Here is a 52,646-nt window from a genome sequence, read left to right as displayed (position 1 = left end):
AGCATGCCCAAATCGGATCAGAAAGGTCAATTTGGTCCCAAATGAAGCGAAGCTGATCATAGTAGTCATTGATGGATTGCCCTGGTTCTTGTCGAAGTTGATGCAATTCAACTACCAACTGATATTTCATGGATCCGTGAGTAGTGGAGTACCTTTTGGCCAACATATCCCATGCTGATTTTGCATCATCAAAGCTGCCCAACAGATTAGAGATGGAGGGAATGGAAGTGTTTCGAATCCATGTGAGGATCATGTGGTTGTGACTATCCCATTCAATCATGCGACCAAGGAAGGCAGCATCTTCTTCACTTGCTCCCTTGACAGGAATGGTAATTGCACCAGTACAGTAATGCCAGAGCATGCGACCCTTAAGAAAACTGCGCATAGCTTGAGACCAAGATAAGTAATTCTTGTTCCCCTCCAATACAGTATTGATGGGGCGAGGAAGAAAAACATCTTTTTTATCCATTTAGAAACACAATATGCAAAAACAGACTGCAAAAATGAAATCTACGCGAAAAACTGGGTAAGGAGAACCTGGACTGAAAAAGTCAACCCCTGAAAAGTCAACGGTCAACGGCTAGGTCAAAGTCAACGGTCAGGTCAAAGTCAACGGTCAACGGTCAGCGTAGATGACGTTAGCAGGATGACGTGGCGATGACGTCAGCAGGTGACTGTATGCTGACGTAAGCTAGGGCTGACGTGCCACTGATGACGTCACGGGTGACGTCAGCCTTACCTGAGGACGGCGCGTGTGGCGCGTGTGGCATAGTCGCAGAATCTTCAAGCGGCGTGTGACGGTGCGTGGGCACTCCGATGGCTGCGAGGCTTTCACCAACAGGTAGATCGTTCCAAGACGATCTCAGTGATACCTTCAGAAATATGATCGGAGCAGTATTCGAGGCGGGATGACACGTGCAGTGATATTGTGCGGTGTCGGACTCCTCAACGAGAACGACTGTAGGTCCGGAACCCAAGTCAACATTTGGAAGACGTCGGGGGTTCAACGGCGAGAGGCTGCAGCGACTGTTTTGATAGCGGAAGCGATGTTGAGAGTGGAGTAACACCAATAAAGATAAGATTGCTAAGAGAAGGTCAGAGCAGTGGCTCTGATACCATGTTAAAAATACTGAATCGTAGTATTGTATTTCATGATTAAGAAATATACATGTGATGCCTTTATATAGGAGGCATATGTGTGCGGTACAAGTAAGTATATGTGTGCAGTACAAGTAAAATGTAGTACAAGTACAAGTGCTATACAAGTAAACCATCTGGGCCTAAAGCCCATAACCTAAAATACATTAACACTCTCATTATAAATATTCCTATAGTCAAAAAAATCCTCTAGATCAAGTAACCAATCAAGAAAATATTCTTTATAAAAATAACCATTAAAACTTGCATTTATAAGGCCTGTATGAAACTTGCTTACCAATAGGTTAATTGTGAGTTACGTCTCTGCGTTAGTTATCCCTATTATCTCCATGCTTGTACGATGTTATCCTAGCAAAGATATTTGTGAGTTCTTGCTGTACGTCATGTAATACTTGCTAAGTTTTCCATCACCAAGAAATGCTACGTCTCATACGTTAGCCACCAGACTAGAATAAGTCAAGGTTTTGATACCAACTGATGTAGGTTGCGAAAACAACAAGAAGTAGAACGCATCTACTTCTAGGAAATAAGAGACAAAACAAATTTAAAAAAAAAAAAAAGCCTTGAATCCACAGGGAGAAAGAGTCTAGAATCCACCAAAAAATAGATAGAAAAAAGTCTGAATTTTATTAATATTATTGAATAATTATTAAAAAGGTTTACAGACTTAGAGGCCTATTTGAAAGCTTTTTAAAACTTGACAGAAAAAAAAAATCTAAAAAAAATCTTAATTAATACCTAACCATAATAAAAACCAATTTTTACTTAAAAAGTATTAAAAGTACTTAAAAACAATGAAATAAATACCTTAAACCTAAAATGACAAAAATTACATAAAATACCAAAATTAATGAATTACAAAAATTAAGTTGTAAATTCTGTCATACATCAAAAATCCACCAGGTGGAACTAGCCCATTGGATAATGCCAAAATCTCAATGTCCCAAACTTTTAATATTGGGTCCCAAATAAGCAAATAACCAAAGTGTAGTACCAATATTTTCTTAAGGGATTTTTTTTTTTAATTATTTTTTTTCTTTTTTGAAAGGGATCACCAACCACAAATATTGGGTTGATGACCATTTTAATTAATTTTGAATTTTTTATAGGTTAGATGAATTTTAATTTTTTTAGTTTCAATTTGGGGGTGGGGGGATATGAAATTTTTAAGCAAAAATGTCAACAATATTTATAAATATCATATATTTAATAAAAAATTTCAAAAACTCAAGGAAGCTATGGCCTCTCTAGTCAAAGGGTACTTTTATCCCTAGTTTAGATGAATTTTCTTTAATTCACTACATAGCAATTTATAAGACTATGTGTATTATTTAAGCAAGTCGCATGGTCCGTTAAAAATATTATGTAGATGGTCATTCTAACCACCACATAATTAGTTAAGTTTCATCGATCCAAATCAGTGCATGGTCCGTTAAAAATATTATGTAGATGGTCATTCTAACCACCACATAATTAGTTAAGTTTCATCGATCCAAATCAGTTAATTATGAGGAAAACTTTTTCCTTAAAAAAAAACACATGGACTGGGCTTCAAGTACAATGTGTTTCTTCTCTTCCTTAACTTACAAGACTAAGGGTCCGTTTGGAATCTACTTATTTTGCTAAAACTGAAAACTTTTTGCTGAAAGTATTATAAATAAAAGTAAAAGTTAGTTGAAATAGTATAGTAGGACTCATAAATAATACCAAAAAGTGCAGTGGGATCTATAAATAGTAGTAAAAATAAGTTCAATAATAAAATAAGTTGGCAAAAATAATCTTTACCAAACGGACACTAAGGTACCGTTTGGATAGCGTCTCTCACGCCCACGTTTTGCGTTTTTTTTTATTATTTTTTAAATTTTTTTTTAAAACCAGCCATGAATAGTTGAAATAGGTAAATGAACAATAACCCATAAACAGTAACCCATGAACAGTGTAAATAGGTAAGTGAATAGTAACCCTCACATAAATAGTAACTTTTTTATTATTTTTTTTATTGTTTTCAGTTTTTAACAAAATAAGCGGTATCTAAACGCACCCAAACTGTTTACATCTGATACATACCTACTAATTGTGTTATAAGCAAGTTTTTGATTTATTTATTTTTTCATGTGTCTACATATTTGTAACCGTTAAATTAATAGGGTACCCGATCTTAGGCTACTTAATTATTTAGCGGTAGTTGCTCATATAAGACAGAAAATAACACATAAGATGATTATGACACTTGAAAGGACAATTAACCCGCCTATATTATATAAGACAAACTAAACTAGTTTTTAACTTCAACTTGTGGGAAACATGTATCCAAAGTCGTCAAAGCCAGCAGGAAAAAAGGAGGTTGCAGTCTTAAAACAATGACCAATAAATAAATAAATCAAACACCCATGAAGTTGGAAAGATACAAAGAATTAGAAAATAGAGACAACAAATGTAGCTGGAAAGAAGACATCTAAAGTTAGAAAATTTAATAACATGTAGACCACGCGTGCGTTCTTACTCTCTCTCTTTTTTATTTTTATAAATTTTTTATTCTTCATATTTTCTGGTAGGTTCTTCCAATACTTTTTTATAAGGAATTTCCTCTTGTTTTAACTAGCTGCTAACTCGTGTTTAGGGGCGTCAAATGAGTGGATTTGGGGTGGGCATAATTGGGTTTGGTATATAAAACCCATTTAGAACTTCAATAGTAGTGGAGCAAAACATATAGCTATTTGTATTTGGCACTTACAAAAGTCATTTTATATATTTTACCTTTTCACACCCAATATCAATAGGGCTATATTTTTAGTTATTTGATTAAAATAATACAAATAACTCATTGAAATAATAATAAAAACATCTATAGCAAAAAAAAAAAAAAAACCACCAGCCCAAATCCTTAATCTTTTTCCCCAACCAAGACCAAATAAAATCACTGAATCACAAATAAAATAAAAAATCACAAATCACAAACAAAATCAAAAATCACCAACACAGTACAAAAATGGTGTGGGTTGGCGAGCTGGGTCAGCAGAGGGGGTGGATCAGCAGAAACCCAGCACAAACACAAACACAAACACAGACCCAGTGCAAACCAGAGACAAACCCAGAAATCAAGCTCCAACAGAACATATGAAGATAAAGATCCAACAGAACCAATCGGCGATGGGGCTTTAAGAGATGGGTCTCGACGAGATGGGTTTGGGGAGATGGGTCTCGACGAGATGGGTTTGAGGAGATGGGTCTCGACGGTAGGTGAGTTGGCCAACGAGCTGAGGGAGATGAGGGAGGCCCTAGATGGCTAGAGAGAGAAAAAAAATCAAGGAGGAAGAAAAAAGAGAAGTCGAAGAGAGAGAGAGAGAGAGAGAGAGAGAGAGAGAAGAGAAAATGTTTGTTTAATCAGAGAAGAGAGAGAAGTGTAATAAAAAAAAGCTTTTTTTTATTTTTTATTTTTTATTTTTTTGTTTCAAGCTACAGTACGCATGTACTGTAGCTTTGAAGCTAAAATTTTTAGCTTTGCCTCCACTATTGTAGAGCAATTTTTTTATTTTAGTGAAACTAAAATAGCAATATACCTATTTAACTTCACTATTGCTAGTGCTCTTACCCATTAAAACCTATTTAACTAATTGCTTCTAACCTAAACCCAACCTAACTCAATTATTATGGGTAAACCCCAAATTATCAAAATTACCAAAATGCCCATAAAGTGAAAATGACCAAAGTACTCTAAAATCTTAAAAAATGACCAAAATACCTCAAAACCTAAAAATTACCAAAATACCTCCAAGACCTAAAAAATGACCAAAATACCCCTGAAACCTAAAAATGACTAGAATACCCCTAAAACCCAAAAAATGACCAAAATATCCCCTGAAACCCAAAATTGATCAAAATACCCCTGAAACTTAAAAATTACCAAAATACCCCTCGAAACCCAAAAAATATCCAAAATACTCCTCAAATCTTAAAATGACCAAAATACCCCCAAAACCCAAAAAATGACCAAAAGAACCCAAAAACCTAAAAAATGGCCAAAATACCCCCCGAAACCTTAAAACTACCAAAATACCCCCAAAACCCAAAAAATTATCAAAATACTCCCGAAATCCAAAAATGACCAACATACCCACCGAAACCTTAAAATGAACAAAATTCCCAAAACCTGAAAATTACCAAAATACCAAAATACCTAAAAAATGACCAAAATATTCCCGATATTCAACAATGACTGAACCAGTTATAAATTTATAATGGAAGATTCACATTTCTCTTATTTTATTTATTTTGTTATATTTTTAGTTGTTTAGGTAGATGGAGTAGGCATTTGGAAACTGAAAAAAGTAACTAGTCAACTTTAGTAAATTGAATGGTTGACAAGTGGCAATTAGTAGTGCAATGGTGGCAGACAATACGAACCTCTAGTATCCAATTGCAAGGCTCTGAGTAAGGACCACCATGGCCTTCAGGAAAAAAATGGAACGTAATGCTTTAAATTTTGGACTAGAAGCTTAAAATATTTAATAGGTTTGTATAGTTTAGTAACATATATTGTAGAATTATTAACTTTAATACAAACATAGCGGTCATCCATAAATTATTGATTATGTTATACCCCCAAAAGCAAGTACAAACTAAAATATTGGCTTCACCTTGTCTAAATTATTCTGAGAGAATTCTATGCAAAATTCAAACTGCCAACAAGGTCAGCACTAATCAATTATCCATAATTATGTACAGCCAACACCAACATATTTAAATTATTGGATAAATCCAATAACTAACAACCTTACATGCAAATTGCAAATAGATATTGAAATGCTGCCGATGATAATTGTATTAGAATATATTCTTCGACATAAATAAATCAGAATTCTATTTAATGAGCCCAAGAATTACATCTAATATTCTAGTACATATATTTTTCTCTATTTCTTTTTTTTTTTTTTTTTTTTTTTTTGAAAAAACAAAATGTAATGAGATAAAAAATGAGCCTGCACAAGAACAAGCAGATAATAGGCCAATCACACTGCGATAAGCAATAGAAACATTTTAGCATTTACTATCCTTTTCAATAAAGCTAATAGATAGTCTTTTATGACTAATAATCAATTATATCCAGTCATCAGGGCCATCGTCACTTGCATAAGACTTCACAGGACTACGAAGTATGAACTTCTACAAAATCTGCTTCCTGGTCTTTAATAACTGTCCTCATCCTCCTCAGGTTTGGCTGCCTCCTGCAGACACATCAAAGGATATCATTATTGTACATAAGGGTGCCGAGTAGAATCAGGAGTTGCGAGCATGGCATAACCAAAGAACGATGACACTTAGCTATAAAAGCATTAACCATAACCAGAACTAGCAAATAAGCATGATCATTTCATATTTAAACTTCAGATATCTAAACAGTGCACTAGCACTAGGTCTGTCACAAAGAGCATTTGTATCTTAGCAGAAGATAGAAGAAAAGATTACCAAAATGCTTACATTAGTTTCTAACAAATAGAAAGTAGAATGTTGTATAAGAGACAGTACAATAAGCCAAGTGATATAAATATAGATTCAAAGACATTACTCAGTATGTAATAAAATTACATACTGAGTATGTAATACAATTACTTCAGTACTCAAAGACAACAAGCTCAAATTTCCACAACAAAAGCCAAGTTAAACTCCAAAATTTCATCAGCAACCCAACAGTAAACAACTACACATTCCACAACCCATTAGCCACCAAACAGCACACAACCAAATGAGCAAATAAGCAAACTTATCCCAAATTTTCAAAGCAACCAAACAGTTAACAAAAAACCCCAAGTCAAATGAGTGGATTTGGGGTGGGCATAATTGGGTTTGGTATATAAAACCCATTTAGAACATCAATAGTAGTGGAGCAAAACATATAGCTATTTGTATTTGGCACTTACAAAAGTCATTTTATATATTTTACCTTTTCACACCCAATATCAATAGGGCTATATTTTTAGTTATTTGATTAAAATAATACAAATAACTCATTGAAATAATAATAAAAACATCTATAGCAAAAAAAAAAAAAAAAACCACCAGCCCAAATCCTTAATCTTTTTCCCCAACCAAGACCAAATAAAATCACCAAATCACAAATAAAATAAAAAATCACAAATCACAAACAAAAACAAAAATCACCAACACAGTACAAAAATGGTGTGGGTTGGCGAGCTGGGTCAGCAGAAGGGGTGGATCGGCAGAAACCCAGCACAAACACAAACACAAACACAGACCCAGTGCAAACCATAGACAAACCCAGAAATCAAGCTCCAACAGAACATATGAAGATGAAGATCCAACAGAACCAATCGGCGATGGGGCTTTAAGAGATGGGTCTCGACAAGATGGGTTTGGGGAGATGGGTCTCGAGAGATAGGAGACCAAGAGAAAATCGAATGGAGGCTGAGAAAATGAAGGAAACTGCGAAATCTGAATCAGCACGAACAAGATTAGTAATCAATTCGAAGAACCATAGCAAACTTACTGATTAAAACACGATTGGAGGCTAAGAAAATGAAGAAAAATTTGAAAACCCTAGTCTGAGGATTGAGGGGAGAGAGAGAGAGAGAGAGTAAGAGTCGAGAGGAGGCTGGTTTTTTTTTTTTTTTTGATGTTAAGGGCTGGGTTGAATTTGAGTTTATTGTTTTTGGTTAAATGGGCGTCAATGAGTTTTTAGTTAAAACCCAATAATTACTTAGTCTAATTGGGTTGATGTCTATTTAACCCAAATAAGAACTGGGTGGGTTTGGCCATGCTATATACGAGAACTTACCTATTTGTGAAATAGACTACAATAATTTCATAAAATTTTTAAGAAACTATACTATGACATGATTTGCTCTTGTATGACTTCAATTTGTGTTACAATTTGATGAAGAAGCCATTGATTGGACATGCAATGGCTTACAAAAAAATTGTCAGACAGTTTCAGATATTGCAAAAAAAAAAAAAAAAATCAGATATTAAAACTTTTGAAAGACCAAAAAATATTGTAGAATCAGATGATTCACTACTTAGAAATTATTGAAACAAAACAAAATATATATGACTAAACAAAAGAGAAATATAAGAGAAAGATGAATTACATTCGAAAAAAATAATGTCAATAATTGCAAGCCTTTTTATCTTGTAAAAATACATGAAAAGCCATAATATATATATATATATATATATATTTTAACAAAGTAGAGGAAAAGAAAATAACATAAAAAGAGCTCATACCACTACTCGGCAAATGTAGAGATAAATTATCAATGTTTGAGTTTGAGTTTAAGTTGGACTTGTTAGAGACATAGAGTTTCACTCCTTGTTAAGTTTGAATTAAACAAAAATAATTTTGTTTAAAAAAATGATAATGATGAGTTTGAGTTTAAGTTGGACTTGTTAAAGAGATAGAGTTTTCACTCCTTATTAAGTTTAGACTAAAAAAAAAATTATTTAAATAAAATGATAATTTTATTTAAATATTATGCTGGCGTGGAAAATTGTGAGAGCTTCAGAGATTTTAGTTATATATATATATATATATATATGATAGACTGTCATATCATCCACTAACTAAATAAAAGGTGAGGAGTAAAACTCACTACCACTTGTTATTGTATATTTAAAATAAAAGGACATGTCCAGTTAAAAAAGTACTGGAAGTAAGCTAAACCATTTCTAATAAATTTTTTCATTCTCGTATAACCAAGTACAACTGTTGTATTGATAGTCGTTGCAGTTGTCGCTTGTTTCTGCTGTTGTTATTGTTTTTTTCTTTTGCTACTATGATAGTTGATGCGGCACAGAATCAGTAGGCTGAATGTTCTGCTTTGATGGACCAACAGTTGTTGTGAAGGACTGCTAAGATGAACACACTATCAAAAGGGGATCGGAGTGGACTGGCCAAACACCCTCCGATGGCTAAGTTAGTTTCTTGCTAGAAAAGAGTTTCAACTTTTCAGAAGTAAAATCTCATATTGCACTTTCTTCGATTTGATTCAAACCGGACCATATATAGTGAACCTTGGAGCAGTTATTAGCTTAGTAACTTCCTCAAGATTTGTGGAAATCAGTGAATCTAAACATAACTTCCTCAACGGTTATAGGAGTTACAACCGCTAGTGGAAGTTAAGTACTTATGAAGAATCTGTGGCAATAAATATGGGTTAGGTAACCGCTCCAAGGTTTTGTAGCTCGAATCCTCTCCACATGAGTGAGTCTATTCTTGAGAGTTTTCCCAAGTGTTGTGTGGTTGTCCATGTGCTTTGCCTATGGACGACTCTTTTGTTCATAGATGGAGTGTTATATGATCGTCCATGTGTTTTGCCCATGGACAACTCTTTTGCTTAGAGGATCTGTTTGAACATTTGGCTCAAAGCTCATGGACGATACCTATGGACGAACCATAGATGGTAATTTTTTGTTATCCTATCAATTGCCCCCTTGTCTAGGGGTCATCCAAGGATATTATGGGGATTTAATTCACGCCTTTATGGTTCTGACCTAACTCTTTTTCCTTTCTTTTTTTTTTTTTTTAATAAGGCCACGTGTCACAATTTTCTTGGTTGACCTATAGCGTCAATTGCATTTTTCAAAGGGACTGCCACATGTCGTCTTCTTAATGGCTGGTGTTGCTTTGCTGACTCTACTTCTGGGCTCTATAAATAGGCACATTCTCATTCTTGCCCTTCACCTTTCTCATAATCTCCCCTCTGCCATCTTGTCTAAGAGCCTCGTCTAGCCCTCCGTCCTAGTTTTGTCAGGTATTTCCTCTTCCTTTTTAGGTTTTCATCTTAATCTTTATTTTAGTCATGTCTTCATCTAATAGTAGTATAGAGAAAGAGATAGACGAGTACCAAGACGTTTCTTCTAGGAGTTATGAGAGTGGTGAGGGTAGCACGAGCTACAATAGTAGTTCCTCGGACGAGCATTACTTGTCTGGGGTCCCTAGTATTCCCTTTGAGGAATTCTAGGAGACGCAACGTAGGATGACATCTGGAGCTGGGACTAGCTCGTCTAGAGAGCCACCTAGCGTTCTCAAGACGAGGACGAGGAAGAGGAGAATGTGATATACAGCTATGCCCCTGAAGTAGCGTCCACCTTAGACACCCCTAAATTGAAAACCCTTGTAGATAAATACCAGATCCCTATTGAGTTCAAACCTCGTCTACCCAAGGAAGGAGAATGGTGTTGTTCTCCTTCTTCAGGTTTAGGATTATATACATCTTACCTTTTTGCTAGCCTTAGGTTTCCTCTAAATTCTTTTTATAGAGGTCTTCTCTATAGATTGGGTATTTGACCTAACCAGCTCAACCCTAATGGATGGAGGACCGTAATTTCCATGCAAGTGCTATGGCGTGAGGCATTGGAAAGGGACTATCCTATCACAGTGGACGAGTTCCTCTACTATTGGGCTGGGGACCTAGTTAATGTGAGTAATGCCTCGTTCCCACCTTTTACCGGCCCTCTAAGTCGTCTTCGTCCTGAGGGTATGTCTCATTTCCATTTTATTTTATTTCTCTTTACATTTTTTCTAACTTTTAGTCGTCTAACCCCCCCCCCTTTTGTTTTATTGACGCAGTTGTTATTCGTCCACGCTTGGAAAAATTTTACTTGGATCGAATTGACCAAGTATGTGCCTTCCCTGGGAAAACCTTTCATGATCTAGTGACTCTTAGTCGTCTAGCTACGTTGGGGCTTGGCCCAGTACCTACCGCTGAGAATCTTGGTCACGAGGAAATAACTTGTCGAAGTAAGTATCGTCCATTCTTCTCTCTCTTTTTTATTTTTTATTTTTTTTTAAACTTGATTTTCCTTGTCGCAGGAATGACTACAATAAGGGAGAACAAGGAGAAAACCATAACTAGTGGGGACGAGGATGTCATTGCACCACCAGTCATCCAGAAAACTTCTGTCTAGACAGGGAAGAGAAAATCTAAGTCTATATCTAGTGTTGTGGATCTGGACGACCTTCCAAGTTGTTAAGGTCCTAAGAAGCAAAAACCTGGCAAGGCTTCTCTTCCCAAGGTTCCTAAGTTTACACCCCCGACGGTAGACCTGGATGACCCTCTAGTCAACGTGGAGTCTGTCCAAACAGTTCATCCTGTCCAAACTGATCCTACTCCCCCTCTAGCCAAGACTCCTCGCAAGCCTTATCCGTCAGAGCCATCTGAGCGTCCTTCTAACCTGGTGCTGGACGAGAGCTATGCATGGAGGACATTCAAAGGAATAATCATTGATAATGAAGTCAATGAATGCTACAATATGTCAGTGAAGGAGTTTGAATGCTCTGGTATCCATGACCTCTTTAAGGTATGAGTTTCATTCGTCCTCGTGTGTTTTTAGTAAGCCATTCAAAATAAAATATCTAACTTTCCTTCGTTCATACATAGGCTATGTCAAAGTTTCACACAATGGCATGCTAGGCCAGGGAACTCTATGAGGATGCCAAGATGGCTAAGGAGAAGGCTAAGGAGCTGATCAATGAAATTTTATTAAAAAAGGGAGAGGTGATTAGGTTGACTAATGATTTCAATCGTCTGCAAGGAAGTGAGACAAAGCTAAAGAACGAGGTGGAGGAGCTCAAAGCAGATGCCATCGAGAAAGATACTTACATCGCTCATCTAGAGTTACAAGTCTCAGGGTTTTCTTCGTCCTTAGAGAAAGCACATGAGGAAGCCATATCAGCCTTTAAGAAGTTTGACGAGTACAAGAATCGTCTAGACAGTCACTATGCTGCTGGTTATGAGGACTTCTATACTGATGCTAAGGAAGCATTTCCTAACTTGAACTTTGATAAATTTAATATTCCCCTCGCCACAGAGAGTTCCTTGCTTGCGACGAGTTCTGAGGACGTCAATGTAGTGGACGATGCTAATAACGAGGTGACCCAAGACAATCCAAAGACTGGCAATGCTCCTAGCGGTCTATCCAAGTGATTTTATCTTTCCTTTAGAAAATTTATTATTTAATTTTGTTGAAGATGCCCAATGTTTTGGGCTTTGTTTATTTTTTTTAGAATTTATTCAAGTACAATTATCTCGTCTAAGTTTATGGAAGATCTTTATATACAATCAGTTATATTGTCTTTACATAACTTAAAAAGGATTTTTCGAAGTTAGTCGTCCACCCTTCTTTGAATTCTTTGAATGAATGAATGAATGAATGTTTTCCATTTTCTCATTTCATTATGTTTGAACACGTTTAAGAATTTATGGATACTTTATTAATATCGTCCATGCCATTTCTATGGCTGCGTGGTTCGTCCATTTAGGAAAACATTTTATCTCATCTTGAGCATATGGACGAACTTCTTCTTTCATTGCCAAAATAGAGTAAAATGAATCATTCATGTTCGCCATTCAAGTACAGCTTGTTTATGAATGACATTTCTTTTCGCCAGCTTTATACGTTATTCAAACTTGGGACGATTATTTACTCGTCCTTAGCGAAATTGTTCCCAGCGAATGCTCGTCCATGTGCTGGATTGTTAGGCTGGTTAGATTCGTCTATGGGCTTGCGGTGTTTACACGCGCATTATTCGTCCATGATTTAGTTGATCATACCATAGGTTTTATCTCGTCTTAAGCTTGGACGGATATACCTTAGGTTTATTTTTCTTGCTTTATCCTTATTTGGAGGAAAGCTTATAGACGATACATCCTTGCATCCAAGGATTTTATTTGTCTTTGGCTTTTTGCCTTCTGTGGATTATTTTGAATGAAATCACAAAAATGGAGGATTTTCATACAATCATACATATACTTGGAAATACATCACATATATATATATATATATATTTGGAAATCCACACTATGTAAACATTCGTTCATAGTTATGGCACATGCTTAAGAGCCAGTGCCTTTAGAGAATTAAAAATACTTAATACAACATAACTTCGTCCATGAGTAGCACACAATAATTATACATCTAAAACACAGTAGTAATAAGAAAATATGAGAAAATAATACTGTAATCAACACATTACTTCGAACGTCCAAAGATTTCGTCTGTGGCAATGTTCGTCCATAGTCACCCTTTATTGATAGTATCTTCTTAGGTGTTCAACATTCCAAGGGTGTTCTAGCTTCCGTCCATCAAGGGCTTCCAAGTAATAGGATCTTTGCCTTTTGCAGTTGATAACCCTGTAAGGTCCTTCCCAATTTGGTCTCAGCTACCCGTGGGCCAGGTTTTTGGTGGCAAAAGAAACCCTTTTTAGGACGAGATCCCCAATGTTGAAGTGCCTGGGTTTTACCATGGCATCATGTTGCTTTGCCATGAGATTTTTGTACCCTACTGTTTTCTGCTCCGCATCCATCCTTACCTCGTCTATAAGACCGAGGTTAAGACAAAGCTATTCCTTGTTTTCTTCATCTTGATATTTCATCACCCTATGGCTGGCCATGTGCACTTCTGCACGTATGACCACTTCGCTCCCATAAGTTAGTTTGAAAGGAGCTTCCCTTGTGGGGATCCTCACTGTTGTTCTGTAAGCCCACAAAACACCTGGTAATTCATCCGGCCATACTCCCTTTGCTCCTTTCAAGTTGGGTCTTGATGATTTTCAATAAAGATCGGTTTATCACTTCTGTTTGCCCATTGGCCTATGGGTGGGAAGGTGAGGAGTAATGGTTATTGATTCCAAGTTATTCACAAAATTTCCTGAAAGGTGTGCTGTTGAACTGTCGTCCATTTTCAGACACTATAACTCTAGGTACTCCAAATCTGCATATAATGCTTTTCCAAACAAATTTTTTGACATTCTATTGTGTAATCTTTGCTAAGGGTTCAGCTTCTACCCATTTAGTGAAATAATCTATTCATACTACCAAAAACTTCATTTGTCTAGTTCTAGTTGGGAAGGGGCTTAAAATATCTAAACCCCATTTTGCAAAAGGTTAGGGGGTCATCATTGGAGTAAGATACTCTGATGGTTGTCTAGGAATATTACTAAAATGTTGACATTAATCACATACCTTAACATATGCCTTAGCATCAGTTTGGATGGTTGGCCAATAGTATCCTGTTCGGATGACCTTGTGGACGAGTGATCTGGCTCCTGAGTGGTTACCACATGCTCCTTCATGAACTTCCCTCAACACATAATTCGCCTCGTCTGAAGCTAAACACCTAGGTAAGGCTAGGAAAAACCTCCTTTGTATAACACTTCATCCTTCCCCTCTGGAAGCCTTCTGTTCTTCAGGTATGATACTATTAGGGTCATCCAATTTGTAATATTTTTGGGAGGTCTATGCTTGGCATGTATTGTATTTCATCAAACTCGCCCCTTGCTTCAGTCGCGAAGGCTTCCTTTGCCAGAGTATCTGCTTCTATGTTCTCTTCCCTTGGGATTTGAACGAAATCAGCTTCTTTGAATTTCTTCACAAGGCATACCACCTTCTTTAAATATCTCTTCATTCTATCTTCCTTGGCTTCACATGTCCCATTTATTTGGCCTATGACCAACTGAAAGTCTCCTAAGACGAGTATTGAGTCTGCTTCTACAGCTTTAGCCAACTTCAACCCTTTAAGAAGGGATTCATACTCCACTTCATTGTTAGTTGTTTGGTATTGCAAGTAAACCTTGCGCTTCAATTTATCTCCCTTTGGTGATTGCAAAACAACTTCTATACCTCCTACATGTAGCGTAAATGATCCATCTACATGGACGACCCATTTTTTATTGTTTTCTCTTTCACCAAAGTCCTTATAACTTAGAGTGAACTCTGCAATGAAATCAGCCAGGACTTGAGTCTTTATTGCATTTCTTGGTTAGTACCGAATGTCAAATTCACTAACCTCGACTGCCCATTGAATTAGTCGTTCTGCAGCTTCTAGCTTGTTCATTGCCTTCTTAAGCGGATGATTCGTCATAACATTGATGACATGAACTTGGAAGTAATGTCTTAACTTCCTAGAAGCTATTATTAGTGTAAAAGCTAACTTCTTTATTAGTGGGTACCTTCCTTCTGCTTCTCTCAGTGCTCGGCTAGTGTAATACACAGGTTTTTGCACCTTCTCTTCTTCCCTGACCAACGCTGAACTCACGGCATGTGGAGACACTACTAAGTACAGATATAGTTCCTCTCTTAGCACGGACAGACTTAACAATGAAGTCGTGGTAAGATAGTCTTTTAGATCTTGGAAGGCCTTTTGACACTTGTCCGTCCATTCGAATGCCTTCCTGAGAACTTTGAAGAAGGGTAAACACTTATTTGAGCTTTTGAAACAAACTTGTTCAAAGCTGCAACTCGTCCAGTTAGGGATTGGACTTCCTTAATGTTCTTCGGTGGTTCCATGTTCAATATGGCTTGGATCTTGTCTGGATTTGCTTCAATTCCTCTATGTGAAACCATGAATCCTAGAAAATTTCCTAATGATACTCCGAATGCACATTTACTTGGGTTCAATTTCATCTTATATCGCCTAAGTGTTTCAAAGGTTTCCTGAAGATCATCCAAATGGCTTCCCTTGTCTAAGCTCTTCACAAGCATGTCGTCAACATACACCTCCACATTCCATCCTATTTATGGACGAAACATGTGATTTACCAACCTTTGATAAGTTGCTTTTGCATTCTTTAGACCAAAGGACATCACCTTATAATAAAACAAACCTTAACTGATAATAAAGGAGGTATTTTCTTGGTTAGCCTCATCCATCTTTATCTAATTATATCTTGAGAAGGTGTCTATGAAGCTCAACAACTGATGGCCAGCTGTAGAATCCACCAATTGGTTAATGCGTGGCAAAGGATAACTATCCTTAGTGCAAGCCTTGTTCAAGTCAGTAAAGTCTACATACATCCTTCACTTGCCGTTTGCCTTCTTTGCCATCACCACATTGGCTAACCAATTTGGGTAATAAACTTCCCAGATAAACTGTGTTGTGATCAGTTTCTAAACCTCTTCCATGATAGCCTTATCTCGTTCAGGAGTAGACACCCTCTTCTTTTGACGAACAAGCTTAGAAGAGGGGTACACATTCAATCGATGAGTAATTACACTTAGATCGATACCTGGCATGTCTTCATAACTCCACGCAAAAACATCGATACTCTTCTTCAGAAACTGGACGAGATCTTTTTTTGCCTTCTCCTTCATACTTATTCCAATTTTGATGAACTTTTCAAGATCACTTTCTTGTAATAAGATGTCCTCCAATACTCTAGTAGGTTCCGTGATAACTTTTCTCTCCTCTATACTCATTGTCTGCACCTGCTCGTCCAAAGCCAACATGGCTAAATAACATTCTTTGGTTGCCAACTGATCTTCTTGTGCTTGTCCTATCCCATACTCCATAGGGAATTTGATTGACAGATGGTAGGTAGAGGTTACTGCCTTCCAACTGTTTAAGGTTGGCCCTCCAATGATGGCATTGTATGAGGATGAACAATTCACCACAAGGAAATTCACTTCCTTAGTTAACTGTTATGGGTATGACCCCACCACTGCAGGCAATGTAATGGTGCCCATGAGTTGCACTTTCATTCCTCCAAATCCTATCAGTGGTGAACATACTAGACGAAATTGATCTCATCCAAGCCTCATTTGCTGGAAGGTGGGGTAATACAATATATCTGCTGAGCTTCCATTATCCACCAACACCTTCCTAGTTGTGTAATCTGCGATGAGTAGGGTAATGACAATTGTATCGTCATGTGGATGATGGATTCTTTCAGCTTCCTCATCCGTGAAAGAAATGGTTGGCTCATCTATCCCCCTCGTCCTTGGGGATCGTCCAGAGAGTTGAACGTTTTGCACCACTTTGAGATACGTCTTCCTTGATTTGAAAGACTGTCCTACTGAAGTCCCTCCCATAATAACCCTTATTTCTCCAAGTGGGGGCCGTGATGATTCTTCCTTCTTTCCCTTCAACTTCTTATCTTTATGATCACTTCCAATGAAGTGCCTCAATTTTCCTTGTCTAATGAGATTCTCAATCTGTTGCTTCAAGTCATAACACTCATCCATGTCATGCTCATGATCTCTATGAAAGCAGCAATATTTATTCTTATTGCGCTTGTTTTGATCTTCTTTCATCTTCTCTAGCCACTTCAAGGAAAGATCATCCTTGATTTGCAAGAGCACCTGATCGAGTGGGGCATTTAAGGATGCATAATTCTGATTCCTTGCTGAAGGGTTTGCCTTCTTGTTATCTCGGTCCTTCTTATCTTTCGTTTGTCCCTTCTTTGGACGAGGCCCTTGTTTAGAGTGATGCGTGGGGTTTACTTCCATTCTCTCAGTTCTCTTCCTCTTCTTAGCTATGATTATGTCTTCTGCATTCATAAAGTTTTGGGATAAATGGACGAGTTTAGCCATGGACTGAGGCTCTTTCTCATAAAGCTTGTGAATGAATAAGTCCGAGTTAACCCCATTATGGAAGGCTGCCAATAATAGCTTGTCATCCACCTCGTCTACTATCAAGGCTTCCCTGTTGAAACAAGTGATGAAAGACTGTAGACTTTCATTCTCTCCTTGTTCTATAGTTAACAGGCTAGACGAGGAGCGCTTGTGTCTTTGCTCTCCGTTGAAGTTATTGACAAATAACTTACTCAACTCTTCAAAAGAACTGACTATGCTTAGAGGTATCTTGCTAAACCACACTCGTGTTGGTCCTTTAAAGGCGGTAGGGAAGGCTCTGCACATAATCTCGTCTAGAACCCCTTGGAGATGCATTGTAGACTTGAAATTGTAAGATGATCGAAAGGATCACGCGTTCCATCATATGAATCCAATGAAGGCATTTTGAACTTTGGGGGCAAGGGATGGCCAATTATGGAAGCTATGAAAAGGGAATCTGTTCAATGAACCAAATCTTCTATGGGATTTTCCCTTCTCATGATTCATCTCCTTCTCCAAGTGTGGCACCCATTGCGAAGTGGTGTCCCTTGATTGAGTTTCGGGCTCAGCATTTCCCCCTTTATCTTTTTGACTCTAGGCTTGTCCTTCAATATATCCTTCACGATGCTGTCTCAGATTAATCTCCCTAGTCAATTCTTGGTTCTGGCAAGTTAACTCCGCCATGGCGGCTACCATAGACTATATGTGTTGGATGGAAGGCGGCTATGTGACAGCCGCTGATTGGTGATCTCGATTGGGATTACTAGAAGCATCCCTACTCTCTTAGTGGCCTGGGCTAGTGGCCATTGATCTTGTCCAAACCATACAGCTTTTTGTCAGAGAAAGATAAACTGTAAAACTCGAAGTTTCTCCTTCCCATAGACAGCACCAACTGATGCTGCATAGAATTAGTAGGCTGAATGTTCCGGCTTCGATGGACCAACGGTTATTATGAAAGACTGCTAAGATGAACACACTATCAAAAGGGGACCAGAGTGGACCAGCTAAACACCCTCTAATGGCTAAGTTAGTTTCTTGCAAAAAAAAAGAGTTTCAACTTTTCAGAAGTAAAATCTCAGATTGCACTTTCTTCGATTTGATTCAGACCGGTCCTTATATAGAGAAACTTAGAGCAGTTATTGGCTTAGTAACTTCCCAAGATTTGTGGAAATCAGTGAGTCCGGACATAACTTCCTCAATTGTTATAGGAGTTACAATCGCTGGTGGAAGTTAAGTACTTATGAAGAATTTGTGGCGATAAATATGGGTTGGGTAACTGCTCCAAGGTTTTGTGGCTCGAATCCTTCACACACAATTGAATCTATTCTTAAGAGTTTTCCCAAGTGTTGTGTGGTCGTCCATGTGCTTTGTCCATAGATGACTCTTACATTATATATCTTCCCTCCAGACCAAATAGTCACACATAAGGAGGAAGGGGAGGTTGTCATTCCTATGATTGCTTTCATAGAAGGAGGAATGACATTCCCCATAGGTAGGGTGACTCGAGACTATCTGATCAACCATCAGTTGACTCCTCATCAGTGCGCCCCTAACCTATTTAGGGTCTTGGGTAGTATAGACGCTCTTAATGAGTATATTGGCCTGACACTCACATGCCACGATGTCGTCCATATGTATGAGTGCCACAAGCTCAAAGGCGCGGGATATTACCTCAAGTCTCGGTCTAACATTGTTAGACTGATATTGTGTCTTCTCAAGTCTAACAAAGGCATGAAGGATGACTACCTAATCGCCTCTGGGGATTGGCATAACAGTCTTCACTGCCTAACTTGGGAGGGAGATCTAGGTGGGGTACCCTAGGTTTAGGTCCCCTGGCATGGGGTTTAGCCCCTATAGCTTCATTTCCTTTCAATTTCAACACTTCGCCTTCCTTTGATGATAATTTTTATTAATCTAACCATAATTTCCTTCTTGGACGTTGCCTTAAGATTTAGTCTGGTCAATGTTCTAGCTCTCAATAAGTTGCTGAGGTCTGAGATTTTTGTGAGTACAAACGGGCAACTGCGAGTCATCCACCTAGTATTGGACTTCAAGCTCCTATCAACTGCGTACCAAGACGTGGGCCAAGCCATAAGGGCAAGTAATCCTAGAATCCACCGGATCAACATTTCGCGACCTGGTTTCTTAGCTCGAGAAGATCTTCCATCGATCATATTGCTACTTCAATAGGTTCTACCTTAAGAAACAACACCACCAAGGGAGGAGATTGCCTCTTCACGCTCATCACTCGCGGAGGAGATAGATAAATTTCACTTCGAGGAAGAGGAGAACCTAGGGGCTCAACTAATTCACATATCAAACGCCGAGGACGAGCCTGATAGGCAATTAGGTGTTCACGCCCCTACTTTGGTGATTGCCCATCCGGACAACACCTCCGAAGAAGAGGAAGACGGGATAGCACTAAACCTGGGGAACAAAGGCCTAAGAGACCTTATGGCCATAAGGAACAAGGTATCAACTTTGAAAGAAGCCCCCGAGACCCAAGTTCCTACCCCTCTTCCCCCTCCTCTTCCTCTACCTCCTACTGACCTTGGACTGCACGCCATTCAAAATCTAAAGAAGAAAATGCCAATCCAAGAGCTTGGAGAAGGGGAGATGGGCCCTCAAAAGGGGACTAAACAGCAGAAAGTGGCCAAAGACCCTCGGGACAAGAGGTCCACTTTTGTGGACAGTCGAGAGGAGCAAACTAGGGCTGAGGTGTGCCTTCAGCAACGCACTTGGTCTTTTTTACTTGAAATGGATGGGGCTGCCATCCTTTGGAACGCCTCTGTCAGGGAGTTCCAAAGAGGTCACGCTCCATACATAGCTGAGGCCTTGGAGCAGCCATTTCTCTTACTGAAGGATATGGACGTTGTAAGGAAGTGGAAGCAGCAAGACCTCTTCATGTCCCTAAAAAGGGACCTTGCCATGGTAAGTTTATAGTTACACATCTTTTATTTATTTTAGTACTAATGAGTTTTTTCTCTCTCTTTCGTTCTCATGGGGTTGCTATATTGTTTTTGCGCAAATCAATCAGGAGGTCTTTATGGTCGAGGAATGGGTCAATGAGGCTTGAAACAATGTTAGGAACAAGGTCCACCTCCGCCTCGAGACTGAAAAGGCCTTGGGGGTTGCGAAAGAGGAAAATGCAAAGCTGCTCTCCAAGTTGACTACCAAGGAGAGGGAAAGAAAGAGTGCTCAGGCAGGATTAAAGACTGCCGAGACTTAAGCTGAAGACCAAAGCAAGTTGCTGTATCAGACTAAGTTGTAGTTAGCTACTTCAAGGTAACTTGTGCTGAATCTGAAGGCAGAGCTGCAGAAGGCTAACGAGGCAACTCAGTTAGCCAAGGAGGTAGCAGAGGATGAAAAGCAAGCATCCTACACCCTCGGCGTGGAGGAGATGCAAGCCTAGCTCACTGAGGAGCTAGCCGAGGTATGGAAGGATTACTGCGAAGCTACATGGACAGAAGCCCTCAATGTTGCAGGAGTCCCTGTAGATTCAGAGTGGAGGTAATCGGGGAAAGTATACTACCGCCCTGAGATCCGTGAAATCCCGATTGGCCTCCCATCCCCCTCTGCCATTGCTTCTGAGTCTTCAGAGCAGCCTCTAACTGCACAGGCTGCTCTCCCCCTCCTTGAGGCTTCAAAAGGACCCAGCCAAGCTGATGATCAAGGCCAAGGGGCTGAGGGGGCCAAAGACAAAGGTAAGGGCAAGGGGACTAAGCCCCCCTAGAGTCCAAGGATGCTGTTAAGGCCAAAGCGAAGAAGACGAAGGCCAAGACCAAATAAAGTGATCCTTAGGTCAAGGATGTCCCTGCCTCCTAGCCAGGCCAAAAAGAAGACCCCCCTAAGGCCAAGAAGTAGCACTTAGGATTTAAACTGTAGTTTCTTTTCTTCTTCTTCTTCTTCTTCTTTTTTTTTTTTTTTTTTTTTTGTAGTGACATTCTGTCACTGTATATAATGTACTTCCTCTGTTTAATGGAAATTCTTTTCTTTTTATCTCTCGCACCTTTACTTTATATGCTTTGAAGCTCATTTCTATTGCAAATAGCATTGAACCGTTGCTGTTCTGTCTTTAATAAAAACTAACAATAATACACTACTAATAATCTAAGTAATTTGATGAAAAAGTACCAGCAATAAAGAGACCTATCACATATTTGTATTGAAAAATGAACTTTCTACCACGAAGACTGAACCTAATGAAGACAAATATATACTTTATAAAAATAAAAGGGTAGACAAACCTCGTCCTATTCATCACTTAGATAAATAAATGAGGACTTCAACTTACTCAAAGCCATCAATCCAAGGAGTTGGTATAACCTTGGATCTATTTTGGTACTTAGTAAAAGACCAATAGATATCATAGTGTTAATTTTCCCCTAGTATGTGATCCAAGGGATCAGTCATGACTAGGGTTTTGTTTAATACTTAGAAGAATATTGTAGAGTGTTAATTTTCTCAAAGTATGTGGTCAGAGAAGCTAGGCATGTCTAAGGTTCAATTTAACACTTAGGAAAATGTCGTAGAGTGTTAATTTCCCCTAAGCATGTGGTTTAAGGAACCAGACATGTCTAAGGTTCTGTTTAACACTTAGGAAAATATCATTTAAGTATTAATTTAGCCGAAGCATGTGGTCTGGGGAGCCAGGCATGACTAAGGTTCTGTTTAATACTTAGAAAAATGTCATAGAGTGTTAATTTCCCCAAAGCATGTGGTCCAAGGAGGCAGACATGTCTAAGGTTCTGTTTAAAACTTACTAAAATGTCATTTAAGTACTAATTTAGCCAAAGCATATGGTCCAGGGAGCTAGACATGACTAAGATTCTGTTTAACACTTAGGAAAATGTCATTTAAGTACTAATTTAGCCAAATCATGTGGTCCGGGGAGCTAGACATGACTAAGGTTCTGTTTAATACTTAGAAAGATAATATTGGGAAGTACAATGTATTTAAACAATGAATGAGCATATGGCAAAAGAAACTTTCATTAATAATAATACATTTTTAGGTTGTTTACATTCAAAAGGCATGGTATAACATGTTCATCTAGGTCTTCGAGGAAATATACTCCTATACCAGCCACCAAGGTGATGTGATATGGCCTCTCCCAGTTAGGCCCTAATTTTCCCCATGTTGGGTTCTTTGCAGTACCTAAAACCTTTCTCAACACTAAGTCACCAGGCACTAATGGTCTCAGCTTCACATTAGCGTCATACCCTTGCTTGAGTTTGTGTTGGTAATATGCCAACTAGACCATGGCATTCTCCCTTCTTTCTTCAATCAAGTCTATACTCTTTTCTAGCAATTCGTTGTTGTCGCTTGGACTGAAAGAGCTTGTCCTCTACGTTGGGAAGCCAGTTTCTAAAGGAATAACCGCCTCGACTCCATAAGTCATTGAAAAGAGGCTCTCTCCTGTTGATCTGCGAGGTATGGTTTGGTATGTCCAAAGGACATGTGCCAACTCTTCCACCCATTTTCCCTTCGCATCATCTAGCCTCTTCTTGAGTTCATTCACTATGACCTTGTTAGCAACCTCAACTTGTCCATTCCCTTAGGGATAAGCTAGGGTAAAGTATCTATTCATAATTCCCAGGTCACAATAGTATCTCCTAAAAGACTTGCTATCGAACTAAAGGTCATTGTTCGGGATGAGTGTATGAGGGACCTCGAACCATGTGATAATGTTTTTTCAAACAAACTTCTTGGCATCTACATCCCTAATATTTGCCAAGGGCTCAGCTTCAACCCACTTAGTGAAGTAGTCCATGCCGACTAACAAGTATCTCTTATTTGTTGCTGCCTTGGGGAAAGGGCCTACAATGTCTAAGCCCCATTGAGCGAATGGCCAAGGGCTAGATAGAGGATTAATGACTCCTCCTGGTTGGTGTATGTTTGGCGCGTACCTTTGACACTGGTCACACTTCCTTACATATTACTATGCTTCCTTTTGCATGTTTGGCCACCAGTAGTCTTGAGTGATGGCTCTGTGTGACAAAGTCCTGCCTCTAGTGTGACTCTTGTAAATCCCCTCATGTAACTCCTAAAGAAGTGATTCTATTGCCTCGGGGTGTATGCACAGCAAGTATGGCCCAAAAAAGGAGCGTTTATATAATTTTTGGTCCTTGGATATCCAGAACCGAGGAACCTTTCTCCATACCTTGTCAACTTCTGATTTCTCCTCGGGCAAGGTGTCCTCCTTCAAGAATAGTACCATACGGTCCATCTAGTTAGGCCCTACTCTAACTTGGTGAACATGGACCACCTCTCTTTTCACTTTTGTGGGCTTGTAGAAATTATCTACAAGGATGACTCAAGGTAAGTTCTGTGCCAAGAAGGTTGCAAGTGTGGCTAGGGAATCAGCATGTGTGTTTCCACTTCTAGAGATATGTAATAGGTTGAAAGATTCAAACCCTGATTGCAAGTGTCTAACCTGACTCAGGTACCCTTGCATTCTTCCATCTTTTGCTTCAAACTTTCCTTTCACTTGACCAATGACCAATCTCGAGTCCGAGAACATCTCTACTGCCTTTCCGCTCATTCTTTGAACCATGGCCATTCCCATCAGTAGAGCCTTATATTCAATTTCGTTATTTGTGGTCGAAAAGCCTAGCCTCAATGATTTCTTAATAGTAATCATTTTGGGGATATTAGAACTAGCCGCACTCCGGATCCCTTCTGATTTGCTGCACCATTAACATAAACTTTCCAGGTTAAGGGATCTTGTTGGGAGACCATGCCAACTAATTTTCCATTCATGCCACGCTTCTCTGCTTCTACTTCCGAAGGGGATTCAGCAAACTCGGTTACCAGATCTGCGAGAACCTGACCCTTGACAGACTTTCTTGGGATTTCGAGGTGGCTGCAAACTGTTGATTGCCTTAATATGGTTAGGGCTAACTTCAATTTTGTGATGTGTAACCATGTACCCCAAAAACTTCCCTAATCTGACCCTGAAAGAACACTTGAAAGCATTGAGTCGCAGTTTGTGTTTCCTCAGAATTTCAAAAATGTTTCCGAGGGCTCTTATATGCTCAAACACCACCTTACTCTTCACTACCATGTCTTCTATATAGACCTCAATACTTTTGCTCAATTGTGGTTCAAACATCCTAGTTATCATCCTTTGATAGGTAGATCCTACATTTTTAAAACCGAAAGGCATCACCTTGTAATGGTAATTTTCAGTGGGAGTGATAAAAGCTGTCTTTTCCTAGTCATCTAGGGCTAGCGGTATCTAGTGGTATCCTTGAAAGGCATCTAAGAAGCTCATCCGAGGATGGCCTACAATTGCTTTACTAGCTGGTCTATCCTAGACATAGGGAAGGGATCTTTTGGGCAAGCCTTATTTAGATCTATGAAGTCCACACATACACGCCACTTTCCACTCTTCTTCTTCACCATCACAGTGTTGGCCAGCCACTCAGGGTAGAAAACCTCCTTGATAACCCCTGCCTAATTGAACTTCATCTCATCTTTGACAGTATCAGAGTAATCCTTGGATGAGCGCTGAGGTGGATGCTTCTTTATGTTGACACCTTATTTTGCAACCCGCATTTAACCTCACTTGGAGGGTAAATTGCATTTAACCTCACTTGGAGGGTAAGAGGGTAATTTTACCTTGAAAATATGCATCTTGATTCCGGTCATTAGATCCTTAATCTCATTTCACCAAAATGATCTTGATGTTGTAACGATCAAACCGACTGGTCATAAGCTTTAATCGGATCACCTGATTGAAAGTTATCATCAAATCAAGTTTTAATGGCCGAGATGCACTATCACAAATTGAGTCCGACTATATGTGATTATGAACAATTGATTTCAATTGGTTATAAGTGTAATCAATTTGAGATCAATGATATGTCATAATTTGATTGGTTAGGACTACATTTTATGGCGAGGTTGCATACACTTAATTAATTAGATATTTAAACATTAATTATTCAATGAGTAATTTGTACAATTATCTTTTAATTAGAGTAAACTTAGAACCAATTAAGTCTAAAATGGGAGTGATTGGAGTCATTTAATGTTAATTGGGAGCTAATTTGGGGCCTATTAATGTTAATTGTGCTGAAACCATTTTCTAACAATTGACCTCTGCTCACCATTTCATCAATATCTCTTAGAATATTTTGAATCTATGAATGAGGTTAATTTTCTCAGAAACTAGACATCCAGGGCTTCAATTTAAGCATAAGAATGAGACGATTCCGATCAGAATTAAGTCAGATATGATTTTTGAAGTTGGCTCTACAGGCTGTTACAGTAGTTATGGGAAAACTAAATTTTGGCTTGCTCCTCACTCTCACCAATCTTTCTATTTATTGTACCAGATTTTCCCCAAGACTAAAATAAGGTCTAGGTTTATGATTCTTGTCAACCCTCATTAAATAACCTTCCATTCATATTTCCTCTACCATTACAATATAAACCCTCCATCTCCTTCATTCCAAAGCACACAAAAAACCCTCCTCTCTTCTTCTCTCTTGAGTTATAGTGAAGTAGAATAGTCTTGTCATATCTTGGTTTTCCTGAGACTTAAGGTATTGAGTGAGACTCACTCTCCTTCTCCTAGTTCTTCTTTTTTTTTCCACCCTTAGGACCTCCACCAAGAGTCTCCTCCTCTACCATATGGATCTTACACAAAGGTTGAATCTCTTTCCCTAACTAGTTTTTTTTTTTTTTTTTTTTTTTTTTTTTTTTTTTTTTTTTTTTTTTTTGCCATAATGAGAGTTTAAGATTGAAGCATGATAATAATCATTTAAATTCCTTTGAATATGTTTGAATGTTCTTAATTGTTCTTATATATTCTTCACATGTTCTTGGTCGTTCATCACATGTTCTTAGGGTTTATCACATCCACACACTTTAAATTCAACATGCAAATTGATTGATAATATATTGGATGATGTGATATGAATGTTGGTCACCATAGTCTAGAAGATTGGTTTCACCAAGCAAGGTGGGTGCCTAACACCTTCCCACTTTGTAACATAGCCTCCGAGTTTAGATCAATGTTTAATAGATCAGATGCTTATCCATGTAATTTTCGATTTCTAGATTGTAACAAGGAAACAAAGCCATGTACTTTATCTTAGATTGTATCTAGGACCAAAGCCATGTAATTTCCTATGATCAATGTAAATTCAATTTCAAATTAATAAAATAAGGAATTTTTCAATTTTGGTTTTCTTATTTATTCTAATAATTAAATAAGTGGCGACTCCATTATTAAACCCTTAATCTAAAGGGGAAAATATAACTAGTCGAACCTCAATTTTGAGAGGCAACAACATAACTCTACCCATTCATATAGGTTTGGCCCAACATTTATAAAAATGGGTCGGAGGCGTGATCTCTCATATCCATTAGCTACACAAAAGATTTGGAATTAGATGAAAAGAACAATAGAGCTCTTTTTTTTCTTTTTTCTTTTTTAATTTTATTTAGGGACAAAACTTAAGTATAATATTTTAGGTGCTATTTCTTAAGTTTCTTTTTTATGATTCAGCCATGTGACTACTTAACTAAAAAATACACTTGCATCCCATGAGAAAAAATCCACATGGCAGAATCTTAAAAGGGAAATCTAAGGAATAGTACCTGAATATTGTACATAAATCTTGCTCTTTATTTAGGGACTACAGTCATTCGTTTGAAACATTAGAAATTACAAACAAGTTATGAAAGCAATAGTGTACTTTGGCTTTTACTATATTTTTGGTAGGGTTAATTAAAACTTGGGTATAGTACTGTAGGGGTGAAAGGCCCAAGAAAATATATCTACATATGTATTGGGCCAGAGGCCCAATTTGAAAAAAGTAAGTAGTCCGAGGATGGGTAGACGCTGTCATAAGCATCCGTGTCAGTAGGTAAAGAGGTGAGGTTTGATCATGATTGCCTATGAGGGCTGTCCGAGGAGGAATGCTACCTCGGCTGCACAAAGCCGATGTCAGAAGGTGTGGTCTGCCATCAAGAGCAACGTTCCGGATCATTTCATAGACGAGGATAAGTATCAGGAAGGAACAGGACGAGGAAAAGCTATGAAATATTTAAAAGAAAGCTGCTACCACCGCATTGAATGCTTTGCAATTAACTCTCTGGCCGTATTAATAAGGAAGTGATATTTGAACAGTAGTTTTCAGCCTTACAGCTACTATCCAAAGATTTCAAGAAGGTGCTGATGGGATAAGGATCAACACCAACAATCTAATCTGCACGTGGAGGGTGGAGATGAAAGGGGAAAATAGTATAAAATGGAAGAGATACCCTGAGAGAAAAGAATCGAGAAATCAAGAGAAAAATACTGTAGCAATCAAGAATTAAACTTGTAATCAAACTTGAGAGAAATATATAAGAACTGATCTCATCGGATTGTGTCAATGACAATTTTCTTTAGATTAAATCAGTCTATCTTTATTTTCTTGTCATCTAGATCCACTTTACTTGTTGACTAACTCATTAAAGCCTAGTTTTCCAACCCACTCTCTACAAATTCATTATATTGGGCTCTTTGGGCTTAAGTTCATTCATACATTGGGCTTAGGAGCCAAATTGTGTCCTTACAATTGGCACTGTCTGTGGGGACTTCTGGTGTGGTAGTGAGTCTAATGTTCAACTATGGTAGGTTTAGGTCCGAACTAGGCAGAATCTATGGGGTCTTAGCGTCAAGATCACCTCCGTAATCTTGAACAAAGAAGGGATTGGGAGGGAAGTGTGCACACTACCCATACTAGTAGGAGCTAGTCTTGAGGCGGGAGCCACATCTCTCATGAAGAGAATTCTAGAAACATGCAGCAAGAGATTGATCACTTGCGGAGGAAGTTGCATCGCGAACGACAGAGGAGAACTCCTTCAAGTTCTATTTCTTCTTCTGGTGGAGAAGAAGATGGCAGCTATAGGCCTAGATCGAGGACTTCGCCGAGTAAGTCTTTCTTGTAAGATGAGGATCACCACTGTAGGCGTAGGGGTAAAAGTCCATCCCATAAAGGTTTGGGAAACGACGTTATGAGTAGGGTGTTGAACTAAATTTTCAGATCACCTTTCACACGTAGGATTGAAGCAGGAAAACTTCCTGGACATTTCACTCAACCAATATTTACCATGTACAATGGTCGTATAGACCCTGTGGCCCTGTGGAGCAAGTAAGTCACTTCAACCAGGGAATGATTGTGCACTCTAGGAATGAGACCTTGATGTGAAAAGTATTCACATCCAGCTTGGGGCCTGTGGCAATGAGGTGGTTTGAAGCTTTGTATGATTGTGCACTCCTTTTGAAGCTTTGTATGGTTATCCACCTCCTCGGTTATTGGATTACATTCTAGACACTACTAAGGTTGACAATGTGAATGGTCACTTGAGAAATAGGGCTGAAATTGTAGTTCCAAACTTATTTCTTGAGTTCTTAATTTTTTGGTTTCCCTTTAAAACATATAATTTCTTTTTCTTTATCCTATAATTTTCATTGAAAATTTTCAGAACACATAAACTTAACTCAAGCATGCCAATTGTGTTTGGCTTTGCTGGCAATTTCTTTCCTTTGAATAAAATGCATTTTTTCCAAGAAAATAGGAGCTAATTGTGAGTTACGTTGTTTTGTATATACATTTCTGAAGGTACCAGTTGGAGCTATGCCAAAAAGGTTTGGAGGAGAATATTATTGTTTATTTGGGGAGGACCACATTGTTGTATTGCTTATACATGAGCTGGGTCATTTGATAAGGAAGCCCTAGAAGAGCATATCCATATGCGTCATCCTTGCCCCTATGGTAGCTTTGGTTCATTAGGTGAGCTACTATCTATCATGTTGGTTTTTTAATTTGATGTTCCATTTTGGCTTGTATTTAAGTTTGAGACAATATTTTTAGTTTACATGGATGGTACATTGCACAATGATGAGGTGATGTGCTCTCTGACTTAGCTGATGTTGTAGCCAGGTGTGCAGGACGTGAAAAGGTGGTAGGTTAAAATTATTATAAGATTAAAATAATATTAGTATAAAAATAATATTGTTTAAGATATATAGGTTGGTTAACGCTATTTTAGATATTATAGTCTGTTTGGATACCACTTATTTTACTGAAACTGAAAATTTATTTTTGAAAGTACTGTAAATAAATATAAAAAGTTATTGAAATAGTATAGTAAAGCTCATAAATAGTATCAAAAAGTGCAATATGACCTATAAATAATAGTAAAATTAAACTAAGAGTTTATTTGGATAAAACTTATTTTGCTGAAAACTGAAAACTAAAAACTAAAAATACTGTAGCAAAATAATTTTTAAATGTGTGAATAGTGCTGTGGGACCCATTTTAATATATTTTTTAAATAAAGTAGATGTGGGTCCCATAAATAGTGCGTAAAGTGCTGCTACAGTGAATGATCGGTGCTGCTACAGCGCGTGAATAGGGCCTTGTCTCTAAAAGCTGAACTGCGTGCGACCAAAAAAAAAAAAAAAAGGAGAAAACGCAAAACGTGCAAACGCAACCGTAGATCCAAACAAATACTAAATAGTAAAATAATTTTAATTTTAATATGTATTCAAACGATGGCTTAGTGCAAAAAGTAGAAACACACAAAAATCTCGGCAGTATCAAAACTGGGATTTTTTAAAAACAATCGGTGCTACATATAAATTAAAATAGCTAAAAACACATTTTAAAAGGTTAAATTTATTGCTCAAAGATGCATTGGAGAGAGTGATGACTCAAGACTCAAGAACATTAGGCAATAATTTCCCATGTTCTTTGATTGCCACCGACTCTAATAGAAAATGAATCGTTGACTTGACCCATCTTCTCAGCACACATGCTTTCTAAAAGCTGAACTGTGTGCGACCAAAAAAAAAAAAAAAAAAAAGAGAAAACGCAAAACGTGCAAACGCAACCGTAGATCCAAACAAATACTAAATAGTAAAATAATTTTAATTTTTAATATGTATTCAAATGATGGCTTAGTGCAAAAAGTAGAAACACACAAAAATCTCGGCAGTATCAAAACTGGGATTTTTTAAAAACAATCGGTGCTACATATAAATTAAAATAGCTAAAAACACATTTTAAAAGGTTAAATTTATTGCTCAAAGATGCATTGGAGAGAGTGATGACTCAAGACTCAAGAACATTAGGCAATAATTTCCCATGTTCTTTGATTGCCACCGACTCTAATAGAAAATGAATCGTTGACTTGACCCATCTTCTCAGCACACATGCTTCCATTACCATACGGGGCTGGGCCTACGTCACTGTGAAAGAGAAACATGGTACCGTTTGGATACTTGATTATTAGCGTCTGCATTTACCTTTTTTTTTTCTTTTTTCTTTTTTTTTTTTTCTTGAAAGCGTATTTTGTGGTTGTGATGGTTTTTTTAGTGGGTCTTGTGTACTATTTACGGGACCTATAAATCTTTTTTTAACAAAACTTTCTTTAAAAATAGATCACACAGTGCTATTCACACATTTAAAAATTATTTTGCTATAGTATTTTCAGTTTTCAACAAAAAAAACGGTATCCAAACACACTGATAGTATGCATTATGCACGCACGTATATTCTTTCCATATGCATTAATAAAGTTTGCTTTTTTGAGTTTTTCAGTCACACCAGCAATTCCCTAACCTCTAACCTTACAGTTTAAGCTCACCCATTTTCTTTATGGCTTCAATTCTATCGACTGCTTCTTCTTCATCATCCAAGGGATGGAAATATGATGTTTTCTCAGTTTTAGAGGTGAGGACACTCGCACGAAATTGACAGACCATCTATATGCTAGTTTGATACAAAACGGCATATCAACTTTTAGTGACGATAAAGAACTAAGGCAAGGAACACTAATCAATCCAGAAATCTTGAGAGCAATAGAAGAATCAAGATTTGTTGTTGTTATTCTATCAAGGAACTATACTTCATCAAGATGGTGCTTGATTGAACTAACAAAGATTGTTGAGTGCATTGAAAAGACAGGATTGGTAGTTTTACCTGTTTTCCACTATGTGAATCCTAGTGACGTGAGGAATCATAGGGAAATTTTTGCAGAAGCCTTTGATAAACATGAAAAGAGTTTCGAAGATAATATTAATTGTACAAACATGGAAAGCTACTCTGACAAAGGTTGCCAATCTTGATGGATGGGATTTAAAGAATAAGTAAGAAATTCTTTGGAATAATGTTATTTATGGTCAACTTTTTTTTTTTCCTGAATTTATTTATCATTACTTCTTCTTTCTCTTTTTTTTTTCTTTTTTTTTTTGTAAATTTTTATACATGGCCTCATGATGAGAGAGTACTAAAGTATTTATAGAAAAATTTAGTCTAGCTCTATTATAATCCTAGTAGGACTAGATTCTTGTCATGCAAGAACATAATTACACAAACTTGGGCCTTACAACAATTTTGTCCCCAAATAGCTCTAAAATTGCCCTATAATACATCTAACAATGAATTTCTTGTCCCTTGTAAACTTTGGGAATTATAATATCAAATTGGACTTTGGATGAACCTTTGCATAGTTTGGCATGGTAGTCCCTATATTACCAAATATGAGCAAAAAGGCACGAACTTGGTAATCCTCATTCTACTAGTGACTCGCAGAGTCCATAGCTTTGCTTTTTTATAAACCACTGGCCTACTTGTAGTGTTTTCATTCGAATTCCTGCCTCCAATTTATAGTTTATATTTCCTGCCAAATTTTCTTGATAAGCATGGAAAATTTTTCCGAAGCAAGTGGTTAGCGAAAAGTAGAATTATATAGTTAATACTTCAATGGTTTAATTTGTTATTTTTTATGAAAAAAAAAAGGGTGCATGAAAATTGCAATCCTAGAAATGTACAACAGAGGACTAAATATAATTGGGGACTCTCGATGTGGCTGAACGAAGCTAAGACTATGCTTATGTTGAATGTTTTGTCTCTAAATGTGGCTAGCTCTACCTCATCAAAATTATTGTTTTTCTTTTTCTTTTTTTTCCACAGGCATGAATCCATAGTTATCCAAGAAATCATTGGACGTTTATTTAGTGAATTGTGTAGTAAATTCTCAAGTGTTTCTGAGGACCTTGTTGGAATGGACTCATGTGTGGAGGAAATGTTGGATTCATACTTAGGCAGACAGATGGGTGGTGTTTGCTTTGTTGGGATATGCGGGATGGGTGGAATAGACAAAACTACTCTTGCACAGGAAATTTATAAAAGAATTTTTGGTAACTTTGAAAATAGTAGTTTTATTGCTAATGTTAGAGAAGAAACTGAAAAGCAAGGTCTAGTTTCTTTACAAAAACAACTTCTTTCTATGATCCTCAAGAAAAGTGAAATAAATATAGGGAACGTTTGGGAGGGAGTCAATATCATATGAAATACACTATGTAATAAAAGGGTTTTTATTGTTCTTGATGATGTGGATAAAGAAGAACAATTTGGAGCATTAGTAGGAAAGCATGATTGATTTGGTCCAAGAAGTAGAATCAATGTAACAAGCAGGGATAGCCATTTATTGATAAGATGTGGTGTGAATGATATATATACAGCTAAGGGGTTGCGTAATAATGATGCTTTGCAACTTTTTAGTTGGGGAGCTTTCCATAAACCTTATCGTGAAGAAGATTATGTGAATTTGTCTAAGGACTTTGTGAATTATGCTAAAGGCCTTCCTTTAGCTCTTAAAGTTTTAGGTTTGTCGTTGTTTGCTAAAAGAAAGAATGAATGGAAAAGTGCCCTAGATAAACTAAAAAAAGAACCTAATAGAAAATTTTTGGATATACTTCAAATAAGTTTTGATGGGCTAACAAATTCACAGAAAGAATTGCTTTTAGATATTGCATGTTTTTTCAAAGGAGAGAACAAAGATAGCATAAGAGATATACTGGAAGGTTTTGGCTATTATCCAAGCTACAATTTTGGTGTTCTTGTGGACAAATCTCTCATAACCATTGATTATGAAAGAACTTTGTGGATGCATGATTTGCTACAAGATATGGGTCAAGAAATCGTTCTTCTTGAATCTCCTAAAGAGCCTGGTGGATGTAGTAGGTTGTGGATTTACGATTATGTCATTCATGTATTAAAGAATAATACTGTAAGCTAACTAATATAAACTTGAACTTAAATAAGTACATATTTTATTATTAATTTTTTTTTAGATTTTTCTAATTATTTTAATTTCATTATTTTTGGTTATTAGGGAACAGATGTAGTTGAAGGCATAATGCTAAACACGCCTATTCAAAAAAAGGAACAATTGAGTGCTGAAGCTTTCTCAAAGATGAAGTTTTTGAGATTGCTTAAAATTGGTAATAGGGAACTTATACAAAACTTCATAGATGGTACTATGCAACTTCCAAAAGGTCTCAGTTATCTATCTAATGAGTTACGTGTTCTTGAATGGCCTAGATATCATTTGAAATGCATAGCAACCAATTTCCAACCAAACAAACTTGTTGAGTTGAGAATGCGTTGTAGTGAGATCAAACATCTATGGAAAGGATATATGGTAAGATTTTAGTTATGCAAATGTGTATTTTATTCCTTTTCATTAAGCCTTGTCTTTATCTAATTATTTATTGGTTTATAACTGAATTTAGCTGAGTTAAAACTCATAGACTTAAGTGGCTCTCAAAACTTAATTGAGATCTCGGAACTTAGTGGAGCCCCAAAGCTTAAGCAATTGATACTTCAAGATTGCACAAGACTATATAAGATTCACCCATCTCTTGGAGATCTCAAACAACTAATTCGATTGGATTTGAATGGTTGCAAATGTCTCAAAAACCTTACACACGAGGTCAACTTAGAAGCACTTGAAATTTTCAATCTTGGTGGTTGTTCAAGCTTAAAGAATTTTCCAGAAATTGTAGGAAATATGTCGTGTTTGTTAAAAATTTATTTGAGTAAGACTTCTATAAACGAACTACTAGAGAGTTTGGGGAATATCAAAGGTTTGGATGAGCTAGACGTGAGTGGAACTGCTATAACAAGGCTACCTTCATTTGTTGTTCACTTAAAAAAATCTTAGGGTGCTATCTCTCCGTGATTGTGTGGGGCTATCGTCCTAATCGTCTAATATGCTTCTTAGTTTTCCTTTATGTGGCCAAGTAGTAGTCTAGATCTCGTTGGTATGTTACAAGGCTTATGTTCTTTAGTTGATTTGGATCTAAGCTATTGCAATATTCTGACAATTCCTAGTGTTCTTGGGTGCTTGTCATCTTTAAAAGTATTAAACCTAAGTGGAAATAATTTTGTTTGCATTCCTGAAAGTATCATTCAACTATCTAATCTGGGAAGACTTTATTTGGGTGGGTGCACTTAACTTCGAATGTGTCCTAAGCTTCCATTAAATATTAAATCTATGGATGCGTCAGGGTGTACCTCACTAGAAACATTATCATTAAGGCCAGAATGTGATTTTTGGCCGAATCTACGTCTTCTCAATTGCAACAAATTGATTAAGAATCAATTCTTCAATGACCTGTGGTTAACAATGCTGAGACATTATATCATTAAGGAGGTCTCTCTCTCACTCTCTCTCTCTATACCTCCCTCTCCCTATCTCTCTCTCTTGCATGTGAAGTTCTAAACATCATGATTTGTTTGTTTCAAGGACGCTCTCTAAGTTGTGATATCACTCAAGTTGCCCCTCTCTCTCTCTCCCTCTCTCTCCCCCTCTCTCTCACTTGCATGTGAAGTTCTAAACATCATGATTTGTTTGTTTTAGGGACCCTCTCTTTCATTTCTCACAGTTCCTGGAAGTGAAATTCCGAATCGGTTTAGGAACAGAAATGTGGGGGATTCAATGAATCTAGAAGTGCCTTCACATTTATTATTTTGTAACAAATTTATGGGTGTCACTGAATGTTGCGTTGTTTTTAAATTCTGCCAACATCGTCTTCTTTACCAAATGTTTGCTGAGGGGCTTAAATGTACTCTTAAAATCAACGAACATGAACCTATTCTAACTGGGCACATTTGATTATACGAGGAATTTGGTAAGATTGAATCGTATCTGATTTTTCTGCGATATATTCCCTTTATATTCTTGGAAAGACCCTTGAAATTGAATCAAGCGGATGCTTATGCATTCAGCCAAACAGAGGTAAGATTTGAAACTTTCAATCGAGGCTTGGAGGTTACGAAATGTGGAGCCCAATTGGTATTTGAGCAAGACATTGAAGATCTCGAACAATTTATTGTTGGGTCTAGCAGTTGCATAATCACTCCATATGAGGATAATGAATTAGATGATTTAGCAAAAGATTCTGAAATTACGAGAAGCACAAATGACGAATCACTACATCTGAAGTGGATAGAACACCCTAATCTAATTGAAAATTGGATTGTGAATTTACACACATAAAGGCCAAAGGAATCCAAGGTAACTTTAATATCATTATTATTATTATTTTTTAAATGGTAAAAAGCTTTTGAATTATAGGGCTGAAATTGTAGTTCCAAACTTATTTCTTGAATTTTTAATTTTTTGGTTTCCCTTTAAAACATATAATTTTTTTTTTCTTTATCCTATAATTTTCATAGAAACTTTTCAGAACACTTAAGCTCAGCTCAAGCATGCCAGTTGTGTTTGGCTTTGCTGGCAATTTCTTTCCTTTGAATAAAATGCATTTTTTTCCAAGAAAATAGGAGCTAATTGTGAGTTATGTTGTTTTGTATATACATTTTCTGAAGGTAGCAGTTGGAGCTATGCCAGAAAGCTTTGGCGAAGAATATTATTGTTTATTTGGGGGAGGACCACATTGTTGTACTGCTTATACATGAGTTGGGTCACTTGATAAGGAAGCCTTAGAAGAGCATATCCATATGAGTCATCCTTGCCCCTACGGTAGCTTTGGTTCAGTAGGTGAGCTACTAAATATCATGTGTATTTAAGTTTGAGACAATATTTTTAGTTTACATGGATGGTACATTGCACAATGATGAGGTGATGTGCTTTCTGACTTGGCTGAGGTTGTAGCTAGGTGTGCAGGCCGTGAGAAGGTGGTAGGGTCATTGTGTTTTAGACTTCTAGTACTTATGTATGCAATTTCTCATTGTGATTCCATATTTTAAAAGGGGCTTTCTGAATCTAGGTGCTTCGAGTTTACCTTGGAAGGTAGTTTGGCATTTTATCAATAGAACCTTGATTATACTATGAACTCATGACCCCTTCAAATATATAAACAAAATAAAAATAGGGCTAGCCTACCAGGAAATACAAAAGCATCAATTCCTAGTACTTAGCCAACCTTGGAATTGCAAAAGTTTGGGCTTACTCACGGCAAGTGTCCAAATCTCCACTCTCATTATCTCTACTCCACTTTAGGCTCCGCAATTAAAAACTTGGCAGGTGTCCACACCACCAACCTTTGCCAACGCTGGCCGCTGACGACATCAATATTGCCAGTCACGGCCAAGCACTGACGCCTGGATTACTTGCCTGATTTTGCTCCTTTATTTTATTTTTTTGTTCAATTTAGTTTTCTTTTTTCTTTCTTCCTTTTTATACAATGACCAAAAGCCATTTTGGGTTAGTTTCTTGATTGATTCTTTGTTTTGTTTTTGGTTATTTCAATGATTTCATTTCTCTTTTATTAGGATTTTATGATTTAGACTTGTTTTAAAACATGGGTTTCAGCTATGGTGGATTTGACTTTTAGCAAGTTACAATGTTGTGGGCCAAAATGGGAAATTAGCCATAACTTTCCGACTATATAGTTAGTAGGTAATGTTTTCAAACTATATTTTTTACTAGCATCTCGAGCCTAAGAGACTCGATTTTAGTCTATAAATCGAGTCTCATAGACTCGAATTTTATGGTTTGATCATGTTTGATGTGGCATCTTTTTCCACGTGGCGACCACCTAGAAATCGAGTCTCTAAGACTCGATTTATAAACCAAAAAAATTTTAAAAAATTTTAAGTCTCAAGTCTCTCATGTACAAGCCAAAATACCAAAAAAAAAAAAAAATACAATCAGATCAAAGAGAGAGAGAGAGAGAGAGAAAGAGAATCTAGAGGCACGGCCTGGGGCTCTACTCCTCAAGCGAGGCGGCGATCTCCTTCAAGACCATCTGGAGCTTCATCTCTAGATCGACTAGGTGGTTGTCGAGCGAGTCCTGCGGGTGGCGACTCTGAGTCACCGAGTTTATCCATTTCTTCATGTTGAAACTCTCGTTGGAGAATGGACTAGCATGGGGCTCGCATGGCACACGGCCTAGGTCGCGTGCGGCTTGGGTCTCGACCCGATCCACAACAGAGAAAGGGAGTGAGACGGATCTAGTGGTTGCGGTGGTGTTTTTGTTTCTTGGATTGAAGCATGAGAAAGATTGAGAAAGAAGAAGTGAGACAAGAAGAAGAAGAAAGAGAAGAGAGCAGCCTTTTTTTTTTTTTTTTTTTTTTTTTTTTTTTTTTTTTTTTTTGCTTTTTTTTTTTTTTTTCTTTTTTCTGGGCTCTGATTTCTTTGTTAGGGCTGCTGTTCTTTTTTATCTTATTGGGTCTGGGCTTATAAATTGAGTCTTAGAGACTCAATTTTTAGGTGGACGCCACGTGGAAAAAGTGCCAACTCAAACCCAATCAGAACATGAAAACTAACTCTCAAAGACTCGATTTATAAGTCCTAAATCGAGTCTCTTAGACTCAAGATGCTAGTAAAAAATATAGTTTGAAAACATTGCCTACTAACTATATAGTTGGAAAGTTATGACTAATTTCCCATTTTATCCAATGTTGTGGGTTTATAATAGTAAAAAGTCCAAACACTTATAAACTAGAAATCAAATTATATATGAGAATGATAAGGAATCAAACACTCAATTAAACAAAAAAAGAGAATAAATGTTGTATGTGGAAAAGGTGAAGTGGAGAAAATTCCGTAGCTATGGAAAAGAAGAGGAAGATAGAGGGAAAGGAAGAGAGAGAGAGTGATTGATCTAGAGAGAAACAGATAGAAGGAAAGGCGATGGTGGTTGGCCATGACCGGAGATATTTATGGCGTTGCCAGCGAAGGTTGGTGGTGGGGCAGCGTCCGCGAAGGTTAACTTTTGTTTGTAATTGTGTAGGCCATGACAAACAGACAGAGGAGTCAAAGGCTCAAATGAAAAAGTTCTCTTCAATCTCTACGTCTCTTTAGTTTCCTCTTCAGTCTTCAAGGAATTGACTCTTTTTTTCATTCTTATCTTTTGAATCACAACATCAAGCATGGTTTCTTTCTAACTTTAATCAGTGAAGTAATATGTCTTGGTTTGGTTCACAAAAATGCAAATTTGGAGGAAATGGTGAGGCACAGAAGAGATAGAGGTGTTAAATAGACATTATTAGCAAACGCAATATGTTATACCATGTTGTGTATGCTAGAGTAGATGCAGAAGGTGAAACGTAGAATAGGAACATTGATATCATGTGGGTTACGTGGTTCAGCCTTGATGGCCTACATCCCCAGAGGAATCCTTTAAAGGCTACATCTTTATTGTATAAGAGTGTAGTACAATAACCTATATTATAATGAATCCTAACATGAGTATATATAGGCAACTAAACCCTAGACTACTAGTACAAGCAGGAATGGGCTTAGGTCTATTGGGCTAATATGTCTAATATATTTCTCTAACACTCTCCCTCAAACTCAAGATGGAAGCTCGATGAAGGTTTGAGGTTGGATAAACATGAGAAAATTACTTGGAAATGCCTTGAAAAATGCCTTTGAAGAAACCACAATAAAGAATATGTCAATTGACAAATTTCAAAGCTTCAAATGAATAAATGGAGTCCAAAATTGGAATCTACACGAAAAACTAAGCAAGATAGGCTATTTCGAAAATTTTAACTTTTGGTCAAAAGTCAACAAAAGTTAACAGATCTGGTCAAAGTCAACAGTTAGTGCTCACGGGTCAGATCCGGGTGGTTTGGATCAGTCGGTTCGAGTCAACATCAGCTAGGTGATGTGGTGCTGATGAGGCGACACTGCTGACATGGCGAGCTGCGTGGCTGATGACGTGGCTACAACTGACGTGGTCTTTTGCTGATGTCATCAAATGACATCATATTAAGCTGACATTCTTCGACGCGTGGGAAGTCACCGGCTCGTGGAGTAGATACCAAAAATCCTGAGGTGAGTGAGAGCGCGTGCTTAGTTTAATGACGGTCGGAATCGCAGGCTTCGTAGATCAGCGGACAAGGAGGCCGACAGGGTAACGCGTGTGCCCAGAAGACAATCTGGAAGTCAGGAATCTATGGCGGCGCGTGTGATATTTTCCAGAGACAACTACGGTGTGTGGAGGCGTGTGGCGAGGCTTCGGGTGACTGGATTTCTGGGTTTTGGTCGCGGGAGGTCGTGGAGCACGTCTGTTGTGTTGATTTCGTCAGGCGAAGCTTGGAGTTGCGCAAATCTGATAAGTTAAGTCACGACTTGCTTGGTTGTTGGATTTTGACACAGCATAGAGCCATGGAGACTGCGAGATGCCGTAGAGTCTAGATCCAATAGACAAACATGTGTGACTTCAGGTGATGGTATGCACGTGAGAATCTTCTTTGCTGTGTAGAGATGTTTGTTTGATGCCAAGAATGAAGTATGGCTCTGATACCATGTTAAATAGACATTATTAGCAAATGCAATGTGTTATACCGTGTTGTGTATGCGAGAATGGATGCAAAAGGTGAAGCATAGAACAGGAACACTGAGAACATGTGAGTTACGTGGTTCAGCCTTGACGGCCTACATCCACAGAGGAATCCTTTAAGGGCTACATCTTTATTATATAAGAGTGTAGTACAATAACCTATGTTATAATGAACCCTAACATGAATATATATAGGCGACTAAACCCTAGACTACTAGTACAAGCAAGAATGGGCATGACCCTATTATATTGGGCTAATATGTCTAATATATATCTTTAATAAGAGGAGTTAACAGAGAGATAATAGAAATCTTTGGGTTTGCTAAATCAGGTGGTGATGGATTGCAGTGATTGGCAGCGTTGAAGGTTGGTGGTGGTGGTGGATTGATGATGCTAGGGGATGTTTTGGGTTTTTTATTTTTCTGTGCAGTTGAAAATTATGAAAGACAAAAGAAAAAGACAAAAAGTTATAATCTAATTAAAAAAGTGGACATATGTTAAATTTTTATTTGTGGAGTATAGAGTGGAACGGGGAGAATGAGACAGCAGATTTGGACTCAGATTATGTGGCCTCTTTATATGTTAATTGGGGTCTCATTGTCAATTGATGATTGATAATAACAAAAAAAAAAAAAAAATGTAAAACTATAATTTTGATTTATGAGGCATGACCCAGTAGTACAAGAAGCTCTAAAGAGGAATTTCACCTTGAGAGGTGTTCTGCTTTCTTTACGGGTTCGGCTGCTTGGGATTGAGGAAATTTATGGTTTGGATGATGAGTGCGGGTAGTGCGCAAATAGTGGCTGGTGCTTGTTTTAGTTGTGATTGTGAAGGGGCGTTGATGGCTGGGTTTCAGTTGGATTGTTTGCTTCTTGTTGTGTGCAATGGTGTTGCTGCATTATTAAGGGGAACAGTAGGCTGGTATGGTGGAGCTTTGGCAAAGCTTGTGGTGGTGGTGGTGGTGGTGGTGGTGGTGGTTCCTGTTGGAAAAAGGAGAGGTGGAGACAAAAAAAGAACAATTTTCTAATGAATTATTTTAAATCTAATTTTTTATATTCTTAACATAAATCATGTGCTAGCATCTTCCATCAACCATCCACCATCCACCCAATTCACGAAATAGTAACAGAAGTATTGATTTAGACATTTCCCAACGTTCAGGGACTTCTCATTTCAAATTAAAAGAACATGGAGTTGGTTTGAGTTTGAGGCGAAGTTCAGAGGATTTTTTGCATTTTTTTTTCCCGTTTTTGTAAAAATAGATTGATTATTTATGTGGCTTGATTGATTTATGGAGAGAGAAACTTTAATTTAATGTTTTTTTTAAAAAAAAATTAATAAACATATGGAAAAGCATTAGATAAGGTTGGGATGAATTTTCTTGATCTATGAAATTTGTTGTTGGGGAATATACATGTGTCAGGTTTTGGTATGATCAATGGTGTGGAGATTATTGTTTTAAATATTTGTTGTCTGGTTTGTTTAGATTGGCATTAGATAAGGGTGCTTCCATGTATTCTAGGTGAGCCGTTTGTATACATCCTGTATGCTTAAGGTCTTTCCTTTTTTCTAGTAAAATTTGATTGTTTTTAAAACTAAATATTTCATAATGCAGGGATGATTTGAAACTTCGGCAGCTGGAGGCAAAAGTTACTAGGTTTTTTTTTTTTTTTTTTTTTTTTTGATCATGGTGTGCTTTGTTGCACTAATGCTTTTTTTTTTTTTTTTTTTTTTTTTTTTGATCATGGTGTGCTTTGTTGCACTAATGCAGTGTTTTACGGGACAAGATATTCTCAAGTGGAGATCTTTTTATGCTACCCAAGATAATCAATGGGAAGCTCACTATCAGGAAGTATTCGATAATGCCATGCGTGAGGCTTTGTGCTGTCTGGGACATGCCAAATACTGGAGGCTTATCTACTTATTGTTTGAGCTATGGAATTCTAATCTATATCAACTTTCTGATGTTAATGTATATTAAATTTTTAATCTTTTACATTTCATTCTCATCTTTTAAGGAGTATGTCGGGTGAAGATGAAGTTCATTCTGTAGCAAGACTATTGGGTGATTTTGTTGCTTAGCGGGCTTCAGGAACTGGGCATCTGGAACTCTTGGCAGGTTTGTTTTGAAATCATGCTGTTCCATACCATGTTATGCTTGTATGGCGTTTCATGGTTGCTGCAAGTCATATCTTATATATTTTTAAGGCATGCATCTGTTCTCCATCTATTCTTTGTACATAAAATGTGCTTTATTATTAGTACTTCTCTATTAATTGAGTTGCCAAATGCTGCTTGCATGAAGAGGTACACAAAAAACAAATAATATAGTGAATTGGAAAGGGAGGGAGAGAAATTTTATACCTGTGATTTTTGAACTACTTTCTATTTATTTATTTTGTTTTGGTGATAGTCCGATAGTTGGGGGTGGGATGATCTGAATCCTAGATGTTTTCCTTAGAAACACCAAGAGGTGCCAAGTTACATGAGTTACAAGGCCCTTGACGACTTCGAACTAGTGTTGATTCCTATATAGTTGGTTCATTTTTTTTTTTCTTTTTTCTGTAATGCTAGGATATCTCTGAAACACTTATAAGAGTATTCCTGCGGAACCAAGAATGTGGATTCCCCCATAGTTAGAAACCGTCATTCTCCTAATCTGGTGGGTATCGGAGATGAGGAATGCAGTTTCTGGTAGTGGGCACTTTGTAAGCATTGAACATGATATGTTATAGGAATTGTCCTAGACTGTCTGTCTTGAACTTTTGTTTAGAGCTTCGGATTTGTCCTCATATCTATGCATGTGAAGTTGCCTTAGTAAACTCCAAGCATTTTTTCAGTTGTTCCTCTACAATCAAGTCTCAAGTTTCCAAGAAATGAACAGTTATCAAGAAGAATCAATTTACAAGAGAATTAATTCCTGAAAATTTTCATAAAATTATCACAATCAGTTGATACATGATAGTGTTACACATCTACTTTTTTTATTGAATGTTAGTTATTTGTGACGACTTTCAATACATTTGTATTAACTAGATGATATCTCGTGTAATACACGGACTACTTTACAATTTTATTTGAAATCATTTTTTTTTTATCTACATTTGAAATCATTTTTATGTATATTAAAATCTACATATAATACTTAATACTTATTTTGTTGTATAATATTTATATGTTTGCCCACAATATTGTTAAATACTTTGAAACTTGATTTTTTATTTTATTTTATTTCATAATTTATTTTAAAAAATTGTATAACATTGTAAGATTATAATATATTATAATATTTACTGTTAAAAGTAGATTTTATTTTTCAAACTGATTAAATGATTTTGAAATCTACAAATAAGAATTCAAAATATAAAATACTTTTATATCCTAAAATTACATAAATTTAAGCAACCTACCAAACACTTTCTCAATCACTCTATTCTCATACTCAAATATGGAGAGCTTGATCATTAACACCCAATTAATTATCTCAATGGAATTAAGGAAATCATTTGTAAGTATCAACATAAAGAGAACGTTATTAAACAAAGAGAAATATGCTAAAAACACATTCATTTATCAAAATTCAATTGATTTTAGTTGGGCTTCTGTATCCTTTAAAAAAAAGCGAAAAATGCTTTTAAGTCACCATGAATTTTTGTTTTTACCACTATGGCTACATGCAAAGAAACCTACAAATTATGAATTCTAACAAAAAATTAAATAAAAATAAAATAAAATAAAAAAAACAAACCTAACTTCATAAATAATCAACTAAAATGTTTCATTTTCTTTTTCTTTAGCTCTAAAATAAAATACATTTATAACTTCCCAAACCAAAATCTCAAACACCCAAAGACTCCAAGTGATGTCACAGACAAAACTAAACTGTTAGCTCTGATACCAACTGATATCGCGGAAGTCTGGAGAGAAGCATACACGATGCTCTCTTTGATGGACAGAACTAAACTGTTAGTTCCTGGGTAGTAAACCTCAAATCCACGAGGAGTTCCTTGAATCTACAAGGTGATAGTCAACTATGAAAAACGTTTACAGACTTAGGGGCCTATTTAAGGACTCCTTAAAACTTGACAGACAAGAAAATATAATCTAAAATAACTCCTAATTGATACCTAACCATAACAAGAATCAAATTTAACCTAAAAAGCATTAAATGTACCTAAAAACAAGGAAATAAATCACCTAAACCTAAAATAACGTTTTTTACATAAAAGTACCAAAAATAATAAATTACAGTAATTAAATAGTAAATTGTGTCCTACACAGACCCCTCCACTTGAAACAAACTCGTCCTCGAGTTCATCTTTGAAATCTGAAATCTCCTATGCCAAGAGAACAAATACTTTGAATACTTCATCTTCTCTGTCTTCTTGCCAAACTTGAAAGTCATTAATTGGGCAACTTGAACTTTTTCTCCCTTGATCTTCATGTAATTGACAATATTCACCAAATAAGAGTCAATGATCAAGTCAAATCTTTCTACGCCAATAAAATCAATAAACTTTGTTTTGGTGTCTCCCAATAAAATAATAGGAGTTTGAATGTTGCAATCATCTAACTTGATTTCATCGAGATCGTTGACAACTTCCTCTATAATTTCTTCTTTAATGATCTCTACTATCTCAACCTCAAGATCTTTCTCTATAATGGGGTCATCATTAATCTATTCCACAATCTTGATTTCAGGTTTTTCTTCTATAACAAGGCCTTCATTAATTTCCTCAAAAATCTCGATATTTTCTTCTTTGACTTCTCCATATTCTTCAAGAACAATATTTTCTTTAACATGTAATTATTCCTTTAATGGTGGAATATTTGGCTCTTTAAAATAATTCAAGTATGAACTCCTTGGCCAATAATAATCTTGTATTGTATATGACAAGATTTCTTCATAGTCCAAAGGATAAAATTTGATAGCAAGCATCTTTTTCATCCTTGGCCATGATCGAATTTTGTCTTTACTTTGTCAGATTCTATCAGATTGTACTCGTTCCCACCAACATAAGACATACTTACTAAGTTTATACAAAGCAAGTCCAACTTTTCTCTCATAACAAATATTCTTATAGTCAAATAAATCCTCTAGATCAAGCAATCAATCAAGAAAATCTTCTTTTAAAAAATAACCATTAAAACTTGCAATTCTCTTATAAGATCTATATGAAATTTGCTTACCGATAGGTTGCCTGAGAGTTATGTCTCCGCTGCAGTTATCCCTATTGTTTCCATTCTTCAATGGTGCCATCCTAGCATAGATATTTGTGAGTGCTTGTTGTACGTCACGTAATAGTCGCTAAGTTATTCGTCGTTGTTGTGGTGGTGGTTACCGTCTCGCCGGTTAGCAATCAGACCAGGGTGAGTCAAGGCTCTGATACCAACTGATGTCGCGGAAGCCTAAAGAAAGCACACACGATGCTCTCTTGATGGAACAGAAACTAAACTGTTAGTTTCTGGGTAGTAAACCTCGAATCCACGAGGGGTTCCTTGAATCCACAAGGTAATAGGTCTGGAATCCACCAGCCAACATAAAAGACACAAGTCTGAATTTTTATTGATAATAAACTATGAAAAACGTTTACAGACTTAAGGGCCTATTTAAGGGCTCCTTAAAACTTGACAGACAAGAAAATATAATCTAAAATAACTCCTAATTGATACCTAACCATAACAGGAATCAAATTTGACCTAAAAACCATTAAATGCACCTAAAAATAAGAAATAAATCACCTAAACCTAAAATAACGTTTTTTTACATAAAAATACCAAAAATAATAAATTACAATAATTAAATAATAAATTATGTCCTATATCATTTTTCATTATCATCAATTTTCCCTGTTCACTTTCCATCTATGTATGTCATACCTCAAACTGGTTGTACAACATTTCATTTGACTGGCATTACGTTCCATGACATCAGATAGCATTCCTGTCCAGGTCTAACCTTATTGCAGAGGCATGGTCAATCCTTAAAAATCATTTGACGATATCATTGAGGCACCTGAATGATATCAGCTGTAGCTGCCTACACGGTATTGCATTAAAATTTTATTATATCAGCCTTTTGAGTTTATCTTTTTAATTTATTGGAAGTGTTACATGGTGCAGGGTCCTTTACTTGATATTGGAAGATGTCCTTTATTTTTTTCCTTGTGCATGGCTTTATAGGCAAGGGATTTTGACTCCCTGGACTCGTAGCAGGTCATTAATTCATCGGGTAGCTTGCTTAAATGCATGTGACATTATAATTTAGACATAATTAAAGAAACTGTAGGTGCTTGAGTTCATTATTTTGGTTTTATTTTGTTTTTCAGGTTTATTTATTTTTTTAAATATAAAAGCATTCTTAGACCTTGATCTTTTAGAAAAATACTGTCTTGCACCCTTTAGTACTTATGATTCTATTTCTTCTTCTTAGGCGGCCCATAATTGATGGTGAGGCCATGCAGCAGCCTTTTTAAAATATGTTAATTTAACCCCAGAAGTACTTAGACATGGGCGTGTTAACCAGGTGATTTATTTTAATGGTCTTACGTTTCCATGTATGACAGCAAGAGCTTAAACAGATGTGGCTTTATATCATAACTCATTTTACACTCAGCATTAATTCTCATTGATTTAGTTGTTATGTACAGATGGGACATTTCAAAGATTAAGTGTTTGCCATGTCTGGGGCCATTAATGTCATTATCCTTGTACATATCACATCATTCCACTTCTTAGGATTGTAGGTGAGAAATTACTTATTCAAAAAGAAAAGAAAAAGAAATATTGTAGGTGAGGGTACTGAGGAGCATGTTCGTTCATTAAAGGGTCAAAACTCAAAAGTTAACTTTGCTGAATACAAGCTGTCATTGAGCCATTGTTTCAATTCATGCATAGTAACAGAGAGCTCTTATGAAAAATTTTATGTAATCGTATACTTAGTTGGTTTGCTCATAAATATTATTGTTTTCCTGTTGTTTCCTTGTTTATGTGTTCCTTGGCAGATTGGGTTTGTACTTGTTCGATAAAAAAAAAATGGCAGACTGGGTTTGTAGAGCTCAGCAGGACACTCGTGAGGTCTATCATGCCTTGCATATTATGAAGTTAAAATGATTCTTCCTTGATGTCTTACGAAAAGTACCTTCTAAATTCTAATTGATAGCAAAGCTTGAAAAAGGATGTTGCATTTTTCTTTATCATAACCATAATTCAGGCAAAATGGCATATACATTGCTGCTTAGTTATCACGTTACACACGTATATATGTGTGTGTATATATATATAATTATTATCTTTCTCTATTATTATTATTGCTACTTTTTTTTTAAAAGATTAGAAAAGCCCATCTTTCCTATGAGAGATGTCACCCATAACATCCCACATGTTATATGGATCATAATCTTGTACTCATCTTTTGCACTAAACCATCGAAACGTGACGCAGGCAGCGTCTAGCCAATTTCATTTAATTTAATTTTATGTACTAGTTGCAGATATGTAATTTTCTGGTTTCTATTAGTCCATGGGGTCGTATTTTGGTTTTATATGAGTTTAATTATTTAGTTTGGACTTAGTAGCAAAAGTCCAAGGAGTTTAGTTGTAAAAGCCCACGGAGTCCACATCAAGCTCTTTTTAGGAGTTTTGAGAAATCCATGTTCCACTTGGATGAGGTATTAGTCAATTTTTTAAAATTTTTTTTATAAGTAATAAAAATATATTAAAAAGAAGAAAGGTGTCACCTAAGTATATAAGAAGTATACATCAAGGACAAAAACAAATCAAGTGCATAAAGTACAAAAGTCCATGAAACCATGGATTGAAGAAAAAGAACGAAAGCCTAACACAGCAACCCAATCCAGCAGAGTCTTCAGGAAGAAAAGTTTAAGATCTAAAACTGATCTCTTTAACTCCTCAAAATGCCGATTATTTCTCTCCCGCCAAATGCACCACATCAAACGATGGGGCGCAGCCATCCAAATAGCAGCATTCTAATGCCTCCTAAACTTCCCCTGCAACAAGACAACAACTCTACCACTGTTTTCGGCATAACCCAGTGAATGCCAAACAACGTAAACACCAGAGACCACAATTTATTTATATGGATTTAATACTTTCTATTGAAGAAGAAGTATAAGATTTCTATATTTTCTGAAGCTATGGAGCTTTGTTTAAGGCCCTTGTGACACAAACAGCTCCGAGGCATGATGCCAGGGAAATCCTAGGTGTGATGCCTAGAAGTTTATTGTTTTTCCAATCCTTGCTTAAATTTCTAGAATCCTGAAAACCTTGCAAACACACATCGGTTTGTCACCTTTTAAACCCATAAATCCAAAACTTCAAAACCCTAAACCATCCATTTATCAAATAGCCCCAAATACTCCATAAAGACCCAAAACGTGGTGTACCTCTTAAGACACGATAAATTTCTTTCTTCAACATGCAAGCCTAGTTTAGTTTCCCTTCCTCTAAGCACATACCTAGGTAACAAGTATTCTTAATATCTAATTAATGTTCAGGCCACTCTCTATGAATAATACTCAAACAGAATTGAGTCTTGCCATAGGATAAAATGCTTGAAATTAATCAACACCAAACATGAGTATTGCACATGTGAGTATTGCTCCTAGTGACTTAACAACTTTTTTGGTGCTCAATGGTACTATTAGGATAATTTGTGCTAATATGACCAGTGGCACTCAACTGTTTTTGATTGGAGTTCGACAAGTTAATTTCCAATTATCATTCATACATTGGAGTCTTCAACCTATGGGGAGATGAGGCCTGCACATAAGAACAAGGAATGGAAATAGAGGAGAAAGAACTAATGAATGGATGGAAACTATGTCACAAGTGATAAGAAGGATAAAAATTTATGAATAGGATGACAAACATAAGATCAGATATCAAAAGGTCTAGGCTGGGTAGCAGCTGGTGATGGAAGAAATCTTGATATCCATTGTTTATGAAAATGATTGGACGCTCCCACTTTGTTATATAAGATCAATCAAAAGTCTACTACTTAGACATTCAACCAGACAAGGGCTAATATTAATGTTTTTTTCCCCTTCTCTTTCTCTGAACTTGTTCTGATTGCTTTGAAATCTTATTTTGCTTGTCTAAATATCCTATCTTTTGTGCACAGTTTTATAGCCGATACCCAAATTTACACGTCTATTCGTGTGGGCCACTTCCATGTGTGGATCCTGTTGTTGCAAATGCTTGTTCAGACTTTTTTACAATGTACATATAATTCCTACACCATGCTGCTCATAGTTTCAAGGCAAGTGATTCTACTTTTGTAGGTAAACTCTGTTTGTTTTGAGTCTTTGAACCTCCTGCAGCACTGTATGCAACAATGTATTTTCAGCACGCCTTTCAATTGGATCGATCCTTAGGCTTCGAGCAGCTGCAATTACAGCACTGTTGCAAGATAACAAGACTGATACCGCCATGATTTTTCAACTTGCACGCCGATTTTTGTATGTGAGCAACTATCAGAGAAACAGGACTGAGGTAAAAGATCCTGCTTCAGATTTTTATTCTGGGGCCATCACAGCTAAAGATTTCAACCACCACATCAAAGTCAGATTCAGAATCAGAATGATTCTCAAGGTATCCCTGTTTTATTTCTAATATAGTACTCCCTCTATCTCATTTTATTCAACCAATTTTAAAAAAATCATTTTTTTTTTTTTAAAGCGACCATCATTTAATGCTGTCTCTTGAAGGAAAAGATATTCAATTTTTTCGAAATTCTCTATGAAGAGAAGACTTGTATTGGGATGTCAGCAAAATTAGTGGCTATTGACTTTTACAACTGGACAAATATTTTGATGCAGCCAAAAATGGAATACTTCACAAATAAAATGGGATGGAGGGAGGTTTTTTTTAATTTTTTTTTTTAATTTTTTAGTTTATGCTGAAAAATGCGTAATAATTACTTTTGCCATCAATTACTGGGATCATAATCTTTTTATTTGAGCAATTCCTACTTCCACTGCAGTAAGCAAGGGACAGCATCAAGGGTTTTCCCTCTGGAATGAGGCTGACAATAATGATTCTGTTATTGAAATTGATGATGGTGAATTCTCCAATCCTGTTTCTACCACTGTAAATACATGTGATGACCCCATATCTCAGTCTATGGAAACCGTCCCAAGATCTGAAAATGGGTCAGCTGGGGATCCCCCAGAATTGCATCTGCCAGGCCTTATAATTCATATGGTACCGCATCAAAGAAGCTCACATATGTCTCTGTGGAAATGCTGTACTGTGCTAAAGAAGGCACAAAGTTATAAAGCTTACATAGCAAACAGAGAAAGCTTCAAAGATATTACTAGCGAATTCTTAACCATCTCCCTTGGAGGTAATACTAGTGAATTCTGGGATACTTTAGTATAATCTCTATGCATAATATGAAATGTCTGAGAAGCTGCTCTGATACCATGTACTTAACTGAATTAATACTTTTCAGATGTCATTATGCAATGCAAAAAGTATTGGAAGCTGGAGGTGCCTAAGCCATCTGAATCTCATTTTGTCTAAGTAAGAAGCATGTAAGTCAATTTGGAAACTCCAGCATATGTTTGACAGAGCAGAATTTTTTCCTCCTTCTGCAGTTTTGAGATGGTGTAGCATGTCTGAAACCTAGATATGTGGAAAAATGAAGGAAAATAATTCAGAAATGACACCTCCTGTGATTACTTGACAGTAGACACTCAACTACCAAAAAAAAGGGTCATTCCATATGTTATTCTTGTACATGCCTATAGTTGGTCAACAATCTGTAATTTCAAGTTTTCAAAAGGTTGCAATTGTGACCTTTCAGAATTAATTTGTAGAAACATCTTCCACATGCCTAAGTTCTTGAAGCTGTGCCACCACAATCAACCCTAGACCCTGAAGGCAGGCTCTGCTAGTAGTAAAATTCAATGGTGCTAGGGAGCAGATTTTCATGGGTTTCATAGTTGGCTGTGTTTACAGCTGCAGCATCCAATCTTCCTTATTGGTTGAATATCAATTTTCATGTTTTCAATTACTAAATTGAAAGCTATGCAGTATGTTATTTGAACCTGATTTAAAATTCAATTCTGCAAAGAAAATCTTAAAGCAAAAGTGCAATAGTTGGATTAATTCCTCTATGAAATTTTGGCTAGTGAGTGGTGACACATTTAGTTCTTTTTTTGTTAAACTGGTAGGATTTGTCGCAATTATCTGTATAATGTCAGCCAATCCTAGAGCGACACGTCAGCAAAAACATTTAGACTCAATACACTATTACACGCAATTATAACCCAATTAAAACCCCAAATATTTCTCAAACACATGCAAAGCTTCTTCTCCGAATGGAAAACCAAAGGCAGACTCTCCTCCTTGTCCTCACACCGGAGCTCCATTCCGCCACAGTCATCACCGGAGTTGTTTTTAGAGCCTGAAAAAGATGTCGAATCCGCCGTTAGTTTAGTGTTACAATCTCAAGGTTTGTTTTCTCATGATTTGGTGGTTCTCCCCTATTTTCAATTTCAAAATATCAATGGGTTTGGGTTTTTTGGGACGTCAATCACTTGATTTTGTATGGGTTTTGTTGATTTGGTATGGGTTTTGCTGTTTTTCTTATTGGATTCTGAAATCTTAAGTGGTAGGTTCAATGGGAGGGAGAATAATTGAATATGAACGAGGTCAAATTTTTCTTCCTTTTTTCAGAAAAATTGCAAATCTTAAATGGGTTTTGATTGGATTCTTAAATCTTAAGTGGTAGGTTCAAATCAATCTAATTGTGGTTCTTCAGTTTTTTTTCCAAGCTAGTTTGGGTTCTTATGAATTGTGTTTCGGTTCCAAATCATGATTTTTGTGTGCTTCCTTTTTAAGTTATGAAACTTTTTTTTTTTTTGAGGTTTCGTATTTGGATCCCCAGTATTGCTCTGCCGTTGCTCTTTTGAAAGGATTCATTTAATTAGTTGAATTGTTCTTTATGTTAATATTTACATACATACCATTCATTTTCCTATAATATATAACATGGGAAATGGGATTTTTTTATTCTCTTTTATGTCTTAAAAATGTGAGATGAGATTTACTTAAACCAGATTATGCCTTTGTATGGAAACCAAGAACAACAAGATTTAGTTATATCTTCTTTTGTGTGGCTACGCTTGTTGTAATCGGCTTTCTATATTAGATATGATTGAGCTACCCTATTCTCTCCCTAATGAAGCTTTTGTTTTAATTTCAATTGGCGATGTGGAGTCGGTGTCATAGGTCCCAAATTGTTTTGATCAAGATATGGCCAATCCAATAATTTGGCAAGTTTGTTCTTTTGTTCTTCCCTAATAGGCTTTTTATTCATGACAAAATGAAAAACTGATTTGAAATGGCCAAGTTGTGAATTTCTGAGGTCCATTAGTTAGCCATATAGGTTGATTAAGTGTATTAAGTACTGTATGAATTCTTATCATGCATCCAAATGGGAAGTTTTAGTTTTGAAGGTACTTATAAACAAAAAAGTTTTAGTTTTGAAGGCAGGTGACCTACCCT

General features: G+C 36.8%; 2 protein-coding genes across 2 annotated transcripts; one reads left to right on the top strand and one right to left on the bottom strand.

Moving 5' to 3' along the window:
• Positions 1-16,697: 16,697 nt before the first annotated feature.
• Positions 16,698-17,840, bottom strand: LOC136069337 (uncharacterized). Its single transcript, XM_065777758.1, has one exon. The coding sequence runs from the start codon at positions 17,838-17,840 to the stop codon at positions 16,698-16,700; it is 1,143 nt and encodes a 380-aa protein (XP_065633830.1).
• Positions 17,841-41,800: 23,960 nt separating this feature from the next.
• On the top strand, positions 41,801-51,299 carry LOC112039563 (uncharacterized). The gene is given in 12 exon segments (XM_065777757.1): positions 41,801-42,024; positions 42,135-42,232; positions 46,049-46,065; positions 46,150-46,278; positions 46,280-46,329; positions 47,118-47,190; positions 49,255-49,352; positions 49,454-49,724; positions 49,841-49,886; positions 50,116-50,448; positions 50,451-50,478; positions 50,587-51,299. Coding segments are annotated over 12 exon segments (1,413 nt in total). The 3' UTR covers positions 50,633-51,299.
• The last annotated feature ends 1,347 nt before the right edge of the window (positions 51,300-52,646 follow it).

Source organism: Quercus suber, unplaced genomic scaffold, assembly GCF_002906115.3.
Source record: "Quercus suber isolate HL8 unplaced genomic scaffold, Cork oak 2.0 scaffold_163, whole genome shotgun sequence".
In the NCBI taxonomy this organism is placed as follows: Eukaryota; Viridiplantae; Streptophyta; class Magnoliopsida; order Fagales; family Fagaceae; genus Quercus; species Quercus suber.
This window is presented reverse-complemented; position numbering and strand designations above follow the sequence as displayed.

Excerpts from the sequence above, each read along its gene's own strand:
- LOC136069337 (XM_065777758.1), bottom strand. The coding sequence starts at position 17,840 with ATGCATCTCCAAGGGGTTCTAGACGAGATTATGTGCAGAGCCTTCCCT.